Below are 72,089 nucleotides of genomic sequence, written 5' to 3'. Positions count from 1 at the left end.
TGTTTCCTGTGTATGTCTGTTGGGAGACAGCTTTTGAATGCACTTACTTTTTCTTTTCCTGCAAATGTACTTACTGTGTCACATCCAATGTACTTACTGTGTCACATCCAGTAAACGTATGGAGACCTATCATAGTTTGATAAACATTTTCACCAAGAGTTGAAGCTATTTTTCCAGTGTCAAGGACTCACATGCACATTTCAGAAACAATTTAACCATGATTCTGCCATGGTATCTCAAACACATAATAAACACATCAGTGTCATCTGAGCTCATCATTACTGCCTCATAACCCTTGTTACCAGCGTGTGCAGCATGCAGCAACAAACAACCATCTGCTTCTTAGTGTGTACTGTTGAGATCAGGCACGTTGTGGCCCCCTTCAGATGTGATTTTGTAGCATTTATCTTCACAGTTTGGGAACAGTGTTTTATTCTCAAGTTTTACAAAATACTCTGGTTTCCTCCATTCATTAACAAGAAATGAAAAGAGAGTTGTTTTATTCCTTACGTGGCTTAGGAATTTCCTCCACTGTTTGACAATCTGGAAAGGTGAGATGCTCTCTGTTAGAAATGGGATCTGTGGTTGGCAGTCAGGTTACCCCCTGTCCAAGCAAGGACCCTCACACTAGTCAGGACAGAGGAGAAACACACCTGGTTAACCCCCCACTCACCTAGTTGGTAGCTTGGCACAAGCAGAAAGGTTTAACCCAGAAGCAATGTGTAAAGTATTTGTACCAACAAACACAGTAATACAGTGAAAATAAAATAGTACAAAATGGACACCACACCTGTTCAGAAAACTAGGTAATATTTATCTAAATCAAACAAGACCAAAATGACAAAAATTCAACATACACAAGTTACGATATGATTTTTAAAAGGAATAAGAATAAGAGGCTTACTCCATAGAAAACAATCGAAACATTGATTTTACACAAAGTACCTGGTTTGCGTCAAAAATAAAGCAGCACGGGCGAGCGTGCGTCGGAAAAGTCAGTGATGCGTTGATTCCTTACTCGCAAGTGAGGCCGTGCGTCGTTTCTTCTCCAGTCAGGTCAGGTAAGAGAGTGATGTGTTGATTTCCGGACAGACCACCTCAGATTCGCGCAGGTTCACAATGACTTTGACGCCCAGAGAGGATGCGTGTGAAATCCGGTCACACTGTGTTGGAAAACCGCGCTGTGTGGGGTTTGCATCATTATCAGCAGCCGCAAGCAGGTGTTGCTATAAAACAAATAAGGTCTACCCTAGTAACCCTACTAGACCTAGGTAACTGAAAACATGATAAAAGAAAAATGGTACAGTAGTAGGAAATAGTACACAGTCGTCAGTCCATCAGTGAAACCATAAATCAACCACTGGAACAACTACTCATTTATACAATTCTTTTCATATGTTTTAATCAAACGATAAAAAGAGCCGAAGTATACAAGTAGCATAAATCCTCAACAAAACTAAACATAAACATTATATATACATAGACTCATATAATTTCAAATTAATATAAAGTGTACTTCGATCATCCTTCTATTTTTTTCTGGATGCAAGTGGGTGTTGTGTCATGTCTTCAGCCGCAATGCATCGATCTCCCAGCCGTGATGCAGGGCGAGCACCGATTTCAGCCGTGAAGCAGGTGGCGCACCATTTATCAGCTGTGTTGCAGATGGTGTGTCGAAAATTTCCCCGGAGGGTATTCTGTGCATGGATATCAGTTCTTGTTCTACCAGCGTCACCTCTCATGGCCAAGGGACTGGATAGTGCACCACATGGCAGGGCAGGAACCTCAAGAAGAGAATCCAGGTGCTGGCAGAAAAAGTCTTTGATGGCCCTGAGACTTCAAAACAGGAGGCAAGCTCAGCTCAAGCCGTTGGAGATTCCTCTCAAGCAGGAATGCACAACAAAGTCCAGTCTTTGTCCCCTTTCACAGGCAGAAGAAGCAACTACTGGATAGCCCAACAAAGCATAGTCACAGGCAGGGGAAGTACTTCTCCTTGGCAGAGATTCCTCTTGATTCAAAAGTGATCTTGAAGTAATCTAAAGTCTGAGGTTTTGGGTCTACTACTTATACCCCTTTCTGGCTTTGAAGTAGGCAAACTTCAAAGGAAACTTTCAGTTGTTCACAAGATCCTGCCTTGCCCAGGCCAGGCCCCAGACCCACACCAGGGGGGTTGGAGACTGCATTGTGTGAGGGCAGGCACAGCCCATTCAGGTATAAGTGGTCACTTCTTCTTCTACTATGGCCTACATAGCTCTTCAGGATATGCAGGCTACACCCAAGCTCCCTTTGTGTCACTGTCTAGAGGAGATTCACAAACAGCTGAACTGTCAGCCTGACCCAGACAGTAAATCCACAAATAGGCAGAGTCACAGAATGGTTAAAGCAAGAAAATGCCTACTTTCTAAAAGTGGCATTTTCAAGCTAATAATCTAAACACCTACTTCACTAAAATATGTATTTTTTAATTGTGAGTTCAGGGACCCCAAACTCCATATTTCTATCTGCTCTCAAAGGGAAACTACACATTAAGGATATTTAAAGGCAGCCCCATGTTAACCTATAAGAGAGATAGGCCTTGCAACAATGAAAACCAAATTTGGCAGTATTTTACTGTTAGGACTTGTAAAACACATCAGTACGTGCCTCACCTTTAACATACACTGCACGCTGCCCATGGGGCTACCTAGGGCCTACCTTAAGGGTACCTTACATGTATAAAAATGGAAGATTTAGGCCTGGCAAGGGGTACACTTGCCATGTCGAATTGGCAGTTTAAAACTGCACACACAGTATAGTAAGTTGGCTCTTTATATACTATTTCAAAGTAAGAAATAGTGTGCACAGAGTCCAAGGGTTCCCCTTAGAGGTAAGATAGTGGCACAAGTAGATAATTCTAATGCTCTATTTTGTGGTAGTGTGGTCGAGCAGTAGGCTTATCAGAGGGTAGTGTTAAGCATTTGCTGTACACACACAGGCATTAAATGAGGAACACACACTCAAAGACTTACTCCAGGCCAATAGGTTTTTATATTGAAAAATATATTTTCTTAGTTTTATTTTAAGAACCACAGGCTCAAGATTTACAGTTAATACTTTAAATGTAAGGTACTTCACTTAGCTACTTTAGGAACTTTGAATGAAAACAATATAATGTACAGTCTTTGTAAAAATGGCAATAAGCTATTTTCAAAGTGGACACAGTGCAAAAATCAACAGTTCCTGGGGAAGGTAAGTAAAGGTTAGATTAGGAGGGAAGTAAAACACTTACAAGTCTCAGTCCTGGGACATAGGCAGCCCACCGTTGGGTGTTCAAGGCAACCCCAAAGTTACCACACCAGCAGCTCAGGGCCGGTCAGGTGCAGAGGTCAAAGAGGTGCCCAAAACACATAGGTGCCTATGGAGAACCGGGGTGCTCTGGTTCCAGTCTGCCAGCAGGTAAGTACCTGCGTCCTCGGGGAGCAGACCAGGGCGGTTTTGTAGAGCACTGGGGGGAACACAAGTAGGCACACAAAACACACCCTCAGCAGCACAGGGGCGGGCGGGTGCAGTGTGCAAAGCAGGCGTCGGGTTTTGTATAGGTTTCAATCGAGGGACCCGGAGGTCACTCTAGCGGTGCAGGCAGGCACAGGGGGGGGCTTCTCAGGACAGCCACCAGCTGGGCAAGGAAGAGGGTCGCCTGGGGGTCACTCCTGCGTCAAAGTTCGGTTCCTTCAGCTCCTGGGGGCTGCGGGTGCAGTGTTGGTTCCAGGCATCGGGTCCCTTGTTACAGGCAGTCGCGGTCAGGGGGAGCCTCTGGATTCTCTCTGCAGGCGTTGCTGTGGGAGCTCAGGGGGGGTCGTCTCTGGTTACTCACGGGCTCGCAGTCGCTGGGGAGTCCTCCCTGAGGTGTTGGTTTTCTGCAGGTCAAGCCGGGGGCGCCGGGTGCAGAATGTAGAGTCTCACGCTTCCGGCGGGAAACGTGAAGTCTTTGGAAGTTGCTTCTTTGTTGCAAAGAAGTAGCTGGTTTTGAACAGGGCCGCTGTTCATGGGAGTGTCTTGGTCCTGTAGTCCAGGGCAGTTCTCTGAGGCTTCCGAGGTCGCTGCTGCCTGTCGGATGCATCGCTGGAGCAGGTTTTCGAAGTTGGAGACAGGCCGGTAGGGCTGGGGCCAAATCAGTTGTCGTCTTCCTCCTTCTTTGCAGGCTTGTAGGTCAGCAGTCCTTCTTCTTTCTTCAGGTTGCAGGAATCTAGTTTCCTAGGTTCTGGGGAGCCCCTAAATCCTGAATTTAGGGGTGTGTTTAGGTCTGGGAAGGCAGTAGCCAATGGCTACTGTCCTTAAGGGTGGCTACACCCTCTTTGTGCCTCCTCCCTGTGGGGAGGGGGGCACATCCCTAATCCTATTGGGGGAATCCTCTAAAATCAAGATGGAGGATTTCTCAAGGCAGTGGTCACCTCAGCTCAGGACACCTTGGGCGCTGTCCTGACTGGTGGGTGACTCCTTGATTTTCTCATTATCTCCTCCAGCCTTGCCGCCAAAAGTGGGGGCAGTGGCCGGAGGGGCGGGCATCTCCACTAGCTGGGATGCCCTGGGGCGCTGTAGCAAAAGGGGTGAGCCTTTGAGGCTCACCGCCAGGTGTTACAGTTCCTGTGGGGGGAGGTGAGAAGCACCTCCACCCAGTACAGGCTTTGTTCCTGCCACAGAGTAACAAAGGCACTCTCCCCATGTGGCCAGCAACATGTCTGGTGTGTGGCAGGCTGGTAAAACTAGTCAGCCCACACTGGAAGTCGGGTATGTTTTCAGGGGGCATCTCTAAGATGCCCTCTGGGTGTATGTTACAATAAATTGCACACTGGCATCAGTGTGCATTTATTGTGCTGAGAAGTTTGATACCAAACTTCCCAGTTTTCAGTGTAGCCATTATGGAACTGTGGAGTTCGTGTTTGACAAACTCCCAGACCATATACTCTTATGGCTACCCTGCACTTACAATGTCTAAGGTTTTGCTTAGACACTGTAGGGGCATAGTGCTCATGCACATATGCCCTCACCTGTGGTACAGTGCACCCTGCCTTAGGGCTGTAAGGCCTGCTAGAGGGGTGACTTACCTATGCCACAGGCAGTGTGAGGTTGGCAGGGCACTCTGAGGGGAGTGCCATGTCGACTGAGTCATTTTCTCCCCACCAGCACACACAAGCTGTGAAGCAGTGTGCATGTGCTGAGTGAGGGGTCCCAAGGGTGGCATAAGACATGCTGCAGCCCTTAGAGACCTTCCCTGGCATCAGGGCACTTGGTACCAGGGGTACCAGTTACAAGGGACTTACCTGAGTGCCAGGGTTGTGCCAATTGTGGGGATAAAGGTACAGTTTAGGGAAAGAACACTGGTGCTGGGGCCTGGTTAGCAGGGTCCCAGCACACATTCAAATCATAACTTAGCATCAGCAAAGGCAAAAAGTTAGGGGGTAACCATGCCAGGGAGGCATTTCCTTACACACAGATACTGCAGTAGCAGGCCTAAGCCATGTTTACAGGGCTACTAATGTGGGTGGCACAACCAGTGCTGCAGGTCCACTAGTAGCATTTGATTTACATGCCCTGGGCACCTCTAGTGCACTTTACTAGGGACTTATTAGTAAATCAAATATGTCAATCATTGAAAAGCCAATTACACATACACTTTACACAGGAGCACTTGCACTTTAGCACTGGTCAGCAGTGGTAAAGTGCCCAGAGTACCATAAACAGCAAAAACAGAGTCCGAACACAGTCAAAACATGGAAAGCAGAGGCAAAAAAAGACAGAGGAGACCACGCCAAGGATGCCAAGTCTAACACTCTGCAACTCGTGCCCGAGCTCTTCCCCTCGGACTGTTCTTTCGTTGTTCTTAATAGACATCTCATTGTGTGTATCAAACACAACATCAATTCTTTGACTCCTATTTCCTTCCTACAAAGCCATGGACAAGACAGACATAGCCACCTCACCGAAGTTTGATTCCTCTCCTTTTACTCTCTGAAGAAAAATCATACCATCAATCAGCGTGGCTGAATTTACAGGTATTTCCTAAGAAGGGGTAATGTCTTTCTGCAAGTATGTTGCTAAAACAGCTTTGTTTGTCTTTCGTACGAGACCTTCTGGAGTTGCTAATGTCCATGGAAAAGTTTCTAAGGGATGAGAGAGTACATTCGCAATTTGAAGGCTCTGATTCTTTGCTGTCACAATGACTCAACCAAATAGTGCTTTGTCTGCTTAGATGATTGTCCTACCATTGCTGTTCACTGCCGTTTTCTTGGACATGTTAGTGAAGGTTTTTAGTTTGTTAATTTACATTGGGTCATGAAACTTATTAATAGGTGGATTATTATCAAGTTGCTCAAGTTTGAAATCTGTATAGCACTGTTCACCTATTTCATGTGCCTTTATGTCTGATACTATGTCTCAAGATGCCACGTTTGCTGTGGAGAGACTAATGAGATCATGTGGCCCAACAAATTAGTTTATCCAGTTTTGAACCAGACGAACAGCTCTCGTAACAGTATCTTTGTCTATTTCAATTTGTGACTTATATAAGTCTGCCTAAGATCTGATCTTTTGTTACAAACCATTTCCCTTATCTGACCCAAAAAGGAGCTTCTCTGTTCAGCTGTCATATCTTTTGATAGCATCTGTCTCGAGGCTAAACCTTGTCGCATCACCTAGAGTCTGTCTGTCTTTGTTAACTGTTATCTCAAATGCTTGATCGACCGCAATTCGTCCAAACTGATTATTATCTGACAGCTGGACTGAAAAGCATCCGTTGATGAGGTTGTGGTGCATCCCTGGATGTTTCACTGCAAGTAATATCATTTTCCCATAGTAAACAGAAAAATGTCTAGCCTAGTTCATCCTGTCATATGCAAAACACCATGGGATTATAGAGCGTACGGCGGTAAAATGTAAATGTTAATTTCCTTCTCGAGCAGCATGCAGCAGAGCCAGCAAGACATTTTCAACAATAGCCACATACGACATCCAAAATGCAGAGATCTCCATTGTCATAACAAATATGGTCCAGGAATAAATCCCAAAGCTGTTTTACTTCAGCAAAGGCAGCATTCTGCAAGAGGTCATCTAATCTCTGTTGCCATAGGTCTTTTGCAAAGTCATTAACATACTCAATGAATGAGTAGACTACCTGAATGTTCTCTTCGTAATTCTTCTCCACCCAGAGGATAAATTCTGACCAAGCCAGTCTCAAAATGTATACTCAAACGGCACAATTGTACATTTGGCCTTCTAGTTCTGATATTGATCCTTCTGCAGGCCAGTGTCTTGAAAGCATTTTCCAAGAATGGACATGACATTGCAAATGGTGTGAAAATTGCCCATTTGAAGAATGATTCTCTGGTATGTTGCTTTATGCTTTCTCACAATTTCAGTTGCTTTTGAGTAGAGAGCTTGATCCATGACCACTATAATTTTTGCCAAATGCAGTGATTCCTTTATCAGCTCTGACTGTTTCAAAATTTCAGAAACAATTGTGAACTCAGTTGCAGGGGCATTAATGGTGGGCAAGTAGCCAATGGAATCCTGTGATACACTAACTAGGTCTCTAGTACTGATGTTAAATCCTGTCCATTTAGGTATTATCTGTACGAGGCTTGCTGCTTGTCTTGTAGCAACCCAGATTATGTTCTTATTTTGTGAAAGCTTCAATTCGGCAACACATTCCGGCATGACTTCGGTACTTGTCATCAACTTCACCATAAAACATACATGAACTATTCTTCAGTATTTATGGTGGTCAATGTTCTTTGCTTTTGTTTCTCAATGCTTGGGAGAGGAGCTTTAAAAGGTTGTGGTCCAAACAACTCGGGCTACACAGCTATACTGTTGACTCAATGAGTTGTCCCCTTACCATTAAAAGTCTCTTCCAGCCTATCAATGTTATCCCAAGCTAGGTAAGAAAAGACATGAGGCTGACTTGCTCATTTAAGGTAGCAGCAAGTTCCTGAAGACACAAGGCGGAATCATTTTCTTCCAGTCGTGAGTATGAAATCCAATGACCAAATCTGCTTAGAATGTGAATGATTTTAACATTGCCTGCCAGCATTTTTACAGCGTATGGGAGTAACGATCGGTTGGGGGGCTTCTGCTGGCCATTTGCGACTACATATATAATGTCCTCGATGAATGATTGCATAAGTAAGGCAACCCTTTTGGACGGCTTTGTGGTTTATGGATCTCCAGTCAGAAGTCCTAATAGGAACCGTATAAGGTAATCAAGCTCTGGAAATGAATCTTTATCAACGTGTGATGAATGATATGGACATGGTGTTGATGTCAAGTTTGTTTTAATCATTGTTCTTATGTGCAATGATGTTTGATCAATGATCTTGTTCATGTCTGTTGCCTAAACCTTCAAAACTGAGAATTCTCTTTTCAAACTCTAGTTTTCTCTTACAAAGCCCTGTAGCATGACACTATCAGGTTGGGCCAATAATTTTCCTTGGTTGTCTGGGAATATGTGGAGGCTGTCACTAAACTCGGAGTCCAATTTCCTTCTGATACGCTTTGTGGTGGATTTGTCTATTTCCTGCATTCCGCGACGTGTCATGAGGGTTTCAAGCCTTTCAGTGAGGGCAGTCACACATATTCCCTCTTTGTTAGGAATAATCACAGTTCTAATGTATTGAAACAGTTCATCCTATGCTTCACCTCTCTGTAGTGATCATTGGTTTGAATGATAGATGCATGATCTTCCTCCTTTGCTCTAACCCTTGTATAGTTCCTGTAACCAGATGCTTGATAATGGGATTCTGCAGCCACTATATCCCTACTACAAACTGCTAAGATCTTTGAATCACAATTAATGGTAGCACACATTTGGAGCCTTTTGTCAACTCTAAGCTCTATGGCCTTAATTAATTTCTCACGTGTTGATGTTCCATTTTAGCATTTTCTCTTTTCACAAAATATACATTCTTCAGCATACACGTTTGACTTTAATGATGTTCTTCTGGTTAAGCGTTTACTCGGTCACTCACTCGTTCAAGCATCATCACTGGCACTTGCTTTCAGTTTTTCGCTTAATAGTCTATGAATCCGTCTTCATAGTAAATAGGCTCCTGCACTTCCTGTGGTAAAATATTTAGGGAACTGTGTTGCTTTCCACATTCCTCCAATCTCTCACAGTGGAATGCGATTCCTTACTTGAGCTGCCTCTAACAAAGTTTCCCATGATGAGCAGTCCTGCAGGCTTGTCAGCGTAACTTCATGTTGGGCATTTGATCATAAATGAATTATACATTAGGGATCAGAGGGACGGGAAGTGCTTGTTTCAGTCTTCTTCATGATGCTGCACGGTCATTCACTACCAGCTCTGGAAAAATAAATTAATTAAAACATTTATAAATTTGACTTGGTGTACTTAATATAATCATAATTACTATTATAATTATCAATTTATATAATCCCATTTACTTTAATTGCAATTTTTAATAATAAAATTCACAATAATAACATTTATGAAAAAAATCCATTTTCATCAAGGTATCTTAGGAGTGGAATGGCAACTCACAAAAGGCAAAGAGTTAGGACTTGCTGTCACATATTTTCCATCTCTAGGTGTCCATACTTTGCCAATAAATCATATTAGAACCCATCTCCCCAAGTGATACCAATAACATGGTTAGCTTAAAGCTTATTAGGACTGGCTCTCACACTCACCCCACACCCATCCATCACAGGTGTCACTGGACAGGTGACCCTACCAACAAAACAGTCAAGCGCAAGTACTTGTGAACAGTTTTATGCACCCCACCTGTCTCTGTGTCTTTTATTTATCTAGTTTGAGGGCCCAGGGCCCACAACATTACAGGCAGCTGTAGCATCTCTAGCTGTTCACCCACTGAATTCCAATAATGAAATCACACGTATATGCTTTAGGCCGATACGGACCGCAGTTATCAAACAAATTCACTGACAGGAGAAAAATGATTACATATTGTAATCAGCTTTTCAAGGTGGCAACTACTAGCAAGCTTACAGAGCAATCATGCACTTCTGGCTCTCTCTCTCCTTACTGGGAACCCATCCACATTTGGTAACTGCCTACCCATTCATTATTCCTTAGATGGACTTTCAGTTTCTGTATCTTTTGACAATTGCAAAGTACTTGGCGGCTCTACACAGTTGGCGTGACCATCATTCGTTCCTTACTCAGTCCATGCTAGTTAACATGTGCGGCTATCCACTTCCTTATGCATAATGTGTGACTGTACTCTTCCGGTTTTATGCAAAAAGAACAAGTGATGAATGGAATGCTGAACAATGTCAAACATTCACCCACAGTACAGAGATCTGGGCCTAAATCCATCTTTTTTTTGCTACCCATGCGGTTCCAGTTTGGTCCCAGTTATATGCAAATCAGTCTTGAACATGTTCCCAATGGGAACAGTTCAGCCTGAACTGCCAAGTCAGGTCCTCCCTGGACTGGAAACAAGCATCCTAGGACCGGTTTCAGAGTATCACCCTTCATCAGCCAGGCTAGTTTGATTCCAGTGACATGGGGAGCACGGGACCCACTTCTGGGCACACCCTTCCCAAGTGGGGCGACAAATGCGAAAAGAACAAGTGATGGACGGAATGCTGAACAATGTCAAACATTCACCCCCAGTACAGAGATCTGGGCCTAAATCCATCGTTTTTTTGCTACCCATGCCATTCCAGTTTGGACCCAGCTGTATGCAAATTAGTCTTGACCCTGTTCCCAATGGGAATAGTCCAGCTCGAACTGCCAAGCCAGGTCCTCCCTGGACTGGAAACAAGCATCCTAGGACCGGTTTTAGAGTATCACCCATCATCAGCCAGGCTAGTTTGATTCCAGTAGCATATCCGGTTATATCACATTTGTGAGACTGTGTAGCCCCTTCACTTCCCGTTGCTTCCATCCATTTATCTGCTTCTAGCTGGACATTCACTTAAAGAAGTCACTGGTTCACATGCCCTTTTGGTGAATGTTCACATCTAGTAACAATTTATGGAATCCCAGGAAGTGGATGGCATCTGGGTGCCACATTAAGAGCACGAAAGCTTCCTTGGCCAGTAGGGCACCGCTGGCAGGCTCGCTTATCAGCTTGATTGTTCCCTTCAAAGGAGGGTCGGATTGGGAAGAAAATTAGGCCCAGGCACCAAAAGAAAAAGTGGCCCACATTTGTGCATAGTGACCTTTCATGAAATGTTGCTTAGTATTGAGAGTAATTTTGGGAGAAATCTCTGATAAATTAAGCTTTCTAAGCTTGTGGGGTCAGTAGCACTGGTCAAGACTAGACACAACTAGGCACACCATTATTCCACTGCAGCTTACCCACAGGTCCCCTCACCTGATCTTTAGGCCATTACATTTTTCCAACTCAGGTGCCTGAGATTGTTAGTTGCCTCTTGGTCCCTTACTCTGTGCCTCCCAACCACAGACCTTGAATGTCCTGTTTATAACAGGTCATGAGTCAAAGAACAACATGCATCTATCATGTCTAGAGGCTTCTATTTACAGTCAAGGAACCAGGGGTCTTCCTCTTTTGGCTGTCATTCAGGAGCCACTTTGCAAGCAATGTCTTTGGGGATTGCATACAGCTTGCGTCATGATGCCTTGTGTATTGTGGGTAGAGACTTGATTTGAATCTGGAAAAGCTATAGGAATTCACTCCAAATACCCTTCTGTCTCTAAAACCATTTCTGACTTGCTGTCTACACTTCTTTCATTCTTGCTATGTATAACTTGTTTGCTCTGCTCTTGGTCTCTGTATCACTGTTTGCCTCTCTCTCTAGTTCTTCCAGTTTCTCTCATATTTTACTTTGTTTCCTCTCCTTGGTGTCTCTCATTCTGCCAATGTCCTTCACCCAGTCTCTCTCATTATCCCCTTTCTCTTTTCCTATCTTTCTCTCTGTCTACAAATCCCCAACTCCCCCTCCACTCCTTTCTACCCTGTGGCCGTATATCTCTCTTGCTGTTCTACTTCCTGTAATTTTGTATCTCTCCAAGTTTTATTTCACTTTTCTGTCTTGCAAACCTTCTCTTTTTCTCTTACTGTTCTTTCTTGTCAGCCTCTCTTATTTACCTCTGCCTCTTGAATTCCTTTGTACTATACCCAAGGTTATATTCTTATGTGTCCTCTTTACTGCTTTGATGAAGACAGTAAGAGTCCTCCTAAGCATGGGGCATCATTTAAACCAAAGCAGAAGCCAAAGGGGGAATTTCCTCTACCAATTCATTCCTTGTATGAAGGAACTTCCACTGGTGGATTGTACTCTACATTTACTACTACCTCCTAGAATGCCACAAACCTCTAAACTAAGCCCTAGACTGAGGGAGGAAATTTTTTAATCACAGACCAGGAAAGTTTGACACCCCGTTCTGCCCTCCTCTCCATAATTTCCTTTATCATTCAGTTGTTTTTGCAGTTTATATAGTGCAAACACTACCCATAGGCATTGGAGCGCTGTACATGGCACGTGTTACATTACACATGGACAAATTAATTTTCCTAAGGCACTGGAAGATTACGTGATTTGCCAAGAAACACAGGGTGTTGACCCAACACAGAGACTCAACCCTGGTTCTAAAGTTCAAAAATCAGCAGTTCTGGCCATTACACCACATCTACTACCATTACCCTGTCTCCCTCTTCTTTAATTATGTTTTGCAGCTTTATCTTCAACAATTTATCTGTCTTTTATCATTTCTTCTCCATAATCTTCTCCACCCTCTATCTGCATCTTTAGCATTCTTATATTTCTCCTCTACCTTTCAATTCTTCTCTCCCTTGATTTCCTTTTACTCTTCCCATATTTTTGTGATTTTTCTCCACTCTGCTCTCACTTCTCCTTTTGTCGCGCTCTCTCTCTCTATTATGCTCCTTGCTCAATTCATTTTGTTACTCTCCTGCCATGTCTATTCTCCCATACCTGTCATTTTGTCTCAGAATTAATGTTTTTTTCACAAAAAACTTTTTGGTTTTTTTTAAATAATTGTTTTGTGTTGTCAAAACCATTTTTCTTTTTGCTCATTTTTTTCTTTTACATTATTTTTTCTTTCAGTGGTGTACAGGAGTCTCCTTCTAGTTTTGAGGTAACAAGGTGGCAGCAGGCAGTTGGGGCTAGTCTGTCTGCTGCTGGAGACAAATGTAGGTCCTCTTAGATGGCCACCACTCGTAATTTGTCTCCCTGCACAGCTCCCTTTCACCCCACCGTCAGGTAACATTAGTGCTCGCTGTGATGCTCAAAAAAAGAACACAGAGACTCACAGTGGCCTCACTGTCAAGCTGAGAGACTCAGGATGGGAGGAAACCTACCACATGCTGTGCCTGCTAGCTTGTGCCCACTGTCCTGCTGCAGGTGACAAAGAGTCACACATTCTCTGTATGTGATGATAATGAGCTCTAAACTTCACTTTGAGCCAGCAGCATCCTAAAAAAAGAAAAAAACGGCCCACCAGATAGCCTTTGCCTCAGGGCCCTCGGCAATGGCAGATTGCCCGCCCTGCCAATCTGATGCTGTCATCAGAGTTGAACCAACTGCTGAGTTTCTTCGTGGCTTGTTACAAGCAGTGAGTGGGCAAGGCGATTTTTGCCACCCTTTCTTATGGACAACACACTGGTGGGGACACAAGGAAGTTTGCTTGAGGGGACGGAGGCGTGTTAAAGAGACTTGCCGTCTTTTATAATAGGAGCTGCTGCTGAATCTTTTCTGAAACTATTTCGGAGAGCTTTTTGTTGCCTGAGAATACTCTGGGAGCAGTCCTGAGACCAAAGTAAGGGCTTCAGAAAAGTTTCCTTAACCTCCCATCAAGGAAGTCCTGATGTACCGTTTAGTATGTCCATAAGCTTGCTGGTTATGATGAGGAGGGATCTTAAAATAGTTTCTGGCCACTTGAGAAGAGTGATGAAGCAGCGCCCATAGCAGCCCCGAGAGGGAGTTAGTGACAAGTGTGAGAGATGGCCAGCTTGCACTCAAGAGGGATTAAGTGCGTTGAAAGTTATAAGCTGGCCCCCAAGTGCAGGTTCTCCTTTTGTTATCGCAGAATTTGGCCTGACTTCTGCAGACTCAAACCTCTATTTTCTGCTCTGGACCAGAAGTTGGAGGGACAGGTTAACTCGGAGTGGCTGGTAATATCTCATTTTCTATCACCTGCTGGATTGTTATCTCCACTGGGAACATCCATCTAGGACTCTGGACTATCCATTTTCCACTGAAAAGAGACAAAGCCCAAGGTAGTCTCAAGGTCTAAAACAAGGATAATGAAAAATGAACGTTAGTGGGGGGTTATCCACACTTTTCTTTCACCATCAAGGGAGAAGAAATGTTTCAATACTTTTCACAGCGAAATTGAAGATGTTCTGGAGGCCGAATTCAATCACCACCTCTTCTGTTATCCTTATAAGCACTCTAAAGGCTAGCTTAATCTGCTCATCGAAGACAACATTATGATTGCTTTTCGTGCCTGCTAAATGAAACCCCCAATGTTTGCTCAGGAATTTGAACTGGAAAGTGGAAGGGTTCCTTGCCTTACCCACACATGAACACCCATGCAAATTTCAATCTGGGCAGAGGCGAGAAGCAGTCAGCCCTCCCCAGGGCTCTTAGAAGCCAGGTAAACTTCCAACAAACAAGAAACTACAAACCCAATTCCAAGGAAGGGACAGGCACATAACCAGTTGTGTATGACCTACTTTAGCAAGCATACCAATCAGAGCTGATGAATAATATCCAAATCACAGAGTAAAATATGGCACCTTAGCATGGTAGAATACTAGCTTTAGCAAAAAATCCTGGAACGGAAAGATCAGAGATAACCACGCTGAGGTGACAGCCCAGAGAATCAGGGCTCTTGAACACACCTTGTTCCTTTCAGCTCACACTCCTAGTTCATCATGAGCATAATGCACTAGAGATATGACTGTATGCCACGTAAGTGGTCGAATCATTAGTACCTCTGCCCACCGGGTTGTTTCTAACAGAGTTGGGCAGTAGATGAAAACAGATTGTACAAGACGCTTGACGTTCTTATTTTCTTTCTATAATAGCGTGTTGTTAACTTATTTCTTGTACATGTCATACTTGACTGCTTCCACTGACTCATACCTCATCCCCAATTGTTGTTTACAAGGTTGATTTAAGAAGTGCAGAAAGTACCAATTATATTTTAGGTCCAATACCAACATTTCTCCAGTTGTAATCCTAAAATTGGCAACAGTAATGTAGTCCTTTTGTTAATGTATTCAGTAATTTATTACTTTTAAATATTCTATTAGTTCATAGTACTATGAACAAGATCACGATATTTTATGCCACAAGCGTTTTTTTTCTCTTCTATCACTGTTTTCTTTTTTTCAGTGTTTTATTATGGTTTGTGTGCTTCGATCCAAATTTTCCCAAAATATTATACTTTTTACATTAATTTGTTTATTCTGTAACTATTGATGTAGTAATGCGTTTTCCTTTTTTTTCGTTTTTGCTGAACAGGGTGCATGCGCTGTCAGGGAAACCTTTTGTTAACCCCCCCCCAAAAAAAAAAAAAAAAAAAAAGAGCGATTAAAACAAGCCCGCCGATTACTTACCATTGGTTGGCTTCGACTTTCACTCTCATTTCCTTGGTCAGCGCATTCTCGACTCCGGCCTTCTCCTGGTGCTCCGTGTTTGTTTCTGCCACGACACATGGGCCTACTGAGGCTTCCTATCTGCAGTTTGGTGTCCTTCCACAGGCTGCAGGCTTATGCAGGTACTTTTTAAAAACTGTATTTATTATATATATATATATATATTTTGTTTACAAGCAGGAGTGCAGGCGTCTGCAGTCCCTCTCCCTCACCTCCGTTCCCCCCTGCTGCTGCTCCCTCCCTCCCTCGTGTTGCTTCCTCTTCCTACTGTTTCTTCAGAGTCCTTCTCCCGTTGTGCATCGTATCTTTCCCACCCCCATCCTTCTCCTGATGTCGGTCGTTTCTTTACCACGACAACAGTCCTCCGGTAGTCTTCTTTCTTTAGCACCCCTCCCTCTGTCCTTGGTTGAAGCTCTCTCCTTTGCATCTCCCTCAAGTTGCTTGGCCAACCCGTGCTGTTTGAACACATATTGCAGAGCAGCACAGGCAAATTTAAAGAAAAAGAAAGTGCTATGATGCAGTAACGGTGGCCATGTCATTTAAAAAAAAAAAAAAAAAAAAATACTTTCAGCTATTCAGCACAGCAGCGTGCACTGCTGTGCAACATGTCTACAAAAACATTGAAAAAGCCTTGCATTGGTAAAACCTATTGATTTTGCCAGTGCTTGTTTCCTCAGCTCCCCCTGTGGTATAGTGTTGTTTCGTCAGTCAGAAATGAAAAAGTGTGCTTTCTTACCTGTTCCCCACACTCAATGGGATTTTGGCATCTGTCAAAAGCGACTCAGTATTTACCCAGCCACCAAACGTCGGCCTGAAACGCTGGATCCCAGTGCCAACCTGAAGAGACCCAGGAAGAAGCTCAGTGGCGCATGCATACAGTTAGGAATTATAAATATTGTAGTGTGAAGGCCCTTGGGTCTAGGAAAGAATTTCTATCACCCAAGAATCTGCCAAAATCAACAGATGTTCTGTCCAGCACCACCACCTTAATTCCTGTGTGTCATTTAGAGATAGAAAAGGAAGGACATCCACATGGGGAAACGGGCACCAGCTACACAGTTGGGCCTCTCATATAGTATATATGACTCTAGTGGCAAGGGCATACAAAGGCCTGCCAAATTTTGAGTTTTCTTTTTGGAAATGGCCTATTCTGCAGGTTTGTCCCCAAACGTTTTGCCTTTCTCCTCCTATGTTTCTGACCATCTTTTGGCTTTGGCTTTAGCGGTCTGGACACTTCACTGCTGATCAGTGCTAAAGTGCATGTGCTCTTGCCCCTAAAACTAAGTATATTTGGCTTACACCTGTTAGGCTTATTAACTTTATCTCTAAGTCCCTTGTAAAGTAGGTATACCATATACCCAGGGCCTGTAAGTTAAATGCTACTAGTGGGCCTGCAGTGCTGATTGCACTACCCACAGAAGTAGCCTTTGAAACTAGTCTCAAACCTGCCACTGCAGGGCCTGCCATACTGACTTGGCAAGTCAAACTACTTCTCAGCCTGAAACTCCCCTTTTACTACATATAGTAGGTATGGTAGGCACTAGGTAGCCCTATGGACAGGGTGTGGTGTAGGTAAAAGGTAGGACATATACCTTACTTGTGTGGCATGCCCTAGTAGTGACAAATGCCTATTTTTTTCTCTCACAGCTGTGAGGTCTACTCCTCTTATAGGCTAGCATAGGGAATTCCCTTGAATGTACTTAAGTGGTGATTTCTGATCAGGGAGGAGTAGCATGGGCATAGTTGGAATGGTGGTGAGAAATCAAGCTTACTGGTGTAGGTGGATTTTACATTACTATTGTAGAAATGTCAATGACAGAAGGAGCGCACATTCATGTGAAACCCATTTAACACAATTGTTTTGCACTTAGGCAATTACATTTTGCCAAAGAATTAATCAATCTCAAGATTCTCTCTCTTGGACAGTTTGTAACAGAAATCGGTCATGCTACCAGCACTTGACATATACAAACATTGTTATTGGACATTGTCAAAGCCCTAGAGCTTGTTGTGAAAATTTAGACCATTTTAAACAGGAAGTGATCCCCAAGTGCAGACAGAACACCACAAAGAGAAAATTAAAACAGTGCATTATTGTTTTCAACATTGATTGATAGGTGTATCAATGCAAATCAAGACAGCCTTCATAAAGTTCTTGCCGCAAATTATAAATATAACTGATCCAGTTCTCTGCTGCCGGTAGCAGAGGACACACTGAGCAAGTCTCTGGACTTAAGGAAAAATGAAATGGCACAGAAATCTTTTCATTGCATAATTTTTCCTGCGCATCTCACAGCGGGCGATGCTTCCCCAACCTCGAGAAGAAACCGCAGCATCTTAATGCGCTGGCCTCCCTACACTCTGCTGCCTCCCTTGTGTTCCCTTCAGTGTTCTCTCAGGGGCCAGAGTAGGAATTCTGATGTTCAAGTGCTGCCCCTGGCACTGCAGCTATAGTGCCTGGGGAACACTATATTTTATATTTGTGCCTGAAAGTATAGCGCATGGGGAGCGCTTCCTCATCCACTGTGTTGGTATTCATTGCAGGGAGAATGCTGCATGGAGTACTCCCATTGTTCTCTTATTACTCGCGCAGAGGGAGCGCTTTAGAGGATTTTGTTATCCCACACTCAGATTGTGCCCAGCACGTGTTGAGCGCTTACTTCAGGAGCGATGCACTTCTCAGTATTAGGCGCTGCTGACTACCAGTGTGCGAAAGGCACCTCTGCCAGGAATCCTCATTAGCGATGTGGCGTGCTACACTACAAGGAGAGGCGGAGGTCAGACCAGCCTCCGTCATGGCCCAGGTGGCACACAAAGCCACCTAGCCGCACTACCATGAGGAAGCAGCACCCAGAGCAGCCAGGGAACACTGGCAGACGCTACACAGCCTGACAGGATGAGGTCAGACAGTGCGAACTGGTCCGGGCGAGAAGGCAGTCCCTACAGCGACACTGTGTGCCGTGGGCAGCCTGGAGAGACCAAGGGAGGTCTTCCCCACCCACAGAACAACCATAACAGCAGCTGCTTGGTGCACGCGTGAGCAGCTGTACCTTGTAAATTCTGTCCGCGGGCAACCCAGCGAGGTCCCCTCGCAGGCCCAGCAGTGTGTGTATGAGGCTCCCCTCTTTTGTGTGGTGCATACCTTAGGGTCTCTTGTTCACTGCATTAGTGACTTCACTGGGCAATATCTCAATAAAGGTCCCCCTTTGTGGACCTAGGGAGGACCTGGAAACTTTGTAAAATTACATGATATAGGTCCACAGGAGCCCCTGTAGCCTACTCGTCACGTCCAAGGACAGTTGTTCCGAGGTAAACTCTGAAAGCTACCCTAAACCCACTAATAAGCATGCAAGTGCACTGTGATCTGTTGTGCCTGAAGATTCCCACGTGCAATTCATGCCCTAAGCATTTGTTTTTGGTATTCTGTGACGAACCTTGTTATGTGACTTCAGGCCTTGCTTCCTGTGCACAGCCATACTTCGTTTATGTCATTTGGAGCCTGGAGTGTGGATACATTGGTAACTTCCAACGTACATATTTCATTGATGTTGTTTTGATCTATGATATTTGTACAGGACTGGGACTTCATGCACAGGGCTCATGAGCTATATTGTTGGTGGTTGTTGAGATATATTTATAATATAAAAAATGTATTTTTATATGATTGTGTGGAGTCTCATTTGTGGTGTATTTCTTGTTTCAGTGTTGTGAGGGTGTTGGGCAAACGTTTTACACATAACCTCTGGGGATAAGCCTGACCACTCTGCACCAAGCTATCAGGGGTTAGCACAGGCTATATTTGGTGTGCAACTTACTTATCTGACTAGTGGGGGATTCTGCCTGGCTGAGGTGCATACCCTAGCCAACCAGAAACCTCTTTTCTAACACTTCTCGGGGGCCACTTCCACCTGCATCCTCTCTGCCATGTAAAGTACATAATCCCCAAACAGAAAAAGTACTGAAAGTGAAAAACCACCCAGCATGCTGGGGACATTAGTTATGTTACTTCTGTGGATGGATCCCAGTCCTAGCATTGTGGAACCTGCTCCCACGTTTTCCCCACAGTGGCTCCTGCAATGGACGTGAAAGCCCTCTTACAGAAAAACCATCTGCCAAGATGCAGACTATATCATTAGGTTATTGGCCACCTAACTCTCAAAAATCAACCTACATCTTTGAAAAGATGGCGAAAAGAAGCAACTCTTGGAAATCACCTGCACATGTGAGCTAAATGTCTTTCTAAACACCAACTCATGGAGACCTTGGACACTCTCCTTGAACACTTTAAAGAGATGGTCGCCCTAGTAGTTCTGCCTTGCGACATCATTCTACCGCCTCGTAGGTTGTCCTAATTTTTCAGACCAGGGTGCCACACTCCCTTTCTGGGCACCCTTTTACAGGGGTATGTAGACCATGCATTGTCCACTCTCCCTACTTAACCACCTAACTACTTCTTCAACCCGGTCACCGTTCACCCACTTCAATAGTTTGAATCCTTCCTTGAGTCTCTAACAGATTTCCTTCCCTCCCGGCCTCCTCCTTATCCCCAGCTCCTTTACCCCACACACTACGGTTTCTTTTTTGGATGCATACAAGTAGGTAATTACACACTTAAAAAGTTAAAGCAACATTATCCAATCCAACACAAACCGGACAATCAAGTCGACCTTGCAAGTAAAGGATTATTTCTCAGAGCAGAACTTCAGAGCATCATTGGTGTCTATAAGCGTAAGTCAATTCCTAATTCTGGTAATGTCTGTAAGCACCGGTTTCTCTGCTTTAGGCTTCCAGAAATAACAATTTAAATATTAATGTGGATAAATTGCAAAACTAATAAAGCTTGCTAAAAAAAAAAAAAATAGCTGCCTTGTGAGCCCATGTCTTGTGAGTTAGCTTGAGGCAATTTTGGCTTTTTACACAGATTAAATGAAAAGTAGCACACGCCTTAGGTAAGATACAATCATGAACGTTTCTCTAAAAAAAAAAAAAAGCCTTTTGGGGTATGTATAATTGTAACAGAATGTAATAATGATCCGTGAATGCATTAGAACTATTTTTCTGTGGTTTATATTTTTGTACTAACTGTGGTCTAAAATATGTCCGTTTGGTGTATTTTTCTATTCTTTCTGTCTGTATCTAAATACAGATTACCTGCCTGGACAGCCCTGAAGAATCAGGAAACATCCTCCACGAAACACGTTGGTTTAAACATAATCTCTTTTTCAACTGGCTTTCATTTCCTTCTGAGAAATATTATGTAACAATTAAGATGTACTGACAATTGTATGAAAACTGGTGTACAAATTAAATGTCACACTGTATGGTAATAACTACCATCTCTGCATTTATGTTGTGGTACTGACATTTAATATCAACATTATAATTAACTATTATATAACAGGCCTATTCTTCTCTCCAATCAAAGTGTAGGCCCATTACGGTTACTGACTAGGCAGGTTGCAGCTGTGCAGGGCCATGGGGGTACCTCGCCTTATCACCAACAACCCTTGGATCTGTCTATGAATTCAACACTTTGAAGTCTTGAGGGCCAATCAAGGGCGGGGATAGAAGGCCCAAGTAAGACCTTGGGAGGGAGCTTAAGGAAAGCGGCCAGCTTCTTATATTCAGTCGATTCATAGTAATGCCCAGGGTCATTTGAATTACGTTGCAGTACAGAACTCAAGTTTAGATCTGGCTTAGCAGGATTCTTTGGCACGGAAATGGACAATTATGTGGAGTAATACATGAGAAATGGTCATTTATATGGCAGGCTAGAAAGTATCATCATCTATGCATTAGGTCCCCTAAGCAGTGATACCAAACAAATACTTTAAAAAATATGGAGTTTTTAATGAAAAATTATATGTATTAAGAAGATAACAAGAACGTCTTTTTACTAACACGTACAGAATTCTTTCAATAAGTGTAAAAATGCAGCAATGTTTTAAAACCCCTTTTCTGGAAGTCATTTTTTATTTTTTAATGCATTCACATTATCTGGATCCTGGAAGCACTACTTTGTAACAAGAAAAGCTTTGCTGAACAGTATATCGCTTGAATATTATTTAGTGAGTGTGCCAAAAAGAGACACTTTAAAACTGCAGACAGCGTAGCATAGAAGCGGTTGTACAATATTTAGGGTAGTTCTAAATTTTGACTCCCTTCAAAACGGTTGTTGGAGGAGCGGTATGCATACAGGAATAGTTTGTACAATGAAAGTGAACTTCTATACATAAATAATATAAATAACTTACAACATGTAAACTTTAATATCAGCCCATTCTTTGAAGTAATTACCTTAAGAGACAGCTTTTCTAAGTTTGATGTTTTTCATCACATATGTAATTCGTTTAGCCACAATGTGGAAACTCAGTTATGTGTGTTTTAAATCCCTTCCAGAATAAAAGAAGAAAAAAAAATAAATAAAAAAAAAAATAATCGCTCGCCTCCCCATGTTTTAAATTTATACATACATGCAGAAATCTTTTTTCCTCCACAAGACAAAACACAAAAGCATTTCCCTAATCGATCAAATTTAAATTAGGAACATTAACACCATTTGAAGACAGGGTGAAATAGTTTCAAAATGTGAATGCAATTATCATGAAGATGTGTCTAGGGTAATTTCGGAAGAGACCCAGAAGCAACATATAAATGTCAACATGTATGCAACATTGATCCACTGAAGCTAGAAACATTCTTTTGCTGAAACCCGCAGGTGGTGTAGCAGATTATGACATTCACAAAAAAATCCCTAGTTATGCAGAATTTGTCTAAGCCACACAATCATATAGCTTTATCAAACTTTGCTATAGTCCTTGTTCTTCCATGGCTTGGTACAGGCCGCTTGTTATTTTTGGGGCGGTCTGTAAATAATGAAAGTATTCATCGGTCTAACAGCAGCACTGTTATACCTCTTATATTTGCCAAAAAAGCACTGTACGTTATCTTAAGGTTGTGTTGTAAACAACGTAAGATCACCCTACATTCTGGGCTTTCACATTCTAACCTAGAAGTGCTCTGTGACACTGTGGTTGGACCACAAATTGTTTCTCATAGCTGTTTAGAATTTTTCACCACTACGACCAGGCATTAGGTACAAAGTTTAAGTATCAACACTCCTTTCACCCATTCAGATGTGGACCCTTTTGAAGCCGACTGATGTAGACTGGAATCTGCTTTTCACACACTTGCCAATTCAGGACCAAGGGACTCCAGCACCCTACTCTTTCAATCTTCTTTAGCTGTTTTTTCTTATAGTTCTTATACACTTTGGGAGATCTTGCTGGTCCAATTACTTCAAGCCGCGCATCAACTCCCATCAGCAGTCTATAGCAGCAGACCTACATCTTCACAGTGCTTCCAGTGTAGGAAGTATCAATGTAGTGCAAACATGACTATCGGGATGCCATACCTTAACAACTCACTCTCTTGAACGCAGTCCCACTCTCCAAGACAGTCAGCTTTATTTTTAAGAAGGAGTTTGGAGTTGAGCTCAGGTTTTCAGAAACCAGGCACAGTATTAGACATCACTTCCATCAGTCAGGAAGTGATGCACCTTAACAAAGGGCTCTCTACTTCTGCGGAGGTCGCCCTCACTCAAACGCAAAACATTATAGTAAACCCTGGAAAATGTAAATCACAAGGTCATACAACATTTTGGTGTTGTAGGCCCTGATGCTTTGCCCTAGTTGGAGCCAATAGTCGAAGTCCAATGAAAAAGGGTCATGGCATTCAAAAGCCCATGATCCCACGCTCTCTTAGGAATCACCTTTTCCACTGCTGTTAAGATGATACTGCACCTTTGATCTAGTGCAGATACCCGTCTGGGCATTGAGGCCTCAGAAAAACCTCAGACCAAGGGATGGTGCTCACCCCTTCCTCTGGGTAAAATGACACGAGAATATTGCACCAAGATGTCCAGCACTCCTTCCCTCAAGGGAGTGTTTTAGGGACTTTGGTGCTTGTTTGCTCTGTGGGAGCCCACCTTTTGACACCCTCCTTGAAAATTCCTGAGCTTCTGCTACCTCCTCTTCTCCTCAGGGTTTAAGTTTTGATTCATCTTCGTGCAGGTAGTAATTCAGAAGGAGAAGTCTACGAGGTCAGTTAGAATGTAACTGCAAGAAGTGAAAAGGCCACATTTTCCAAATCCCCTGCATCATTCCAAATTCATTCAGCTTAAAAGAGGCACAAGAAGAAATGGAGGCCCACGAGCTGCATCCACAAGTTTATCTCTTCAGCTAGCAAGACCAAAATGTTGCTTTGTTATCGCCAGTGCCTTTTACCAAACTCCTTGCTGAAGAAGTCTTCACTAGGCAACTGCAACACTTATTTGGCCATTATTGTGACCTTCATCCTAAGGGTGGGGAATTATTTACTTCTGCCAAGAGGTCAACAAATATTATATGGCTGGCCCTTCCATGGAACACCTAACGTAAGCTCAACATCATCGTATATGGTCTAATGCACAAGCCATACAAATCAAGTTTCCAGTGACTCTTTCTTGCAAAGCAGACTTCCCGCCTGACAGAGCATCTGCTAGATGCAAGGTTGAGCTGCAAGCCTGATGTGCTTCTCGCTATTCTTCACCCAGAAGTCAGTGCTTGTGACACAATTTCCTTTCGTCTCAACAGTGTTGATAGAATTGCATCAAAATGAAGTGACGGTTTCTCCTAGTTTTCTTGGTACGCCCACACTCCTTTCCAGTTAAGGAGGCCCTGCACAGCAGTGATGCAAGATACATCCTCAGATTTCCCCTGTGTAGAACGTCTTTTATATTTTACGGACCTGTTCACGACACCTATGGCAGCACAGATGCCAGCTGCATCCAAACCGCTACTGTGAGATCGATATACTCAAGGTGCGCTCAATGCTCTGATCTGCAGGTGAAATCTCCTTCATCGAAGGTCCAAGGATTTAGCATTAGAGCTACGGCAACAACTGTGGCATTCTCGTGGCATGTTCCTTCCATAGAGGTTTGCAGGACAACTACGTGGCCCAGAGCACAAGGGTTCAGCAAGCACCACCCCCTTGATCTAGCTTGCACTAGAAGTGTCCAGTTTGGAGACATCAGACAAAATGTTTCTATTTAACTCTTTCGTTGCCCCATGCTACTTTCCATCTCCCAGCAACATTTTGTTTTCCTGCGGTATCTACTCACAGGCTGAGAATAGGAAAGGCAGGGGGTTCTAGGAATAATATAAATATAAATGTAGACCAAATATGTTACCACTGCCATACGGGTTCCCTTATTGCCAGTACCTTTTCCACTCTACCAGTCTTCCTCTCCGTCATGAGTCCAAAGCCAGTACACTAAGAGGCGACATCTCAAAAAGATGGAGGAAGGGGCAGTAGCACCGTATATGTTGTGGCACATATGCAATGTTAGTCTGGATTGCTCTGAACCGAGCTCCCTTCAGAAGTATTTTCAGAGTATTTGGCAAGTTCACCCCGAGAGCTACACTGTTACCTGCCTCGTCATACCAGGGTTCAGGAAGTATAGTACCCCGCTGTAGATACGCCAATATTACATTTCTTTGGTTGTTGCTACTGTAAACGTTGGTTTCACTATGATGCAGCGCCAACCTATCCTAACCACATAACCTCATACAAATGTATGAAAAAGAACACTGTGGTCAGACAAATCCGGATAACTGGACCAAATGGCTGGAGAGGGCAATGGGACTGGGTGCTCATGTCAAACTTCAAGAGTCTTCTACTCAGGGGAAGAAACTTGTGAGAGAGGCGGGGGTAGGAGAAGAGCACAGGAGAAGGAGACCCAACCAAACTCAAAACATTCAAAGAGGTAGCAACTGAGGTTTGGGTGAGCCAAGTCCAAAAGGCAAGTTGAAATAGTTCCAGGTGCAAGGCATGGCGACCCTTGTGCAGGCTGGACTCATGCAGGACTGAAGAATGTGTCTAAGGAGAACAATTTCTGGATTATGCAACTTGGCTCTGCCATCAAGGTGGACCTCTTGTCCAGGCTCCGCAGAACAGATATTTTTTGGTGGCTGGGTGGGTGAAGTAATGGCATGATACTGTATGACCATGACCATGTAGGCTGCTGTAACAGTAAGGTGCACATGATGAAGAACAGGGTTGTGAGACCCTCTTCTGATGTGGGACACTAAAATCCTACTCTGGTTTTAAATACTCAAATATCTGTACTAAAAAAATAAAAACAAACAAAATCAAACTCTGTGGCAAAGGGAAAAAAAAATTAAGATTCCAGAATTCAGTGGGCTTTGGGAAACTAAGGCACGTAGAGGAAAGAGCATCGGTTGCAATGGGCACAACTGTTTTACGATGCATCTAAAAATCTCGGCGCAGATATGGTGCAACCTCTCTATTCTAGTAGTTTCCAAACTCTGTCTCTCCAACAGCTTAGGAAGTTTACTTCTACTTTATGGACGTCATTGCTGTGCCAAGTTGTTTTGCCACGATGTTACACAACATTTCTGGAACATTACATTTTAAGATTAACCAAAAAAAAGGTAAAAGCATCACTCAAGCGTGTCCATTTCCAGAAACAGTAAGGTGTAAGGGCAATAAACTGCTGTCTTTCTGGAACATTCATTTAAATTATTAATAAACAAAATCAAAAAGTTTAAGATGACCCCCTAAATTGGTCACTTCTCCTTAATAACAAGGTAGGACATGCTTTTTGTACCATCTTTCGTGGCACAGCCATTTGACTGTCTTTTAAAAGCTATAATGCCATCATGCAACATCAGTTTGGATGATCCACAAACGGTAGCAAAGGTGGCCCCATGGTTTATTGGCTCTCAGTTAAAATGAACCAGATCATGCTTAGAGCACCACCTTTTACACTTGGTACATTACCAAGATTCCCTTGTAAGATTCTGCTCCTTTTCCAGAACAGTATAAACTTTTGACACAAAAAAATACTAATAATGTCCCAAGATAGTTGCAATCCCAGGGTGAATGGCACCCTTCATGCCTCCAGTGTTCCAGGGTACCCTCACGTATTTTAGTTAAGTAACTTATAGACACACTGCTTTTGTACTTTAAAACAAAAAGTTTAGCCAACTGTCAGAGGCTGGCTTCGGGGGGGGGGGGGGGGGGGGGGGGGGGGGAGTTAAGAGGACTATTACACACCATCTGTTAGGGTTCACTCGGGACCGTATACCTTTATAGAGGTTCTGCTACCTTTGCTTGGCATTCCTTTGGATAAATCTGAAACTACTTGATATGAGTTACAGCACCATTTTAGTTCCTCCTTTGATACACAACAAGGTACAGACCCTTCTGCTTTCACAGAATGCTCCTTTCTATTACCCAAAATAGCTGTAGCCTTTCCACTAAATCAATTTTCCAACAAGAACAATCTTTAGTAGACTTTGCATGCCACCTTATATGCCTTCAAAAAAATATATCAGCAGTATGCATTTTATGCGCATCACACGGTGTGCAATGTGGCATCAGCCCCATCCAGCTGGTACTTTATTTTGTGAAGTGCTTCTATCTCTTCCATGTGGCGGTCAGTTTTATGCCCCACCAGTGAGCGGTAAAAGTGGACAGCAAAGACCACAAAAATGATCCCAACAGGCACCATGATGACAGTGGAGGTGATGGCAGCTTGCAGACCCTGGCCACTCCCAGCACCTTGGTCAGCATCAGTGGCATTGGCATTGGCACTGGCCTTGGCGGCCCCCACAGGCAGGAACTTGACCCAGCAGAGAAGCACCACTTCAGCAAGGAAGAGAAAGATGCCTAAGGCAGTGGAGAAGCCCCAGGCCAGCTCCACATAGTGGTGCATGCGCTCATGTGGAGATTCATTCACAGAGTTGAGGTTGTGGATGTTGCTGACTGCCTCGATGTTGGGTAAAATGCAGGTGCTTATCATCAGGGCAAAGAGATGGACAGCCACAAGGACGGTGGTGCATACACTAAAAGCGATGAGCAGGCCAGCAGGGTAATCATAGCTATCCACCAACTGCACCTCCACCATGGCCACCTGGGGGGAGAGAAAGGGGACAGAGTTAGAGAAGGTGTTTCAGGCATGGACCACTCATTATCCCTCCTTGGGATGGCAGACAAAGCCCCCTGTACCTCAATACTCCTGACTTGCTGGCTCTGTCTGACTAGGTTTCCTCGTGGAAGATGTTTACTTAGATATGACTTCAGATCAATGTACCTCAGTTTAACCTTAAATCTGCCACAAAACAAATGTTACCAAGGAAGCCCACTGATCTTCCTGTTTCAGTCTGACCTTGTCCCTAACTCACAAGGAAACTGCAGGTTAGTACTCTCACCTTCATGTGCTTTAGTGTAATCCTGGTTGTGCCACTGAGCTTGTGACTTCAAACAAGTCCTGACACAGTGTCAGAATGTAAACTGGATCTGCCACCGACTCCCTGATTGATTAACAACGAGGTAAAGGGACTCCCATCAAGTCGGTTTCACTTTGCTGCTAAAATGGACTGTGTGGGTGACCTAAGGTGACTCCATTCCCTTTCATGGACATTACAAAATAATAATAATAACAACAACTTGTAATTTTATGTAAGGATTCTTACTTCTATTCTTTCGGAGAATTGTAAACAACAAATGGTATTAATGGCAAGTTTAATGGTACTCAATTTAGCAAGTTCAAAAGGAGATGGTTGCTGAAGTTGGTCTTGCCGACATTTGAACTCCTGTATACTGCAGATGGCAGTGGCTTACGTATAACACATTGTATCAGCTAGAGATATATCCACACACACCAGCCCACCAGTGTCCGCCTGCTTCCTTTTCTACCAATCTTCTTCATTACTTGGTGCACTAGGATCAAGCTTGGGCGGGAAAGTGCATCTCTGGCTCCGTGTCTACCATGCTGTAAGTCTTTAACTGATTGTGTTCATTTTTAAATAGTTTTTAGTGAAGTAATGCACGGCAGGTTACAAGTGGTAACAATAGTAGTCAAGTCAAAAATGACAGAACATAGTATTGCTATAAAAGAAAAGCATGTATCAACACTGAGCATTACAGTTCACTCCAGCACAGACATGAAATACCTTATACAATAAGTACACTAAGCACGCAGGGAGTCTCATTGTGCGATTGCCTGGAAACTGTATGTCAGAAGCATTGTACGTAGCAAGGTCATAGCCCCAGATAGGGAACTCCAGAAACATCCTGGTGTGTCCATTCAAGGGAGACCTTGCAAACTACTCCAGTTGTAACTGGAACAGATATGTACGAAACAAGTGCCAGAAGCTCAAGGGCATGCTGCCAGGGTTTGTGTGTCCGCATCTCCCCCCCCTACTACTCGCAAGCGTCATATCTTTCAACCAGTCACTGCACTCCGGAGCAGGTTTACTTCCCCATGTCATCAACACTCTATGCTTCCCTGGTGATAGGGCAAGGAGTTTAAGGTACCTTTTGGGGATGTCTTTGACGTACCCCAGTAACACTGTAATGGGTGTGAGTCGACATTCATCCTCGGTCATGGCGTGTAGAACTGAGAGAACGAGACCAGAACGTAACTACCACAGGGCATGTCCAGGGTAAGGGTATAAAATTAGCTTCTGAAGTCCCACACTGGGCGCATTTAGCGTCAACGTCTGTGTAGAATCAAGCAAGGTCCATGGGAGAGGTATGCTCTATGCAGGTATTTGTAATGAGTCAAACAGAACCTGCCATTGAAGAACACCTCCACGGTTTGCTGGCAACAAACTAGATTGTGCGTCTTATGTCCTGTCCCAGACTGGCGTCCCATGCCTGACAGGTCTTACGCAGGTCTGCAGCCCAGTAGTCGTTTTGAGGGCTGTGTATTGGTGGGGAGAATGTTCAGGAGCAGCCATTCCGGTGGCTCACTTGGAAGCATGTTGAAAATCCGTTTGGCTTCATGGGTAATTTTATCGTAAGAAAGCACATCCCCCGTATCGGCCTGATTTAAATATATTGGCGTCGTATACGTCACCCAGCGTGAGAAAGTGTCTATTCCATAAGGACCGCAGGATCCCCGGGGTCTTGCCTAGCTGAAGCCCATGGTAGTACCTGATGGTTATGTTAGGAACAGATAAGAGAAACACTTCATAATGCAGCCAATCCGTGGCAGGCCCAGACAGTACAAGGCACAGTGTGGATTTCTTTGGTTGATTTGGGGGGAGTTGAATGAATGGAGCTGTCGGTAAAGGGGTAGGGCTCATCAGACCCTTTTCGATGACTACACAAGGGGCATGTCTGCCTTTATGGAATCAGTGGTGTATGTACTGTATTTGTGCTACTAAACAGTAGACATCGAAGTTAGGGGCTGAAAAACCACCCTTGTGATACAGATGTAAAATATGCCAGCTAATACGTGGCTGCTTGCCCGCCCATGTCAGTCTGATCAGGAGGGAGCGTAGCTGGGTAAAGATAGCTTTGTTCAGAGGTACTGGGATATCCTGGAACGGGTAGAGCCTTTTTGGAAGGATAATCGTCTTAAATAAGGCCACTGTGCCAGCCAATGACAGAGGAAGGTTATCCACCTATCGATGTGTGTCTGTAACATCTCCAGGTAAGTCCCATAGTTAGCTCATTTTATAGTGGGAAAATCTGTGTGGTAAAGTATGTCTAAGTATCTAACCGAGTCAGTTTGCCATTGTAGTTGAAATGGAGTATTAGGTTACCGATTGTATTTAAGATGCTCCTATGCGGAAGTCTAACCTCTTCCTAACCTTATTCTCTGATATAAGTACCTTTATTTAAGTACCCCAAGTTTTGTTTTTTTCCTTTTTAAAGATTTATTTGTTTCAGCTGTCATCTTCACAATAATTAAAAGTAGTAATAGAAAAGATAGGAAGGAAAGAAACAATAAGAATGAAAAGGTACAATATATTCAATTAGTAGCATTTAAACTACATTCAATCTCAATACAACAATTGTCAAGTTCGTTGGTACGCGAGAGACGTTTTTCAAATTATTTTTGCCCTTCTTGCTGGCTTTTGCTTGCTTGCATTAGCCCTTTCCCACACATGCTTGTCCCGATTTGGTTAGAGGTTAGGATAACATGTTTAAGATCGTGAATGCTAAATCTTTGTAATCTGATGTGAATAATGTATTCGCATTCTGATTTAAAGAATATTTCTGTTTCACAAACTGTCTTTATTAATATTCGTTATTCTTCTTCAATGTCTAATGGTGTTGGTGTTGAATAGATTAAACTTGTCTTGTAGATTGGGTCAAACTATGGTATTAACTTGCTTTTACAATTTGATTTTGTGCACTATTTAGGTGACTGTGGCTTTGTGGTTATAAAAATAAAGCTTTGAAAGTTTTTATTAATTGGAGTTTTTTTCCGTGGCCATATGGGTCATGGTGTTTAACTTTGTAGTTGGGTTTTAAATTGATTGTGTATGGTTACCACACTCTTTACTGGGTCCAAAGATCCCATCAACCTTGGGGAAGCGTCTTCGAATCCAGTGAAGGATGAGAAAAATGTGTTACCATGTGCAATGCATTATGGTTGATGCAGTCCACCTTCTCACATTTTGGCTATTTTTTCAGAGAAATACTTGCCCAGAAATGGTGACATCACTTCAAAAACCTAAAGAAGGGTCACTGAACAAGTATTTGACTACAAAATTAATTGAAATGTGAGTAAACTTGACCCAGTTTACCACATTTATGGGAGGACTGGTGCAATATGAGAGTGGGAACCTCACCCTGTTAGATGTACAGAGTGACCTTAGCGAGCAATTAACCATTGTCTGGAGACAGTGGGGCATGTGAACTGTACACAAATATCAGATGTGGAAACCCTGGACATCACAGGCCAAGCTTTTGCCTCGGGAAGAGATGTGCTTACGGACAAAGACAAAGAGGAAAAAAAGTCTTATATCAGGATTTCGGACTGTGACTGATTTTGTCATTAAAAAAAAAAAAAAAAAAACACACATGATCTTATTCCGGGTTCCCGTCTGGGTATGAGGGTTCACTCATGTTTGTATACGCCTGATCTTATATAAGGCATGAAAAATAGAATTACACATCCCCTGTGTGGTTCATTTTTTTAAACTCCCTCCATTCTTGACCTGACCTAGCCCATTTGGTCTTAATAAATTCAGCTCTTTTTCAGCCAGCGAGGCTTAGTGTGGGGCTGAGGTGGCATGACAAGTCTGGAAGCAGGACTACAGCCTTTGCCTTGTGGTTTTTAATAAAAAATTTAAAATCTGGATTGCCAACTTGCAAGTTTTTTCTCTCGAATTGCCCTAAAAAGCGACATCTAGTGCCTAATGGCACCAGATGTCCTAATGACCAAAAACCACCAGATTAACTCACGAACAGCTTGCCTAAATGCTCACTTGCACCCTAGCTACAGGCCCTTGGTACATTAGTTCCGAAGCCCTAAAGGTTCAACCCAGCTCCCATCATTTGCCTGTGACTCAACAGCTGGTCTGTCAAAAGCCTGAGGCGTTTCTTTATGAAACGTGTTCGTGTACATGTGTAACAACACGGTCCTGGGGGAGGGGACTACCTGCCGCCTTTATGTCGTTTTCTCTCAAAATAGCGCCGGAATTCTGCAGATGGGGAATGCAGGTCGCTCAACAGCGTACTAGCTAAACCTAGGTGTTTGGAACTCTAGAAAAGTCCTCCCAGGGTCCAGGGGGCAATGCAGAGAGTTTTAGTTGGCTCCGTTTCTTCACTGGCAATAACCTAAGGGCTGCCAGGACTGGGCAGCCATAGTTGCATCTCCCCAGTTGGCGAGAGACTTTGGTCTGATATCTCTGCAGCCAAGAGGCTAGGTACAAATACACGCACAGAATCAACATTGCTTGGCTCTGACGGGATACAAAAAGTAGGGATCAGAGTGCAGGATTTTATTCAGCATTATAAACTGAACGCTGTCCATATCATCTACTGCATTATGCATCATGTTAGCATCGGAGGGTTTCTTTGCTCGGTTTTACAACTGGGTGTCCAAATAACCCAATTAGGATAAATAAGTGACCGGCTTAAGATGAACACAAACAATCACTTTAAGGCGCAAAGAGTTATAACACTGCAAAACTTTATCGATTTCCACTGCTTTGGATCAGAATAAAGCCCTTTGGGAGCAGATAATTATTTTTTCCCCATAGGTCTATGTGAATCGATGAACCCGCAAGGCCGCCATCCCTCGTTTGTGACCACCACTGTGATAAACAAGCATTTGAAAATGCAATAGGTTTTGCATTTGCTTGAGTTAGAGCTATTGGCATTATAGTTTCACAACTGGACTTTTCTTGCCCCATAAATAGGTCAACCCTGCCTCTTAATTTCATCTTTTCTTGCCATATAATTCCAGTGGCCCTGCATATAACTAAAGTATTTCCGTTTACCTTCTTCCTCTACAGAAAAAAATGAAAATGTTGCCATTTAGTATCCTAATTTAAATCTGCCATGCTAATTCCAACAGAATACCACTTTCACCACCCCACCACCATCAGAGTTGCTGGCTGGGTAACACAATCCCCCCAAAAAAGACACAAGACAGCCACAGAGGAGAAATAAACTAGAAGAGTCACCCAAACTTATCAAGAGTGTTCACACAGTCATAGAGTAAGAATGGTGTTAAGTTGGCCTGAATCATGGTCATAATTGTAATAAGGAGAGAATATTAAAACATAAAACAATTATCATATAAACCATTATCTGAAGTAAACTTGTGGCATTAGACTGTAAATCTCAAAACAGTCCCTAGAGGGCACCATAACAAAAATATAATTTATAAGAAACTTGGTCATGTAACCATATCGTCAGCCCCTGGAGGGCATAAGCTCACGGAAAAAAAACAGGAGAAAATGAATGCAGTGTAACCATATACTTAGCCCCCAGAAGGCGTTTTTAGGGCTTGCAAGCCTACTGCAATTAAATTACAAACAAGACCTTTAAAATAAAAGTTCTAGCTATAAAACAAAAGTTCTAGCCATGAGAAAGCTTAAAATACATTGAATGGTGTGAGGGTCATTATTTTGGAGTCCCACTAACAGTGTGGGGACCCAGAGATGGTGTAAACAGAAAGAACACATTGTGGTCAATGTTTTGAAGGTGGTCCCATTGTCTTTGGACCCCCACAGGCTGAGTTATGATCAAAAATGTTTTTAAAAAGTAATGCCCTGCAAAGCATTTTGGGGAACGTTCCCGTGCTACAAGTATCCCCACCAAACTAGCGTAGGGACCCAAAGATGACCTAGTCAGAAACAGCTTGTCGTGCTGACTGTTTTGTGGTGGTCCCATTGTCCTAGGACCACCACAGTCTGAGTTATGGGCAAAAATGTTGTGGAAAATAATGCTTGCAAAGCATTATGGGTTGAGTTTTCCCCGAGTGCAGTGAATATTTAATATCAGCTCTCCCGCTGTGCCGGGAGAGCCACTTTTGCTTTGAGGATTTCTGTTTTGCATAAAGCAGTTATCAATTACAAGTGTTTTAAGGGGAGAGCCAAAAAAAAGGACTGATTAGGTAACTGTGAATTATATTACCAGCGCTTCAATACTGCTGATCGAGTTAACGCTGCTGTGCCCATTCGGCAGTGAGCACCATGGCCGCCAAGCAGCAGGAAATGGAGAGCAAAAAAATAGTTAGCTCATGCTGAAATATACTGGCAGTCATGCAATAATCCATTTAACAGGGGCAGTCTGCAAGGCGTGACAAAAACCAGCCTCAAGGCGGGACAAACAAAGCAATTCCCAACGACATCAAGTGATTTTTGAAAGGCAAGCCCAGGAATGAGGGAAAGTGATGGGTGTGAAGTGGATGTGGTTAAAAGCAAATAATACTTACAACAGGTCAAAGCATTTGCACACTTGATCTAAAACTGAACTAGTTCATCCCTTCACAGTCCTCTGCCCGAGTAACAAACACAGCTCCGACTCGGACATTTTGTCTCAACTCAGGAAGGTCTCTTTACTACCACTCTCTGACCTGCCTGCCACCATTGTCTCTCACCACCTAGCGTAACGCAGTCCTCACAGCTCTCCGCTCCGTTATGTCTGTGTCCTCACATGAACCTATGTGTGGACATGGGCGCCAATTTACCAAAATGCCAGGGGCAGTGGAAGTGACATCACGTGCCCTTTGACCTCCACTTTCACTCACAGACACAAATTCACACACAACACAACAAGCACGCACATAACATACATTTAAAAGCATTTTTACATACCTCAGCTGCCATGGAAGGGCATATCCACACTTTTATCACACTAATAGTAAATAATATTTTATGATTCACTGTTTTCTGTCAATTGTTTATTACACTAATAAAGAAAGCAGAGCCCCAAGTGAAGTCCATTATTAAGAGCTGCCACTGTGTTCTTGGCACTGAATTTGCTACCTCTAAAGCCAAGTGTCGGAAATGGCAAACCGGGGGACGGGGTCCCAGCTGCAACCCCTGGTGACCCCTAAATGACATCCATGCATATGGACTGTCTGTGTCACTCTCCTCCCCATACAGGAATACAGACCAATCCCATTCCCTAACATATGTACGGCTCGACCTTCCCCTACACAAGATCAACCTCATCAGTACCAGAGTTCCGCAAGAATCTTAAGACATGGCTTTTCACCTAGATATGGCCTAGACACCTCCAGGGCAGCCCGTTTCACAGAGCCAGGATTCTCTTCCAGGTGAGTCACACACTCTACAAAACATCCATAAGAAAAATGCAAGCACGACATTTCTTGGCATTCCGTCTGACTGAATTCCGATATTCCAACAATAAGGACATTTCCACCCGCAGCCAGACATCCTAACTGTAGCAAGAGCGCAACAGCCTGCCCTTGAGAAAGTTAAGGCAGATATTTGTGAATGCTGGAAATGCTGCACAGCATGAGGTCATAAAAGGCAAAAATTGATAATGTAGCATTCTGACAGACATAAAGAAGCCAATACATTTATAAGGGTATAATTGGTGACCAAAAACAGTCTTCAGTGTTGGGCCAACTTGATCGGCGTGTCCCCATAGCAGTGGTTCCCCAGCTATGGCAGAGGAGCATCACCCCCCACCACACTCCGCCCAGCAGCAGCAAAAACTTGAAAAATAAAACAATAATAAACCACGTTTATTACTGTTTTATTTTTCGGGGGGGGGGGGGGGGGGGGGGGCCATGGGGGATGACATACAAGGAGGAGTGGAGGCACTGCTGTCAGTGCGCATGTGGGTTTGGCAGGCTGTCTCAGGACGGCCAAACTGACATGCACAGTGTGATGTCTCTAACCCAAGCTGTGTTGCTGGGTTGGAGACAACAGGAACAGGCTCCCAATCCTGATGCTGCTCTCGCGCTGTCAGCAGCATGAGAGCAGCATCAGGATTAACCGCAGGGCAGGCTGGGAGCCTGTGCCTGCAGTGGAGCCAGAAGAGGGGCAATGCAACAGGTGTTTTTTTTTTTCTTTCCATTTTTGTTTTGTGACCCACTCCCCCACCACCACCACCTCCACTGCCCCAACACCAGCTATAACTGGTCTTCCAGCAAACTGTTTCTCATGTGCACATCTGGCCAAAATTGGAAGGTTGGAAGCAGACGCAGCCTTTGCTAAGATACCTCCCTGGGAATGGGCAGAGAGATATTTGGCACCCTTGCTGACGGTAATGAATTAAATGATGCAGCAGGGGTCCTTTTTGTGTTCACTGGTCAGTACCTGGATCTGCAGTGGCTAGACCCTGAACACAAACATCCCAGGACCTCCCCAACTGACCTAAATCACCGATAGCTTAGCTGCTTCACGTAGAGGATGGTTTTGTTGATGTGTGTCAGCAGAGGTCAGAGGGAAAATGAAGGGCAAGGAAGGGAGCTAAATTGGGTGTTACAAACATTGCCCATAGTATGACAGTAAAGGCCTAAAACCACTTTAAACTGGCAAATCAGACAGAAAGGAAGAAGCAGAGACTAGGCTGGAGCAAGATGACGAAGGTGCTGCTGTAATGCACACAGCTTCATGCACCACTCAGAATATTGTCACCCTGGGTCCAGCTTGCTCATGCTGAAGGCCAGCCCTGGTTGGAAAGGGGACAGTGACTGCTGAAGATGTAGACTGTGTATGGCCCAAAAATAATAAAGCTCTAACTTCGTATGCTCACGTCTGACATCTGTATCCCTCTTAATAGTCTTACATTCAGGACTATGGCCAGGATGATTGTCATGTTCGTTCCCCAAGCGAGTTACAGCGTAAGCTGAGGAGGCTGCCACGTCTGCCTTGGCAGCACCTAGGCATGTATGATGCCAACCTAAGCTTGTTCTTTACTATCTATGGAAGTATATTAAACACAAGTCCTGCCAAGCTGCAGTGTTTGACCTGGGAATATGCCAGCTTTAATATGTCTAAGAGCCAAGCTGGTTTGGGACCTAAGCGTCCATCTCCTCGAGCACCGTAGAGCTGTTCAAGGTGGTACCCTCCTCTAGGTATATCCTAAAAGGCCCCAGACTGTAAAGCCAGTTAATGAGGCTGGCACAGAAAGAAGCCTGGGACATACTGGAGGACCTGGCACTTTTCTCTTTTTTATCTTAGTTCTATGAACTAAAGCACGTCTGAGGCTATCCAACGTCACAGTCTGCAATAGTAATCCCACTCTGGGCACCGCGGTTTAACTCTGCATAGCTGCTCTCTTGGTCTTCGCCCCGAGCAGTGTCACCTCCCTTCCAGATAGCTAGAGTTCACTCTACTGCAGATCTCTGGGTCTTTGTACACCATCACTCCCAGCTTCAGCACCTCACATCTGGGTGCGTAGGGTTCACTGGCTTGGCAAGTCTCTTGGTCTTTAAATACCATCTCCCCAAGCTTTAGTACTTCACTTCTAGGCTTCTAGGGTGATCCTGCATAGCAGATCTCTGGGTCTGTGTTCCCATTGCTCCCAAAAACGGCACTACCCCATTGGGTACCTGGAGTGCTCTTTATAGGACTGCTCCCCCTATTCTACCCCGTCAGGGAAGGTCTGTCTCCATGACACGGCTTCCTGCACACCATTCCTGTGTCTTACTTTATACGTGATGTCGGTTTTCCCTCCATCTGCGTTTTAAGTGGTATGTAAGACAGGCGCTTATATCTGTGTAACATCTTAATTAACCAAAAGAATGCATCACTGCACAAGCTGTGCAAGTATAACCCGAACCTGCACTGACAGCTAAGAGCTCACAAAAGCAGTGTTATTTTAAATAAAAGATAAAACATGCACAACGTCATCATGATGCTGCACTGGGAGGTGGGTAGGCGGGTGGGGGTCAGTTTGGTGTGTGTATCTTTTTCTTATCAATGTAAATGCTTTATACCTATTATAGACCTGTAGCAAATAAGAATGATGGATACAAATGCCGGAGTTGATTTGAACCAATGCTAACACCGCTGGGCCCATTCTGCATCATCCACTGTGCTATTAGGAAGAGAAACAACCATACGCAAATCTCCCTTTATCTTGCTCCAGCACGAACACTGAAGTCGGAACCGCTAGACATCGTCCCCTGCGATGGGAAACCGACGCTGCCACAGACCAGCTCTGGTCTTGTTGGGCATCGTCAGAGAGGTGCAGATAGAGTCCTAGCAGCTCACTGGTGCAGATAGAGTCCTAGCAGCTCACTGATCCGCAAGACTGAGGTTGATCCTTACTGATTAGGTGCAACCAGGCCAAAACACGGCAGACGGCGCTTTTGCTCCTGAACACATGGGACAAGGCAAAGCAGATCAGTGGACTGTCTCTTTTAGGGTAGGCTGACATGGATTGTGAAGTGTTGGCCCTTGCATGTGTAGGCACAGAGCACAAACCCCTATTGCCTTGGAGCTTCCAGAGCAGTTACAGCAGCTGAGAGAAAATAAAACATTAAATACATCACCCTTTTTATTTCTAAAAGTGTGTCTATAGCTAAGGTTATATGCAGCCCAGCCAGTAAAGTGTGTAATAGTCTATTTTAGTAAAGATAATCAGACAAATGGAAGATGGCCATAAGGGAGAAAATGCATAGTTTTGTGTACGTAAATGTCCAGCTACCAAAAAAAACATTTCTTACATTAAAGAAATGGCAATGGTTAAACGATTAAAGATACATTTGTCTTTTTACCCACTTAAAACACCCCCCGCCCCAAATTACGATAAGAATGGTTTTAACTGCCGAAGAGATCATTTTACAACCGAGTTCTAAAAGTTATCCTGCTACAAAACCATATTTGGAGCGCTATTTACAGAGAAGGAAAGGCCTCTTTCAATTCCCCATAACTTAGGAATTTCTTGGCAAATGCACCCTTTTTTAAGAAAGGGAAGTTTGAGCGATTACTGTGGAAAGTTGCAGTAAATAGGTTTCAAAACGTGGGGTGATGCAGTGTCCATATATATAGATCTCATGTTGGAAGGGGAGACCTCACGTAACACCGCTGCACTCATTTGTTCCAGATTTCACTTGCACTGTAATGTTACAGAGCCCTTTACAAAAAAGCGCAAGTCGATTAAGCAGTGCGTTTCAAAAAAGGACAAACTAGTTTATTGTCTTAAGCTTTCCAGCCTTCCCTTCTATACTATCCAATTCATCCCACTAAGAGGCATAAATCCACCCCTCCCAATAATCTCACATCTTCCCCTTATTAATCAACATCAATTAATCTCGCCCTATTCAAAACACTAGAGTAAATGCATGAAATCTCAAGCGCACACACCTAACAACTTTAATACAATTAACCATGCTAGGAAAATAAAGCACATATTACTAACCTATTTACCACTAACCTTGGATTCTCGCTGCAAAGCGCTTAAACACCTTTGCAGCAATAGTAAGCACTGTATAAAGATAATTTACAATTAGGGACAATATTAGTAAGCTTTTCTAGATTCGGGACTATCTTTATTGGGGAACAATAAACTAACAGGGTGGCAATGAAAAACACGATCTTAACTCCGTTTGCATTGTAATGTAGGTACCTGTTAAGAGAATTTTAGCTGGAGCACAATCTTACAGCATGCAGCAATCCACAAGGAGCACAGTTTCCATGCATTCTGCCTGCAGAATTTAGTAAATGTGAATAATTCTCAAGAGAAAGTGTTTGAAACTTTGTGGTTCTTGGAAATCCAGAAAGTCTTCACGAATAGAACTGTACAACTTTCACAGACAGTAGAAGAGAATAATATATCTTGGACTTAAACCTGTTAGAATATAATGAAATCATAACCTTCAGGAATAACGGAAATGAAGGAAAAAATATGCTTCACCAACATTACCTCCAAAGAACTATTGTCAATAGTTTAAACCCATAATCCGACAATCTACGCTCCAGAATTAGGTCCATTCAAATCTGTGAAAAAAGGTACTGAAGATCTTACACTGATTATAATTAACAATATTACACCATTCCTTTCGCTTGGTGGATATAACAAAGGAGATAAATTTGGGTGCATGTAGGAGGCTGGACTGGCTTGTAGTGAGTACAAAGGGGTACTAACACCTTGCACCAGGCCCAGGTATCCCCTATTAGTGTATAGGGGGTGTCTAGCAGCTTAGGATGATAGAAAAGGTAGCTTAGCAGAGCAGCTTAGGCTGAACTAGGAGACGAGTGAAGCTCCTACAGTACCACTAATGTCATATGCACAATATGGATAAGTTACTTACCTGTAAATCCTAGTTCTCTTCCAGGGGTATCCTCATCAAAGTCATAAACATTGAATATTCCCGCCCTTGTGCGGGGACCCCGGAGCATATATAAAATACACACATATAAAGTATGAAATATGCACGAAAAATATATATATAGCATTTTTAGTAGACATATCTTTCATACTAAACTCATATATACTTGTGTAAAACAGCAATGCAGGCTATAATCATAAACAGGCTAAAATGCTTTATTTCTATGAAGTTTTTTTTTTTTTTTTTTTTTTTCCATTATAAAATTACAATAGAGAATAAATATCTACCCAAGCCCCCAAAACTGGGCTTAGGGAAAATAAGCAGTAGTAATCACCAGAGAAAAAAGAGAAAAAACTACATTGAAAAACAATGGAGCATCCTTAGCCAATAGGCTTCATTTAGGTTAACACAGGAGAACCATAAAAACTTTGGCACCGTGCCTTTAAGACCCTGAGCACCTCCAGTATCCCACCATGCCTCAGGGGTGAAGGAAAGGTGACAGTTGGTTCACAGTTAGGTCAGTACTTTTTTACGGTGACAATCTGTGTAACTGATTCGAAAGACAGTCTGTCCTGCACTTCTAGGAGACGTGCGTCCGGGGAGGAGGGTGGGTTGTTTATGACTTTGATGAGGATACCCCTGGAAGAGAACTAGGATTTACAGGTAAGTAACTTATCCTTCTCTTCCAGGGGATCCTCATCAATAGTCATAAACATTGAATAGATTAGCAAGCCCATCCCTAAACTCTGCGGACTGTCTAATATAAGTGCAGGAATAGATACGTATTATGCAAATACATTTCTCAGTGAGGCCTGCCCAACCTGGGCGTCTGCTCTTGCATCTGAATCTAAACAGTAATGTCTAGTAAATGTATGTACAGACTTCCATGTAGCAGCCTTACAAATCTCAGAGATTGGGACATTGTTAAGGAGGGCAGCAGTAGCCGCTTTTCCCCTTGTGGAATGCGCTTTAGGCCTAGCTAGTAATTGTTTATTAGCCAGCTGGTAAGTATTAACAATACAAGAAACTATCCATCTTGATATCGTTCGTTTAGAAGCTGCCTCTGTTGTCCTCAAATGACCATAATTTACAAACAAGTGGTTGGAATGTCTAATCGATTTTGTCTTATCCAAATAAAATTTCAGCACTCTTTTCAAGTCTAAGGAGTGCAATGCTTTCTCCGCCGGAGTCTCCGGATTGGGAAAGAAAGTCGGTAAAGATATAGTCTGATTGATGTGGAATTCTGACACCACCTTCGGAAGGAAAGATGGGTGAGTTCGCAGAACCACTCTATTGTCGTGAAAGACTGTGTACGGTTCTTTGGAAGACAAAGCCTGAATTTCACTGACCCTCCTCGCGGAAGTAATGGCCACCAAAAAAGCCGTCTTCCACGTAAGGCGTTTTAAAGAGGCCTTGTGTATAGGTTCGAAAGGAGGGCCCATAAGTTTTCACAGTACTATGTTCAGTTCCCATGGAGGAGAGGGTCTCCGAATGGGCGGAAAAACTTTTTTCAAACCTTCTAAGAAATCCTTGACTACTGGTTTCGTAAAGAAGGATTCCTGAGAAGGTGACTTACGATAGGCTGTAATGGCAGACAAATGTACCTTAATAGATGATACCTGCAGACCGGACTTTGCCAGATGAAGTAAATAAGACAGTATGACATCCTCCTGAGCCCGTATGGGATTCTGCCCTTGTTGACAGCACCATATGTAGAATCTCTTCCACTTAAAAGCGTAAGAACGCCGCGTGGAAGGTCGTTTGGACTCTTTCAAGATGTTCATGCACTCCTGCGAGAGCCCTAGGTGTCCATACTGCAGGAATTCAGGAGCCATGCTGTTAAGCTCAGAGAGGGTAGGTTGGGATGTAGAATCCTGCCCTCCATCCTGCTCAGAAGATCCGGTCTGCACGGCAGCCTCCTATGAGGTTTTTCCGACAGGTTGAGGAGATCTGTGTACCAGAATTGACGGGGCCATTGTGGCGCTATGAGAATCATTCTGGTTCTGGATTTGTAAAGTTTGTTGATCACTGCCGGTATGAGGGGAATCGGTGGAAAGGCGTAGAGAAATATCCCTGACCAGTCGATCAACAGGGCATTCCCTCGAGATCCCGGACGGTAGAACCTGGATGCGAAGTCTGGGCATTTCTTGTTTACTTCGTCTGCGAAGAGATCCAATTGAGGTCGACCCCATTGAGCGAAGATGTCTTCGACGACTTCGCCGTGTAGGACCCAATCGTGTGCGTCCTCTAGGTGTCTGCTCAGGAAATCTGCTTCCACGTTTTGTTGCCCTGGCAGATGAACCGCTGTAAGTGACATTCCCCTGGCCAGGAGCCAATGCCATATCGTTTGGGACTCTCGAGATAGGGGTAGGGATCTCGTTCCCCCCTGTCTGTTTAAATAATACATTGTGGTTGTATTGTCCGTTTGTATTAGGAGAGATTTCCCCTGAATCAATGGAGTGAAAGACTTGAGAGCCAGATGGACCGCTCTGAGTTCCAGCAGATTGATGTGGTAGTTCTTTTCCTTGTCGGACCACAGGCCCGGAGCTTGAAGGGGACCCAGATGAGCCCCCCATCCCTGAAGAGACGCATCCGTTACCAGAGTGTCGGATGGAACTACCTGGTGAAACGGAGCACCTACTGACAGGTGAGGTCTGTGCATCCACATTGCAATGACTGAAGTGCCGCTGTTGGTAGCCGCACTCTGTCCTCCCAGCGACCTGTCCTTTGGCTCCAGTTGCTCTCCAATGCCTCTTGAAGGGGCCTCATGTGCAGCCTGGCATTTGGGACAATGAAAATGCATGATGCCATGGAGCCCAGTAGCGATGTCACCTGACGGCCCGTAGGTGCGTCGGCTTTTAACAGGTCTTGACACTTCCTGTGTATCGATAACAGTCGTTCCTCTGAAGGATACACTCTTTGGAGCTCTGTGTTTAGTATGGCCCCCAGGTAGTGAAGGTTCTGTGTTGGAATCAAGGTTGACTTCTGGTAGTTGCTTTGAAGACCTAGAGACCGAAAACCCTGAGCACAATGTCCCGATGGCTTCTCGCCTGATCCGGAGAGGAAGCCTTCAGTAACCAGTCGTCTAGGTATGGGTAGATGAAGATATTTTGTTTTCGAAGATGTGCCGCTACCACTGCCACACATTTCGAGAAGACGCAGGGGCAGATTTCAGGCCGAATGGTAGAACTCTGAACTGATAGTGCTGTGAAGCTATTTGGAAACGCAAGAATTTCCGATGCTTGGGAGTTACTGGGATGTGAAAATATGCATACTGCAGGTCGATGGAGCACATCCAGTCTCCCGGATGTAGTTGCGGGAAAATCTGGTGAAGAGCTAGCATCCTGAACTTCTGTTTTCTTATGTACTTGTTCAGCCGCCGTAAGTCCAGAATTGGTCTGAAAACGCCCTCTCGCCCCTTTTTCGCCACCAGAAAATAACGGGAGTAAACCCCCTTTCCTCTGTGCGCAGGTGGAACCTTTTCTATTGCTTTCTTTTGTAAGAGGGCGAGAGCCTCTTTGCGCAGCAGGCCGAGATGAGATGGAATGCATCTGGCTGGTGGCAAGTGTGGTGGAGGCTGTCTGAAAAGAAGAGTAGCCATTTTCGACAATGTTGAGCACCCATTTGTCTTTTGTGATAGAGTGCCACTCGTGAAGATAACCCGTGATACTTCCCCCCCACCGGAGTGGTGTACAGTGTCGAGGGAAGCGAGATCTCATTGTTTGGCCGGCGCTTTCGGTGTGGACTGTTGAGGTCTACTTGACCCTCGCTCCCTTGTGGGCTTACGAGCCTGAAAAAGGGGGCGTCCTTGCCGTTGTTGTGGCCTTTGGGACCAGTGAGGGGTTTGAACCCTCTGCTGGAACGGGCGCCTGTCATAAGGCCTGTACCTCCGCCTGAAATCTTTCTTCCTTTCCAGGCCTACTGCCCTCATGGTGTCCACCTCGGTCTTCATGCGGGCCATCTCTTCATCTGCATGGGTACTGAACAGCGAGTTCCCGCTGAATGGGAGATTTAGGATGCGCTGTTGTGCTTCCTGCTTTAAACCAGTCAGTCTCAGCCAGGAAGACCTTCTTGCACAGATTCCATGTGCGTACCCATGTGCAGCTAAGTCCGCCCCATCCGCCGCCACGCTGATGACCTGGTTGGATACCAGGCATCCCTCTTGCAGGATTTCTTGAAAGTCCTGTCTGTCTTCTCTGGGCAATTTTTCTGTGAATCTGTGGAGGGAGTCCCACAGAGAACGGTCATACCTGCCCAGGAGTGCAGAAGCGCTGGAGACTTTCATTACAGATGCCGCCGTACCGCACATCTTTCTCCCTAGAGAGTCTAGATGCCTGCTCTCTTTATCCGGGGGGACCGTGGAGGATGATGCCACCGAGTGGGTTTTTCGGGCTGCGGCCAATATAACAGAGTCCGGTGGCGGATCCTTTCTTAGGAATAAGGGATCCTGTTCGGGAGCCTTATATTTTTTCAGAATCCTAGCCGGGGCAGACTTGAGTGTGGCTGGGGTCAGAAAAGTGTCCATGGTTGGCTGCAACAAGCCAGGCACTAGCGGTAGTAGCTTTTTCGACACTGATCTGTGCTGCAGAGTCTCAAAGATGACTGACGAGGAGGTAGATGGCTCTGGAACCTCTATATTTAATTTCTGCGCTCCCCTTAACAGCACCTCGTTAAAAGTGGTAATGTCATCCACCGGTGAGATCCTAGCAGGTGGAGAATCTGTTAGGGTGGGGGAGTAACGCCCGACAGATGATCCTGACGACGACCAAGAGGGTGATCTTCTGTGTCGTGATCGTGACCTGGACCGCCGTTGGGAACGAGACCTGCTGCGAGACGCTGTAACAGAGTACATTCGAGAGTACTGTGAATCCGGGGAGGCCGCTGGTCTATTAAGGCTCTCCAACTATCTTGGCGATAAGTTGATGGGTGAAACATGCCCCGATGATGCCGCTCTCAAACGAGATGAATCGCTCCGTATGGAGACCACTGGAGATGCTCCGGCCTTATCTGCTGGAGGACGATGCTCTACTCCCTGCGAGACAGGTAAAACCTGTGTCGACGTCGACTGCTGTGCCGACGTCGACGGGCCCACTGGTAGGTCCAGTCTCGACGTTGAGTGCCTCGACGTAGAGTGTCTTGACGTCGAGCGGCGATCTCTGGACCTTGACCTACTCGCCGTCGTGTGCCTCGACGTGGAGCGGTGAGTGGCCGACGGCGGATGTCGCTCATGCCGTCGTGGCGATTTCGACGTCGTGTCTCTTGACGTCTGGGGGCGTACGGTCTTCGGCGGCGAAAGAGCGCGCCGGTGATGGCTCGACGTCGATCGGCGGGCTGCCGTCTACGGAGATATGCCCCTGCGATGGCCATGTTCCCTCGACGCCGTATCCTTCGACGTCGGGTGGGTCGCCGTCGACCTATGCCGGTGAGACGGTGGCAGCGACGACGTCGACGGGGAACAAACAGGTACTTTCCTACCTGTTGACATCGACCTGGCCATTCTCTCCTGAGAATGGCCTGTTGGTTGCCTGGGAAGTGAAGAGGACGATGTCTTCTGCCTCTCATGAAGCCCATGAAGCCTGATCTTCTCTCTGTCCTTCAGAGTCCTCTTTGACATATTCTTGCAGTGCTTGCAAGTGTCAGGGCAGTGACTCTGAGGCAGGCACACAATACAAAGAGAGTGTGGGTCGGACTGGGCTTTCTTCTTCCCACAAGAAGGGCATTTGACAAAAAGGGAAGGCATTTTTCTGTCAGGAAAAAACTGCCAAACTCAGACAAAGATGTTATCTGTCGAGTGAAACAGGAAAAAACGCTGTTTTCAAGGATTTTTCTGAGAAAACTCAGAAAAACAGAGAGCTCAATGCTCCAGGATCCTCTCAGAAGAAGCCAGAAAAAAGAACTGACCTAACTGTGAACCAACTGTCACCTTTCCTTCACCCCTGAGGCATGGTGGGATACTGGAGGTGCTCAGGGTCTTAAAGGCACTGTGCCAAAGTTTTTATGGTTCTCTTGTTTTAACCTGTATGCAGCCTATTGGCTAAGAATGCTCCATTGTTTTTCAATGTAGTTTTTTCTCTTTTTTCTCTGGTGATTACTACTGCTTATTTTCCCTAAGCCCAGTTTTGGGGGCTTGGGTAGATATTTATTCTCTATTGTAATTTTATAATGAAAAAAAAAAAAAAAAAACTTCATAGCAATAAAGCATTTTAGCCTGTTTATGATTATAGCCTGCATTGCTGTTTTGCACAAGTATATATGAGTTTAGTATGAAAGATAGGTCTCCTAAAAATGCTATATATATTTTTTTCGTGCATATTTCATACTTTATATGTGTGTATTTTATATATGCTCCGGGGTCCCCGCACAAGGGCGGGAATATTCAATGTTTATGTCTATTGATGAGGATCACCTGGAAGAGAACATAAGAAAACACAATACACAGATATACTAAAAATAAAGGTACTTTATTTTTATGACAATATGCCAAAAGTATCTCAGTGAGTACCCTCAGTATGAGGATAGCAAATATACACAAGATATATGTACACAATACCAAAATATGCAGTAATAGCAATAGAAAACAGTGCAAACTATGTATAGTCACAATAGAATGCAATGGGGGCACATAGGGATAGGGGCAACACAAACCATATACTCTAGAAGTGGAATGCGAACCACGAATGGACCCCAAACCTATGTGACCTTGTAGAGGGTCACTGGGACTGTAAGAAAACAGTGAGGGTTAGAAAAATAGCCCACCCCAAGACCCTGAAAAGTGGGTGCCAAGTGCACCTAAGTTCCCCAAAGAGCACAGAAGTCGTGATAGGGGAATTCTGCAGGAAAGACCAACACCAGCAATGCAACAACGATGGATTTCCAGACGAGGGTACCTGTGGAACAAGGGGACCAAGTCCAAAAGTCGCGATCAAGTCGGGAGTGGGCAGATGCCCAGGAAATGCCAGCTGTGGATGCAAAGAAGCTGCCACCGGATGGTAAAAGCTGAGGATTCTGCACAAACGACAAGGGCTAGAAACTTCCCCTTTGGAGGATGGATGTCCCACGTCGTGAAGAGTCGTGCAGAAGTGTTTTCCCGCAGAAAGACCGCAAACAAGCCTTGCTAGCTGCAAGGGTCGCGGTTAGGGTTTTTGGATGCTGCTGTGGCCCAGGAGGGACCAGGATGTCACCAATTGCGTGAGGGGACAGAGGGGGCGTCCAGCAAGAGAAGGAGCCCACTCAGAAGCAAACAGCACCTGCAGAAGTGCCTGAACAGGCACTACGAAGTGGAGTGAATCGGTGCTCACCCGAAGTTGCACAAGGGAGTCCCACGCCGCCGGAGGACAACTCAGGAGGTCGTGCAATGCAGGTTAGAGTGCCGGGGACCCAGGCTTGGCTGTGCACGAAGGAAATCCTCGGTGAGTGCACAAGAGCCGGAGTAGCTGCAAAACATGCGGTTCCCAGCAATGCAGTCTGGCGTGGGGAGGCAAGGACTTACCTCCACCAAACTTGGACTGAAGAGTCATTGGACTGTGGGAGTCACTTGGACAGAGTTGCTGAGTTCAAGGGACCTCGCTCGTTGTGCTGAGAGGAGACCCAGAGGACCGGTGATGTAGTTCTTTGGTGCCTGCGGTTGCAGGGGGAAGATTCCGTCGACCCACGGGAGATTTCTTCGGAGCTTCTAGTGCAGAGAGGAGGCAGACTACCCCCACAGCATGCACCACCAGGAAAACAGTTGAGAAGGCCGCAGGATCAGCGTTACAGTGTCGCAGTAGTCGTCGTTGCTACTTTGTTGCAGTTTTGCACGCTTCCAGCGCGGTCAGCAGTCGATTCCTTGGTAGAAGGTGAAGAGAGAGATGCAGAGGAACTCTGATGAGCTCTTGCATTCGTTATCTAAGGAATTCCCCAAAGCAGAGACCCTAAATAGCCAGAAAAGAGGGTTTGGCTACTTAGGAGAGAGGATAGGCTAGCAACACCTAAAGGAGCCTATCAGAAGGAATCTCTGACGTCACCTGCTGAGCCTGGCCACTCAGAGCAGTCCAGTGTGCCAGCAGCACCTCTGTTTCCAAGATGGCAGAGGTCTGGAGCACACTGGAGGAGCTCTGGGCACCTCCCAGGGGAGGTGCAGGTCAGGGGAGTGGTCACTCCCCTTTCCTTTGTCCAGTTTCACGCCAGAGCAGGGCTGAGGGGTCCCTGAACCGGTGTAGACTGGCTTATGCAGAAATGGGCACTATTGGTGCCCATGAAAGCATTTCCAGAGGCTGGGGGAGGCTACTCCTCCCCTGCCTTAACACCTTTTTCCAAAGGGAGAGGGTGTAACACCCTCTCTCTGAGGAAGTCCTTTGTTCTGCCTTCCTGGGCCAAGCCTGGCTGGACCCCAGGAGGGCAGAAACCTGTCTGAGGGATTGGCAGCAGCAGCAGCTGCAGTGAAACCCCTGAAAAGGCAGTTTGGCAGTACCCGGGTCTGTGCTAGAGACCCGGGGAATCATGGGATTGTCTCCCCAATACCAGGATGGGATTGGTGGGGCAATTCCATGATGTTAGACATGTTACATGGCCATATTCGGAGTTACCATTGTGAAGCTACACATAGGTAGTGACCTCACAAAGTCCGGGGAATTGGCCCTGAACCATGTGGGGGCACCTTGGCTAGTGCCAGGGTGCCCACACACTAAGTAACTTAGCACTCAACCTTTACCAGGTAAAGGTTAGACATATAGGTGACTTATAAGTTACTTAAGTGCAGTGTAAAATGGCTGTGAAATAACGTGGACGTTATTTCACTCAGGCTGCAGTGGCAGGCCTGTGTAAGAATTGTCAAAGCTCCCTATGGGTGGCAAAAGAAATGCTGCAGCCCATAGGGATCTCCTGGAACCCCAATACCCTGGGTACCTCAGTACCATATACTAGGGATTTATAAGGGTGTTCCAGTATGCCAATGTAAATTGGTAAAATTGGTCACTAGCCTGTTAGTGACAATTTGGAAAGCAAAGAGAGAGCATAACCACTGAGGTTCTGGTTAGCAGAGCCTCAGTGAGACAGTTAGTCATCACACAGGGAACACATACAGGGCACACTTATGAGCACTAGGGCACTGGCTGGCAGGGTCCCAGTGACACATACACTAAAACAACATATATACAGTGAAATATGGGGGTAACATGCCAGGCAAGATGGTACTTTCCTACAGTGCAGATAACTCGCAACATGATAAAATGGATCTTCAAAAGATGAAGAGGTCCTATAAAGGGGCATTTCACTCTTCTGACTCCTTCAGAGGGGAACATCCAAGGACTTTGAATGCCAGGAATGGATTGAGCAACAGGTTAGACTATAATCTGGATCAAGTGGTCCCGAAACTGAACGTAGTCATCAGAAAAGGTGGTCTTTTATACCGGAAGCAGTCGAGAGAAGAGCCCGAATGGCTTCCGTGCGGACTTCGACAGTGGGTTTATTCAGGGAGCCAGGGGCAAGTAATACCCACAGAGGAGAAAAAGGCAAAAATATTTACAACGGGTGCCAGACCCGAGCATCACTGAGGGGCTGAGTTGTGAATCACAGGTGCCATATAGCAAGGAAGGCAATGCCTTCCTGCTAAAAATAAAAAAAATGTCCACTAGACCATACACTGACAGCGCCCAGAAACAGATGGGCAATGTGTCCCCTTTTCCAGTGGGAAAACGGGTCACAGCTTCGGGGAGCTATGTACAAGGTCATTAGAAGCCATCACAAAGCCACAAAAGTCTGCCGACACTACAATAAGCACTATTTTACTGAACACAAATGGTAGACCCATTTTGGTCAAAACTATGAGCACTTTTGCTGCGGTGAAGAGACACTTGTGGAAAGAATGGTGCTCTCAGTTCACTTCAGCCACTTCATTTCCTACCTCAGCAACCCCACCAGCTGGTGAGAATGGGAAATTCCTGGTCTGGCCCTAGTATGGTCCCATGTAGAGCCCCACAGAGCTCCATAAGGGGTTCCCCTCATTGTTGAGTTTGTACACTGAGCAGCTGCAAGTCTTGGAGGGTTTGTGTGTGACCATCGATCAATATGCAGTTGAATCACTAATATAAATTAATATTGCCTCGTCTGGCAACATTATTACACTCATAAATCCTGATTAAAACACATTCTAAAATGGTTGTCATTCGGGCTTCTCAAAGCAAATTCTGAAAAAGAAGGAATTCATACTTTATTACCCAAGAACGCTAGGCAAAATGCAGCACAAACTGGACTGAGGAAATAAACATAGCTTTTTTGGCCAAACTGGCAAAAGTGGTAAAATCTCTTTGTTTCTGGATTTACTAAAACCTCAATATGAAAACAGACATTGAAGATATAGTGAAATCAGCCACGGCAGGAATGCTCGTTTAAAAAAAAAAAAAAAAACGGCTCAAGCTTATTTATGAACAATCTGACTTCTGTGCTGTAATACAAGACATGGCCATCTCCAAAACACACTATGGAAACGCCGTCTTCTCAGAGAAACAAAACGCCTGCTTGCTCCTGCGACAGCCCTGTTACACTAACCTGCCAAACAGATTACTTGCGCCCAACACGTTGACACCATATAACTCCTGTACTGAAGAACCGACAACTGGATAAACTTGAAGGCCAGAGTCCCATTTGAGGTCGACTGCATCATTTTCAAAACTCTTACGACATCAACAACAAAAGACCTCAATTTTTCCCTAAATATCTCTGGAGGGATGAAAAGCTTCAGAAGCAAAGATACGTTCAGGCTCAAAATTAAAAGATTAAAATCCAATTCAGCGGGATTTAAATTGCTTTCTTTAAAACTCAACCCTGAAGACCTGAGATACTTGGAAAGCACTGGTCCATTAAAAATAAAAACTTAAAAACTTGACCATTTGTTTTAAACAATTAAATCGCATCTTTCCACATAACACAAATGTATATTTTGTTAGTTGTAATTCACAGCCAAGGCAGTAGCTAGAAAATTAAAATATCCCCCTATTTAAACCAAAGCGTTGATGATACCAAGTGAGCGAAGCAGGTGAGCCCAAAACTCTCTACAAGAGCTTCCTTGTCTCTTCCATCCAAACATATATCCAATCATCCTTTCACCCTTCATCCACAAGCTGATATCCACCATTTCACCTTTACATTATGTCATCTATTCATTATTTCATTAAGCATTCAATCCTGACCTTTCCATCCATTGGCCATTCCATCCCTTCGTTCACACATCCATCATCTATGCATGCATCCATACACAAAATATACATTCATCCATCCTTTAACTTACACATCCATTAAAGCCATTCATCCATCCTTCCGTTCTCAGGTTTCTCTTTACTCTGCCAACTTTTCACCAGTCCATCCACCTATCCAGTCACTCATCCTTTCACCACTTATCAATCTACCCACTCATCCGTCCATTCTATCAGATATGCTACCTTTCTTTCATTCAATATTTCATCCTTCTTTCGCTTTTCTCTCTGCTTCTATTTCGTTCTTCTTTCTGTCGTGCTCTCCTATTAACACTGGTATTCCTTCGTGAAGCGTGAAGTAGGAGCTTCTGTCTGTTGAGCTGCAGTCAGAAGAATCCGGGGGGGGGGTCACAGCCCCTGCTTTTCACACTCCCATCACTTTTCTGAAAAATGTATGTTTCCACTTTTTCTGTTCATTCTATGCTACTTGCATCTCTCATCCTCCCATCTAGCTATTGCCTTCAGCACCACTCTTAAGTTTCTTAGCTCCTCTGCTCATACTTCATTTCTTACCTTGTCCTACCTCTACCACCCATCTGCTCTGCTCTAATCTAGTTTATACTTTTCAAAAGTTAAATGCTTTGTCGCTTTTTCTCATGTTTCAATATATTCTCGAGGTTATGGTATCTTGGTTTCTTATTTTTAAAGTGTACCGACACACCTCAAGGTAGAGCTATCTGAAAATCAAGTTTACACTTGATTGTCCTGACATAAAATGCAGGATATGCTTCATTACGATCTTTCTTGTACAAAAACAAATCTAGCTCTAAAAAGAAGCGATTTCTAAAACAGTTTTAAGAAAAATGTAAGAAACATAAAAGGGTTGTAGGCTTCCTCTCTGTCCCCATCCTGTCTGTATTTTGTCTGCCTGTTACATGAATCAAGGCCAAAAATGAAAGTAAACCAGGCCTCAATGCCCGCCAGATAATCATCAGGACATCAAAGAAAACGATCAAAAAGGCTTACATAGACGAGTGTTATTCTAGGTTGCTCAGCCAAACAACACAATCTGGGAAAACAGAAAACAAACTAACCAAGGTAAGTTACCAAAAAAAAAAAAAAAAAAAAAAACACACACACAGGCCTCTTGTTAATTCTACAGCCTGCCTAAAATACATGAGTAAGGGCCATACTACACCAGGATGGACTTCTCTGGACACAAGGAGTGTTTACTGACTTTCCTCAAGGCATGCGATTCTTAGCTTCCCTCATCAGTGGCAGTTGTGCTCTGTGGTCCAGTCTGCAGAGTGCATTAATGTGGGGATCAATACATACATTCCAGCAATGGCAACTGAAGGGAATCACGGTGAAGGTTCACAATCCCCTGCTCCTGACATGATAGCCCACCGTGTGCTGCACCACTCTAAAGCTGAGCCCCTGCAGAGAGTAGATTTCCAGCTGGGGTAAAGGCTGTGCAGTTACAAAACCGTTACCAGGTTTTCATTTTTCCAGAACACCATTCCTGCTGGAAGAGTTAAAACTGTCCCACTGAAGATGTAATGGAGCTGGGTGACGTGCAGGTACCGTTCCCGCACCCCTCCTCCCTCCCCTACCCCCCAGAAACATACTCACAAGGCCCCACTTAAAACACAACAGCCCAACACATCCTACCCATGCTGTCCCAATTAGGATCTAAGAACCCAGATAACCATGGCAACTAGCGTCCCCTTAAACCTTTAGGTACCCTGATGTACATAGAAACACATACAAACATGTGTCCTGTTCACAGCAGCAGAAATACAAGCAGATAGGCACAAGGACCACAAAACATCTGTGCTTTTTGTTTTATAGGTAGTTGTGATGTGTGGTTCACAGCCACTGGGATTCCATGATGGCACAGGAGGTCCCTAAACCTTAGTGCAAGATCCTTCATATTCTGGTTCATTCATTCCCTGTGTTCTACCTACTGCTGTTGAGAAGGTCTTAAGTGAAGAGACTGGAGATAGTGGTGACATCAGAAAATGAAGCCTATTTTCTGGATCCGGATAGCAAGCAGGTGGCTCCTCACAGTTCCAAAGGTGGACTTCTGTGTATCTCCTAATGGATCGAGCGCAAGGTACGATGTCCCAGTATTCCCCAGATCAGTGATCTAGTGTCTTCTTATAGGGCTTTGCTTTATTAGCTGCCCCGATATCAAACGGTTTCAAGGCACTAAAAGAACAGAACAGACTCTCACAGCAGCTGACTAACTTGAACAGAAAGAGTATTTTTGAATTTTCTAAAGCCACGCGCCTCTCGGTTCTCCTCATCTTCAGCAGCAGAGCATCACATATCCAGGGTGTCAAGAGTTGGACACATCGGTGTACAGCTCGAGCCCAGTTCACTTTAGAAACAAAGAACTACAGAGGGGTCCAAGGAAGCCCCGACTAGGGCGGGATCAAGGGTGTGGAAGATCTTGTCATGAAGAAAGAATTTTAAATTGCATTCTATGCTGCATGCCTCATTAGATGGATGAACATCCGTAACTTAGTGACCACTCTCAGTAAAATATTGAGCTTCTGAGAGATATACCAACAAAACAACTATGCTGTTACAATTCTACAGCCTGTAGTAGATGGAGGCAGCTACTAACAAGACTTCAGCAGGAAAGGCGCGGCTTTCCTCAGTATCAGTAACAAGGAGGAAGCTCACCACAGAGTTCACCTGTTTTTTAAGTGATGCTTTGACATCGAAAATGACTTCTGGGAATTAATCACAGCTGATGGGATAGAAGGAGGTGCCATGCAAATCCAGCGTAGTCGCGTCCCAACAATCAAGGATCTTGCTGATAGCTAGCTGCTCAATCTTACTTGTTCTGAGTTTAAGAAGTTGCACTCGCCCACAGATGGGCTTCCTCCAGCCAGACTCTGCCTCGCGGTAGATGATTGGGCGCTTTATACTCGTCGCATGATGAGCTGCGGGTCATCTGCTTGGGACATTCCTCTACAGGCAAATACTCTAAAGAGAACAAACGGGTGGATGAATATGGTTAAAAGGGTGAGTGGCAATGACGAGCCCTATGGGAAGTCATTCAGGCCTTGGCTGCATTTCCCCGTGTTTTCCAGTCACATGGCTGCACTGCAGGCTTTGCGGTAGGCCCTCTCACATCCATCCCCGTTTTCCCCGGTAAAGGTAAAAACATGTTTTTTTGTGTCTCTTCAGTTCAAATGACTTGCAAACAAACAGTAGCCCAGTGCAGGCACTGCTCCACAGCTAACGTTCAGAGTTGTAAGGGACCTTCCGTTGCGGCTTCCCCTTTCGGACCTGTGTACCAGGATGAGTCTTCCTGCCCAACGTTTCTCTAAGGCATGAGACCTGAAATGAATGATATACAGTGCATCAACTTTGGCGAATGAGCCCACCAAGAGACACAGCAAGGACTGGAAGTTGTGATGGAGCATACATTGGCGGCTGGGGCACAAGGACACAATTGTGGTTCCTTAAAGTTTTGGGCTGCTCACTTCTGGTTCACCAGGCAAACTGCTCGGAAAGGAAGTGTGATCTTCATTCTTTCGCTGTATGGCAACTTTGCAAGTTGTATGGCTTCCCAAGATTCCATTGAAGGTTGCCCCTAGCTGGGTGTCCTTCCACACTTGTTCTTTTTCTTCCCTTTCAAAATCCTAACTCTCACTTTGGTCCTCTTACGACAATTGTTCTCATCTGCCTTACCCACCCTGAGCTTCTCCTGCCAGAAGGACCTAGAAAAACTTCAACATTATATTTAATTCCCAACTCTTGTGTTGCAATTATCTACAGTGCAATTCTGTGACTTGAAGTGTGCACTACTTCACTATCCAGTAGTCACTCTTCTACAAGAACCTAAGGGTGTGAGAAATTTGCTTAATGGTATGACATTTTCAGAAAATTACGCAAAATTATGCCTAAATATGTGAAATGCAAATCATTTACCACTATACCTTAGCGTGAAATGCACATTCACGTCTTGCCACAAAGCTACAAATCGAGCTATAAAAATTTTTTTTAAAAAATTGTGCAACAAAACACAATTGCTGAGAACACCGGCCATTCATGTTCTGGTTGTTCGCGCTGTTCCTATGTGAGGTTTTTACCATGAATGCAGTGTAATGAACAGACTGGAGTACTTTCAAGTAACAAGCGTAATGCTAAATTTCCAAAATTACGTGAATTATACCAGTGGAATATAAATTTCACTGAGGCCTACAAGTAGTCAGAAAAGAACAGAGAAGACAGCACCTGGTGTCCTTGCTTTTTGTCCTCCTTTCCTTTTGTAGGTTTCGCCTACATACAGCTTTAGCTACCTGGTGAGAGCTCCTTTCATCACATAACACACCTCATTTAGCAAAGCCCCTTTCAGCCACTGAATACTGTGGTTCAGCTGACTAAGTACTGGTTCATATGATTGTCTATTAGCAATGTTAGCAACCCATGATATTTCTCAGCTGTGCACTACTTTTAAAAGTCCACTCAAAAGCTGTCATTAATGCCTTTCCCTTTAATTTTTATTTATTGGGAAGCCCCTGCTCGTTCTCTGTCCTCTCACTCACTCCCTGTGTCCCCCCACCCCCAAACCCCATCCAAAGTCCTGCTCTCTCATCTGGTGCTCCCCAGCCTGTCTCACCTGTAGGAAAGTGCCCTTTTTGGTATGGTCCCCCCACCCCCTAATTTATGCTGGATATCCGATGCTAACTTGATGGTGTGTGCTGGAATCCTGCTAACCAGGCCCCGGTACCTGTGTTTTTCACACAAATGTACCATTGCTTCCACAATTGGCACACCCCTGAAACACAGCTAAGTCCCTTGTAAAAGTTACCAGTGGTCCCAAGTTCCCTGTGGCCAGAGAGGGTCCCTAAGAGCTGCAGTATGTCTTTTGCCATCCTAAGGGACCCCTCACCAAACACATGCGCACTGCCATTGCAGCTTGTGTGTGCTGGTGGGGAGAAAAAAGGTGAAGTAGACATGGGATCCCTCAGGGTGCCATGCCCACAAACTACTGGCTGTGGCTTAGGTAAGTCACCCCTCTAGCAAGCCTAACAGCCATAAGGCAGTGTGCATTATACCACAGAAGAAGCAATATGCCCCAACAGTGTCTAAGTCCATTCCTAGCCATTCTGAGTGCAGTGTGGCCATATTGAGTAATTGGGCTGGGAGCTTGTACGAACTCCACAGCTCCATGATGGCTTCACTGAAGACTTGGATTTATTGAAAAATGCACACAAAGGGCATTTAGAGATGCCCCCTGTGTTTCACCCATCTCTCTAGTGTAGGGCTGACCAGTCTGTGGCAGCCTACCACTAACAGAAACGTTTCTGACCCCATGGGTTGAGTGCCTTTGTGCTCTCTGGGGTCAGAAACCAAGCCTGCTCTGGGTGGAGGTGCATCACACTTCTCCCCTGCAGGAACTGCAACACTTGGCGGTGAGCCTCAAAGGCTCCTGCCTCTTGTTACACTGCCCCCAGGGCACTCCAGCTACTGAAAGATGCCCACCCCCAGGACCAAGCCTCACTTGACGGTAGGTCTGGTGGGAAAAGGAGTAAACACCAGGAGGTGTGCCCACCCCAGCTAGTACCACCCTTAAGGTGCCCAGAGCGGAGGTGAACCCCTCCTGGCATAATCCTCCATCTTGCCTTCAAGGATATTAGCCAACAAGATTAGAAATGTGCCCCCTCCCCAAAGTGAGTGGGCACAGGAAGGGTGTAGCCGCCCTCAGGGACAGTAGCCATTGACTACTGCCCCCTTGTAACCCTGAACCTTGCTCTCCAGATTCCTGGTGACCTGAAAACAAGGACTGAAGAGCGGCACCAGCAGAGAAGACTCCAGATAACAACTGACTTGGTCCCAGCCCTACTGGCCTGTCTGCAGCTTTAAGAATCCTGCTACAAGACGACAACTCGTCCTGCAGGACCAGTGACCTCTACAACCCCCCCAGGCCCTCCCCAACGAGGACTGCCTGCCTACCCAAGGACTAGGATCTCCCAAGGACAGCGGGCCTGTCCACAAAGAAGCCTCCAAGGAGGACTCCAGAACCGCCCCAGATCGGCAAGACAAGCCCACTCTGCACCAGACGCCTGTGGCCCCTATCCAGGTAGCCCACCAGTCCAGAGAAGGTCCCCAGGCGATTCTGACCTCTAGTCCACTCTGGGTTGACCTCTCCTGATGATGCCTGCAGCCTAAATACAGGGATTGCCCTGACCGCGACTGGCTCCGGTGAAGATTTCCCAACAACTAAAAGGTACCTCTGCACCCACAGCCCGCTGGCCTTGGGGAACTCAGCTGACGGTCCCGCAACATCCAGTGAGCTCTACTTACCTGTCCAGCAGTTGGTTTTCTTCAGTCGACTCCCTGGACAACACCTGCAGCATCTTTGTGACCTCTGGGTCCCTCGTTGAAAAGCATTGGGCGCCCGATGCAGTGTTTGCACCCTGCCACCCCTGTGCTGCTGAGGGTGTGTGTTTGGTTTGGATCTGTGACCCCCACCTCCCCCCGGTGCTGATCTAAGCCCCCTAGGTCTGTGCCCTGAAGTCACAGGTACGTACCTGCAAGCTGTTTCTTTCTGAGCGCCCCCTGTCTCCATAGGATTCCACTGGGCGCCCAACACCAACTTTGACCTCTGCACTGGCCAGCCCAGTGTTGCACCTTTGGTATCTTCCTAAACTTTGCCCTGTGGACACCTTAACCCCTGAAGACTGGGATCGCAAGTTGAGTACTCACCTAAAAATTGTTATTACTTTTCCTCTACTAGGATTGCATTGCTTCCTATGAGAAATTGTGCTGTGTCCACTTTTTAAACTGAAAAGCATTACTTACCTGTAAACCGTTTTACTTGTGAATTCTAAACAAAGTGCATTTGGTACTTGAAGTGATACATTCTTGAAACTGTACTTACCTGTAACAAAGATCATTTTAGTTCTAGAAATAAAGTATATTTTTAGATACATAAAAACATTGGCCTGGAGTTAGTAATTGAGTGTGTGCCTTATTTCTTCACTGTGTGTGTACAACAAATGCTTAGCACTACCCTCTGATAAGCCTAACTGATCAACCACACTACCACAAAAGAGAGCATTTGTATTATCTACTTTAGCCTCTGAAAAGCCTCTGAGGACCCACCGGACTCTGTACACACCATACCTTACTTTGGTATAGTATATAAAAAGCCATCCTCCAACATCACCCACATAATTTTTTTCACCTTTCTTGTTTTCTTCAAGAGCTCATCAGCTGCAAAATGCTAAAGCACTAGTTACTTCACTTTTAAGTGCAGTAGACACTTTCAATTTCAGTTTACTGATCCATCGTGGCTGTAAGATTCCGAAAAAAAGTCCAAAATGGCCACCAGCAAGACTGTTACTTCTGTGTGCTCAAATAGCGACATATACGCAGGGCTGCTGAAATTATGCAATTTTGCTGCAATTTTCTCATAATTATAGTTTTGCTGCATTTGCCACATAATCCATAATCTGTTGCATAACTTGCAATTTTTAACAAAAACATTTTGTTTCTAGCTCATACGGTTCAAAAATTACTAAAAAGGCAGTGGCGTGTTGCCATGCAGTGGGAGGTCCTTTGCAGAGGTGACTGATCACCTTTCTGTTACTTATTGCCATATTTGGGTGTTAAACTGGTACTAATGAGGTGCAATCCATGTCCAGACTGTTAACCAGTGAAAAAATTATTAAGTAATGAAGTAATATTATCACATAACATGCTGCATTATGCCGCATAATTTACCCCTCTCCTGCAGCATAATTGCAGTGGCCCTGCATATACGCAAGCTTGTGTGCATAAGGCAGGCAACCATCTTGAAATACCATACTCATACGTCAGAGGCCAGTGGCCATATTGGTATTTTTGTTTTAAAAAAACTTTACTATTCCAGCATGGCTGATAGCGAAGTCATAACAGTAAACTCAAACACGCACTGGCATAGCCAGTACGTCTCGCCTTTTAGCACTTCTAATCGTTTAGCCACACAACACATATATGAAGTCTTACGAACAATGTACTTACCTTTAAAATATGCAGTGAATTGCTGCTGCATTGGGCCACTAAAATAAAAGGGAATACCTTTGGGTGGACATGTACCGGAGTTGTAAAAGAAATCGGAGCTGGTTTAAATTGAATGCATGCCTAACAATATCTCTTGTTATGTATTCAATAAAGGAGGAGAAAGGCTGAGGTGACTTTGATGGTGTTCAAACCCCCGACATGCAAGTTACACATATTAGCAGTAGGATTATTAACCCACCAATCTATATGAGAGGCAATCCGGAATATCACTATTGATGCTCATTAGCATACTCAACTGTGTTTCACTGGGTCTAGGTTACACAACATAAAGAAGAAAAAAAAAAACACTGGGCTCAAAAAGCTGCAACGTTTGCCCAAACAGTAAAAGTTAAAAAAACAGTACCTGAATCTTGTTGGACATTGGGGGAGAGCTCTGCTTCAGTGATGCGTAACAACCAGACGAAAACAGTAAGGGAGAAGGGGAAGGCAAGTTTGTTTCTTTTTCGTTTATAATCAATTCTATTTTTTAAAAAAAGTTGCCCCTTCCAAAACAGCAACAGCAGGTGGGTGCAGAAGAGGGGATGGGGCGAGCACACAGGCCCTTGTTGCTAACTGCTGACAAGTACTCTTCCTGACAATTGTGTCTAACACGGCGGCACCTGATCCATAAGTCACACTTCCAAATCTACCTCACTTGTGCAGAAGAAATGACCAGGATGGACAGAAGCCTTAAAAGAATGGGTGGTAACTGGTTTGAAAAATGCTTTATTAATGCTAACAAAACCCTGCTTCTGTTTTTTAGGGGCAAGCGCAAGGCGCTCCGTCCCCTGATGTAATCTCTCTTTGGGCTTCTAACCACACCCAAGCCACGTCAGTCCCTTACATTGGTTTGCGGGCTTGCCTTTTAAAATCCACTTGCTTTCATTTGTAAAAGGCATGATTAAGTCATGCCTTTTCTGGTGTTTAGCCCTCCTGGAGCGCACTGACCATCTACTGGAAACATACAAGGCTTCATGTTTTCCGTATATGGTTTCTGGGCTACCTTTTCTCTTTATTTAGCAGCGCAATCGCGCTCGTTTTTTTTTTCTTCCATTTAATGTGGCAAGAAAAGTCCGGTTGGGAGTTTACAACTGCTAATAGCTTTAACTCGGCGAAATGCGAGAACCGTTGCATTGCAAATGCTTCTTTTTCTTGGAGCCTCAAGGTATATACAAATATAATTCTGCAATAGAGGCAAGCTTCCATTTACTAACCGTGGGCTAACTCTGTGCGTTTCTAATGCACAAGAGCCAGGATTTGTGTAAGAAATAATGTAAGGTTTGTGTTGTTTTAACTTAACAGAATCGAATATGAAGCAACCATTCTGACTAAACTTGGTGAAAACATAATGTTTACCACTGAATTGATATAACACTATCTTTGCTTTATGATAATATATTTTATTACCAAATCGCACTTATTTTATCGACTGCGCAGGTGTTTAAGGCTGAGCCAGGATTGAAAATAGTAAGGGACATGTGGGGTGAATCTGCAGGAAAATAAATCGGAATACCTTTGGGTGGACATGTACCAGAGTTGTAAAAGTAATCTGCTGTCCAGCAGCATGGTGTTTACCAAACCATCTGTTCCCCTGCAAGACAAGCGGCCTCAATGTCTTCCTTTCCCAGGAACAGAGCCATGTTGCTGCTTGAGACTAGAGAAAATGCAGAGTCTAGATAACAAGACCCCCACTGAAAAAGAAGGCAAGGTTGTTTTCGAAAGAGACTTGTACTGAAAAGAGAGATTTGAAAAATGCTGGATCCCCACACCTCCTTGCAAAAAACATTACCAACATAAACAAGCATTCACAATGCAACGGGTCTCGCATTTGCTCAAGTTAAAGCTATTAGTGTTGTGAATTCCTAACCGGACTTTTCTTGCCACACAAATAGAAAGAAAAAAAAATGAGCACAATCGCGCTATGTAAAACCCAGCACGATCGCGCCGCATGGAAAATAAAAAGATAAAGTAGTGCAGAAACCAGGATGAAAACATTGAGTCTCATACGTTTTCAGTAGTTGGTCGGTGCGCTCGAGGAGGGCTAAACACCAGTAAAGGCAGGACTTATGCATGCCTTTCACTAATGAAAACAAGCGGATTTTAAAAGGCAAGCCCACAAACCAATGAAAGGGATAGTTGTGACACAGGCGTGGTTACAAGCCCAAAGAGAGATTACAACAGGGACAACCCTACAAAATGCTGTCATCTGGGCACGTTTTGCCCCGAAAGCCAGAACGAGGCAAGAGAAAAAAGTAGTGCGCAGAAAGTAACAGAAATGAACAAAAGAGAACGACTACATATAAAAGGGTCAACCTCTATAAGAGGGAACAAAACAACAAGGGGAGGGACAAACAAAACCAATTGTCCACAGAAAAGCAAGGATTTTCGACTAGCACAGAAACAAATGAAAAGCATGGGGCGTGCTCTGAGCCCACAAAGAAAAAACAGCATGTTTTGAAGACAGCGCATGCCCACTGCCTAGGTGAGACCTAAAAAAATGTGGTAATGAAGCACAAATGCAGGCAAACACTTCCAAAGCTAAAAGGTTGGTACTTGCATTGCCAAAGCCTTTTCCTTATGGGGTTTATGCCAACATGGTATATCGACCCCTCTACCATTTCGGCCTCCGGCTTGACAGTTTCTGTTTCCCTTCATTGTTTAGCAGTCTCTTTTTGTTCCCATGCTGGTGACCCCTGCCCTAGAGAAACTGTGTGTTTCAGCGTAGGTTTGGAGTGCGAGATTTGGAGAGTGGGGCAGCGAGGTCGAAAATAATGCTCCGGACCTAAGCTACAGAAAAGAGAGCATGTCCATTAAAAAAAAACAGAAGATGCTTAACGTGTGCAAGCATCAACAGAGAGAACAGAATTAAATACCACAAAAAATCACATCGAGACTACCATACAATACAAAAAGAAAAATTCTACGCGTGGCGTATCTGCACGGGCATAGTGAGTAGGCACGGATGAAATGAGAGGCCTGTGTTGGGGGAATTTTGGCGACTGTTGAAAACCAAACAATCCAACACTAAAAGGCATTTTCAGACACAGTGAATACAAAAAAAGAAAAAAAAATATATATATATATATATATATATATATATATATATATATATAAATAAATTGAGGGGACATTTTAATGCACTTAGAACTGCCCTGTATAGGCAGCCCAGCCTATCAGACTTCGCAGCTGAAAAGCCACTCCCATATCAAAGACCTCTCAAGAGAGTGCGAAATCTCAATCTTTCTCCCCCCCCCCCTCCGAAAATAATAACATACCAGAGTGTACCGAGGGCACGCTTGGGGGATTTTTAGCGGTGAATCTCTGATGCAGCTGCTGAAGATGTTTGCAAAATAGCACGGGCATAAAAAGTGTTTCAAACGTATATACACCGCTTCAGACATCTTGCAAGCCTGTGTCTGGAAATCAGGGAGCGGCACGTGCGAGGTGAGGGTTAACTGCAGCGCTCCATCTCGACAGTTCGAGTAATTCTAACCAAATCGCCACACTGACATGTCACTGGTAATAATGAACTGGTCGCCTTCCCTAAACGCAGCGCGTTTGGGCTCATCCGCGAGACCCGCGCTCGCGATAGACAAAGAACTGCTTGGAAAAAGGCGTCTACCGAGACTACTCGAGCGCAGATCACAAGACCTTCAGAGATTGTATCACTATCAGTTGTTTTCAAATGCAGCTTTCAGCGCTGTGTAAGGGAGGGGTCATTCAAAGGTACAACTGTACCTTTATTGTGTTTTTTCTTCAAATAAAAAAAAGTCCCAAAAGGGGATCCGTCAGAAAACCAGCGACTTAGCAAGCAAGGAAATCCTGCCATCCACACCCATCTCCTGGTTTGATATTAAAAAACATACACTAACTGGGACAAAATGACCCCCACACCTACGGTCCGCGTCCCTATTAATAACTATGTCCCTGGAGAAAGCCTGCGGGCCTTGGCACCTCATAGCATCTACCAGCAGTGAACGCACGCTCAACAGCTGTTAACAATGACCCAGCGAATCCAGGGCTAACAGGAGCAAAGACAACACGAACTAGGGAGAAATAAACTGTCAACTCCAACTGGGTTTGCGGGGAGTGGGAGATTCTGAGCCCTAACACTCGGCTTTTGGGGCGGGTGGTGTGGTGCTGTGAATACAGGGGATGTCCTTGTGGAAAGGTTAGATAGGGTGGTGCCGCGGACTTCAAAGCTGCGGGAAGTTAGGGCTGACTCCTCCTTTGTTCTAGTGAAGGGCAGCACACGGTTAGCATGGCCTGTGATAGCCCCCTTAAATTAGCGGGCAGTAAGGGCTTGCTTTCACCTGGTTATCGTCGGGTCTTGTTTTTGGTGAGGCAGGGCGCCACTGTGTACGGATATAGTTATAGTGTTCGGTGCGCATGTAGGGCAGCCAGCGGTTTTTGGGCAGGATGTCAAGATTTTAAGGGAAGTTGGTCTGTGGAGACCCAGTTTGCAGGGTGCAGGGGCAGTAGGGTGGCGATGTGCAAGTCAAGAGAAAGTTTACAAGTTGGGGTGTATATGTAAATGTTCGGATTAATGCAGGTTTGGAGTGATGACATTTGTGTTGTTCTACAACATGGGTAGTCGCAAACATTTTCCCGGGGGCCAAAATGTTTCGTCTGTGATGTGACCGAGGGCCGCATTAATGCTAGCAGCAGCACTCAGGAGGAGAAAGCTCCACGGGGTGGTGCCAGTAAGGTGGGTGTACTGGAAGCAAAGCATATACAGCCGATGAACTGCACAATGTGAAACCAGAACACCTGGAATTAATCCCAGTTTCCCCACTTTACTAAATTGTGTGATCTTAGGCAATTGTTTTGTTCCACATTCCCTTCCCCCCCCTCATTATCACATATAAAAGGAGGTTGAGATACATGGCTTCAAGATGTGCAAAACCTTCTCCTGTGTTCGATTTAATAAGCTATAATGTTGTTCGAGTATAAGAGGAACCCAGCCCAAACAGTGCACTTAACAAGTGACTTGCATCTTAGCTCACTATTGACACTGTTGTTAGGGTGGGGGAAAACGAATGTAAATTCATGGTTGAAAACTATTGCTTAAAATAATATATATAGTTATCAAGGCTCTGATAACATGTGATGTACGAAGGTGAAACGGAATATATGTTAATGAAATACACTTTCTGAATTTTAAATACATTTTATCATTATTTTACATTTTTGATGCAAGAAGTCTTTAAAAATAAAGGTGTTTCTGAAGTTAAATAGTGGAGGATAACCTAGTTACTTCTCTTCTTTAACTTCAGTTAACCTTTACATAAAGGCTTGTTTCTTTATTTAACTTCTTCGTTAATGAAAGTGCTGATTCAAGAAAATGGTAGCCCAGTGCTGCTTTTGACCTGGGGGCCGCATGCAGCCCCCGGGCCGTACTTTGAGTATCAATGTTCTACAAGCTCATGTTTAAAACTGAGGAGGGGAAGGCGGATGGTTTAGGTTGTTCAAGAGGCTGTGGTTTTAAATTACTTTGTTTGGCACATTGTTTACCTACAGATTGCACCTTTCTCCTTAAAGAAGCCTTTCTCACTTTCTATATGACTTGTGGTTTCCGGTCTGTGTCGTCCCGCCCGAAAAGAGGTCACCATTCTCACAACGTAATTTCTTAGAAGACCCCCCCCCTACAGCTATATATTTAGTAACAGGAAACGCAAACCCAACACCCATGCTTCAGAAACGAGATTCTGACCAGTCATATAGCACGTGTGCAAAAAATACACCCAAATTCCAGGCTGTAACTCCGAGTACCACGTAGACATGATCAGCAGACACATACCCAAGACTGGCAAGCAGATGTGCTTGGTCAGACGGACAGAGATATTCATAGGCAGACACAGGGATAATCGCAACAGATGTGAACCGACCTACAAGTACACCTTGGACCTGCAGTCATAGATATACAAGGATGTATATATATAAGTATATGAATCATTTGTATAACGAAACATGAAGGGAGATCTACAGAATATGGCTCATCATATCTCAGATAATTTCGCCCTGAGGTAAAAGAGGGACCGTAGACTCCCTCTCCCTAAGTCATGTAGCTACTGCTATTGTGCCAACCTAGTTCCATAGCACGGCAGGAGACCTGGGTGCTTTCATTGAACGTTTAAAGGGAAGTGAGAGCTCCTACAAAGAACAAATGGAAAGTCGGGAACGAACGAGCAATGAGATTTGCAGGAACAAAATAAGAATCATCTCTACACTTTGTGTTGCGCACTCTACACTTTCTCTGATCTCTAGACGTTGATAACAGTTGTTAATTACTACGCGGGCAACTGGGATAAAGCAGGGTGGGGTGTTTGGTTGACTAAAATATCCAGCAAGAAAAATCAAATGACGAAGCATGGTGTGATAGGTTTATTTTGACATTTCACAGGGGTTAACACTGGGCCAAGGTTTCACCTCGTTAGTACTAATTGGACACCCAAACCAAACCCAGCAATAAGCCAGAGGGTTTGCCGCATTCGTAGTAACTTTTGATCCGTTTGAGCTAGAAAGATTTTTTGGGTAAAAATGTAGTTTCATCATTATTCAAAAACGTTATGGCGCAAAACCGCAGAATTCCAGTGACCCTAATGATGACCCAACTCTAAGTATTAAATGCTGAGAGACACCCACACTATAAGACACATACCCTTCACGTTACACACTGAGCTCTACGCTGGCTGAATTTAGTTCACCGAGCTGCCTTACATTTTATACTAACAAACAAAGAGATACACGTGTAGATTCATAGAGGTAGACACTTGGGGGCAGTCACAGACTGACATACACACCCTACTGTGCGATACCGTCAGAGACCGCTAATCAGAGAGAGCACATTTATAAAAGGAGTTAAAGAGAAAGTGTCGAAGTAAGACGGGGCAGACAGTGATCCAAACATACATTCACCAGGGCTCGTGACAGACTGCCAAAGGTAGCCAGGGCGAACACATACATGGACATTCACACAGAGACAGGAAAGGAAGGGCACGGACACATCTACAGACCCATGTTCAGACCCTCACCATGGCGAAACCAGAGAGCAGGGCCGAGGTGCGACTGGAAGCCTTGAGCTTGGCGCGGCTGAGGTAGAGGCGCCTCCAGTTGAGCGCATGCACCGAGTGCTGGTTGACGCTCATCAGCTCCACGTAGCTGCGGCTCACGAAGTCCCGGTAGGTGACGGCCGGCGCCTCGGTGAGGCTCGGGTTGCGCTGCTCCTCGTCGCCGCTGGCGTCTTGCTTGCTCCCGCCGCCCACCTCTGCCGCGGGCTGCATGGGCGCGCAGGTCCTTCCACCCCTCCACTGGGGGGCGCGGCGCCGATTTACTGGTGGTCCGAGAAGCCAATGGCGGGAAAGTTGAAGTGAGAGAATACCACAATAAAAGAGCCACCTGGGACCGTCACAGTAAACCGGAGCTGCCGAGGAAGCCGCGGTCAGAGCGAGCGCAGGTAGTGCTGTGCCAAGGAGGAACTGCGGCCGGATGTCCTGAGCGAGCCCTGGAAGGAGCAGCACTGAAGGAGCTGTCGCAAAGAACACGTGAAGAAACCGCGCAGGGGAACTACCACGGCGGGGGTGGTCTGTTGGGGATGGTCCCAAGGGTAATAAATCTTGACGAATCTCTGAAGGAAAGTCCCGCTGTCGTGCTTCAGACAGAGAGGAATCCTTCCTTTGCACGGCCCCAGGCTCAGGCTGGAGAATCGCTTTAAAAGAAACTGATCTCTGCTGAGCTGCAGGGGGCTGAGGGGGCGGCTCCAGGAAGCGCTGAACTGTGCAGCCCGGTGATCTGTCCGCGCCTAGCCCGGGGTGGAAGTGAGTCACTGGGAGGACCGAGGCAGTCCTTCCCCTCCCAGCAGATACACAAACACGACATGCACACAGAGCGCGGAAGTGTTGGAGAGGCGGTGCCACTTAAAGCTGTAGCTTCTGCGTAGCGCACTGTAGGAAAGTACCATCTTGCCTGGCATGTTACCCCCATATTTCACTGTATATATGTTGTTTTGGTGTATGTGTCACTGGGACCCTGCCAGCCAGGGCCCCAGTGCTCATAAGTGTGCCCTGTATGTGTTCCCTGTGTGATGCCTAACTGTCTCACTGAGGCTCTGCTAACCAGAACCTCAGTGGTTATGCTCTCTCTGCTTTCTAAATTGTCACTAACAGGCTAGTGACCAATTTCACCAATTCACATAGGCATACTGGAACACCCTTATAATTCCCTAGTATATGGTACTGAGGTACCCAGGGTATTGGGGTTCCAGGAGATCCCTATGGGCTGCAGCATTTCTTTTGCCACCCATAGGGAGCTCTGACAATTCTTACACAGGCCTGCCACTGCAGCCTGAGTGAAATAACGTCCACGTTATTTCACAGCCATTTACCACTGCACTTAAGTAACTTATAAGTCACCTATATGTCTAACCTTCACCTGGTAAAGGTTGGGTGCTAAGTTACTTAGGGGGTTATTCCAACTTTGGAGGAGGTGGTAATCCGTCCCAAATGTGACGGATTTACCACCAGCCGTATTACGAGTTCCATAGGATATAATGGACTTGTAATACGGCTGGTGGTATATCCGTCACTTTACCGTCACTTTTGGGACGGATTACCACTTCCTCCAAAGTTGGAATAACCCCCTTAGTGTGTGGGCACCCTGGCACTAGCCAAGGTGTCCCCACATCGTTCAGGGCAAATTCCCCGGACTTTGTGAGTGCGGGGACACCATTTCACACGTGCACTATACATAGGTCACTACCTATGTATAGCGTCACAATGGTAACTCCGAACATGGCCATGTAACATGTCTAAGATCATGGAATTGTCACCCCAATGCCATTCTGGCATTGGGGAGACAATTCCATGATCCCCCGAGTCTCTAGCTCAGACCCGGGTACTGCCAAACTACCTTTCCCGGGGTTTCACTGCAGCTGCTGCTGCTGCCAACCCCTCAGACAGGTTTCTGCCCTCCTGGGGTCCAGCCAGGCTTGGCCCAGGAAGGCAGAACAAAGGACTTCCTCAGAGAGAGGGTGTTACACCCTCTCCCTTTGGAAAATGGTGTTAAGGCAGGGGAGGAGTAGCCTCCCCCAGCCTCTGGAAATGCTTTCATGGGCACACATGGTGCCCATTTCTGCATAAGCCAGTCTACACCGGTTCAGGGATCCCCCAGCCCTGCTCTGGCGCGAAACTGGACAAAGGAAAGGGGAGTGACCACTCCCCTGACCTGCACCTCCCAGGGGAGGTGCCCAGAGCTCCTCCAGCGTGCCCCAGACCTCTGCCATCTTGGATTCAGTGGTGTGCTGGCACACTGGACTGCTCTGAGTGGCCAGGGCCAGCAGGTGATGTCAGAGACTCCTTCTGATAGGCTCTTACCTGTGTTACTAGCCTATCCTCCTTCCTAGGTAGCCAAACCTCCTTTTCTGGCTATTTAGGGTCTCTGCTTTGGGGAATTCTTCAGATACCGAATGCAAGAGCTCACCAGAGTTCCTCTGCATCTCTCTCTTCACCTTCTGCCAAAGGATCGACCACTGACTGCTCAGGACGCCTGCAAAATTGCAACAAAGTAGCAAAGACGACTACTGCAACCTTGTATCGCTGATCCTGCCGCCTTCTCGACTGTTTCCTGGTGGTGCATGCTCTGGGGGTAGCCTGCCTCCTTTGTGCACCAGGAGCTCTGAAGAAATCTCCTGTGGGACGACGGAATCCTCCCCCAGCAACCGCAGGCAACAAAAGACTGCATCACCGGTCCTCTGGGTCCCCTCTCAGCACAACAAGCGTGGTCCCTGGAACTCAGCAACTCTGTCCAAGTGACTCCCACAGTCCAGTGACTCTTCAGTCCAAGTTTGGTGGAGGTAAGTCCTTGCCTCCCCACGCTAGACTGCATTGCTGGGTAACGCGTGATTTGCAGCTGCTCCGGCTCCTGTGCACTCTTCCAGGATTTCCTTCGTGCACAGCCAAGCCTGGGTCTCCGACACTCTAACCTGCAGTGCACATCCTTCTCAGTTGTCCTCCGGCGTCGTGGGACTCCCTTTTGTGTCTTCGGGTGGACTTCGGTTCACTCCTCTTCCAAGTGCCTGTTCTGGTACTTTTGCGGGTGCTGCCTGCTTCTGTGAGGGCTCCCTGACTTGCTGGGCGCCCCCTCTGTCTCCTCACCCAAGTGGCGACATCCTGGTCCCTCCTGGGCCACAGCAGCATCCAAAAACCCTAACCGCGACCCTTGCAGCTAGCAAGGCTTGTTTGCGGTCTTTCTGCGTGGGAACACCTCTGCAAGCTTCTTCACGACGTGGGACATCCATCCTCCAAAGGGGAAGTTTCTAGCCCTCTTCGTTCTTGCAGAACCCACAGCTTCTACCATCCGGTGGCAGCTTCTTTGCACCCTCAGCTGGCATTTCCTGGGCATCTGCCCACTCTCAACATTGTTGCGACTCTTGGACTTGATCCACTTGTTCCACAGGTACTCAGGTCCGGAAATCCACTTTGGCTGCTTTGCTGGTGTTCGTCTTCCTTGCATAAACCCCCTATCACGACTTCTGTGCTCTCTGGGGGTTATAGGTGCACTTTACACCTACTTTTCAGGGTCTTGGGGTGGGCTATTTTTCTAACCCTCACTGTTTTCTTACAGTCCCAGCGACCCTCTACAAGCTCACATAGGTTTGGGGTCCATTCGTGGTTCGCATTCCACTTTTAGAGTATATGGTTTGTGTTGTCCCTATACCTATGTGCTCCTATTGCAATCTATTGTAACTTTACACTGCTTGCATTACTTCCTTTTGCTATTACTGCATATTTTTGGTATTGTGTACATATATCTTGTGTATATTTATCATCCTCATACTGAGGGTACTCACTGAGATACTTTTGGCATATTGTCATAAAAATAAAGTACCTTTATTTTTAGTACTTCTGTGTATTGTGTTTTCTTATGATATTGTGCATATGACACCAGTGGTATAGTAGGAGCTTTGCATGTCTCCTAGTTCAGCCTAAGCTGCTCTGCTATAGCTACCTTCTATCAGCCTAAGCTGCTAGAAACACCTCTTCTACATTAATAAGGGATAACTGGACCTGGTACAGAGTGTAAGTAACCCTTGGTACCCACTACAAGCCAGGCCAGCCTCCTACACGCACTCTAACGTAATCCGAGCGCAAAGTCGCTGGTCAGCACAGGTGTCAACTATACATTGGGGGGTCTCAGCTGCAGTCCTACTCTAAACCTATTTCTGGCAAATACTGTGCAGCAACAAAATGCAACTGTTGCAATAAATTAAATAAAATATTGATGGCTTCTGCGAAAATGAATTCAGTCAGCACATTTCTTAGTCCACCCCGTAGTATGGGTGCTCGCAAACATTTTCTAAGGCTAAAAAGTATCAGGTCTGTGGTGTGTCTGATGGTCCTAGGTGGAAGAAACATTTGGTGTTTGTTGTGGCGGGATCTTTGCAGAGTGACATTAGGAGGTGGGAGGAAGATAAGAGGGGAAGGGGATAGATGGGGTGCTAACTATAGTGTGGTACATTACGGGTTGATTACTACGTTTTGTTCAACAGGACCGTTTGAGACCAAGTGGGATGGACGAGCTGTTCTTTGCATGACATTATTAGGCAGCTCCCTGCTGCGCCCCTGGGAATATTGGCGCCCAGGGCTTGGGCCCAGCTTGCCCAAGCACAAGGCTGGCCCTGGATACCAGGAGGGTTAGAGTGGGGCTTTCTGATTGGTGGGGGGAATGTGGGTGTAGGAAAACACATGTACATGGTATGGACACAATCATGGAAGTATTTTGAGGGTTTCATTTCACACTGCCCTCTAAATGAAGCCCCTAGCCTTCAGAAGAGCAATATTTTCCAATACTGAGTTATGCTATCGCTGGATCGCCATCTTTCGACCACACTTTGGGGAAAGCCTTCTCTGCTTGCTTGCTTTACCTTGGGTGAATGAAGTGTGAAAAGTCGGTAACCTGATTATTAATTTCGATGTCAGGACCCGGAGGCGAGGATCAGGCTTACTTTCTTCGTTTTATTTCCACAGCAGCCAAGTCAAAATAATATAAGCAGCATGCAAAACTTAATTTCTCAGAAACACTAGGGAAATATTAAAGTAAAAGTTCATCCAATAATAAAACAGGACTGTCCATAACCCTTTTAGTCTCCTCTCGTTTTCCCACTTTCTTCGCTGCTCCTCAGCTGAGTATTGGGACTCTGGTCCTTTCTCTTATTTGCCATGTTCTAATCAGTGTTTAACATTGCATTGACATTGTGCGGCCTCTGGATCCCAAGACAGCCATGGGCAACAGGTTCATCCTGGTCTTGGTGGACCATGCTACCCGTCATCCAGAAGCTATCCCTCTGAGAACAGTGACTGCGCCCATCATGTCCAGGGCACTTATGGGGATCTTTACCTGTGTGGGTTTCCCCAAGGAGGAGGTGTCTGACCGGGGTACCAGATTCATATTGTTGTATATGAAAGCCATGTGGAAGGTGTGGTGTAACCTACAAGTTCACCATGCCTTACCATCCCCCAAAGCAATAGGTTTAATTGAAAGTTTCAACCACACTTAGGGGCATGATTTAGGGTCTCTCAGAAGCCATGAGGTGTAAGTGGGACATCCTGTTACCGTGCCTATTCAGGGAGAAAACGCAAAAGGACATTGGCTTCAGACCTTTTGAGCTTCTGTGTG

General features: G+C 45.0%; 1 protein-coding gene across 1 annotated transcript; it reads right to left on the bottom strand.

The window, feature by feature from the left end:
- Positions 1 to 21,440: 21,440 nt before the first annotated feature.
- ORAI3 (ORAI calcium release-activated calcium modulator 3) lies at positions 21,441 to 67,272 on the bottom strand. The gene is made up of 2 exons (XM_069244162.1): positions 66,452 to 67,272; positions 21,441 to 27,588 (listed from the first exon to the last, which is right to left on the bottom strand). Exons 1-2 carry the CDS (start codon positions 66,698 to 66,700, stop codon positions 27,031 to 27,033), a joined length of 807 nt encoding a protein of 268 aa, XP_069100263.1. The 5' UTR covers positions 66,701 to 67,272; the 3' UTR covers positions 21,441 to 27,030.
- Positions 67,273 to 72,089: the final 4,817 nt, after the last annotated feature.

This window comes from Pleurodeles waltl, chromosome 7, assembly GCF_031143425.1.
Source record: "Pleurodeles waltl isolate 20211129_DDA chromosome 7, aPleWal1.hap1.20221129, whole genome shotgun sequence".
Classification (NCBI taxonomy): domain Eukaryota; kingdom Metazoa; phylum Chordata; class Amphibia; order Caudata; family Salamandridae; genus Pleurodeles; species Pleurodeles waltl.
Note: the sequence above shows the minus strand (reverse complement) of the source record. Positions and strands in the feature narration are given on the sequence as shown.

What these genes read in the sequence shown, in the direction of transcription:
- ORAI3 (XM_069244162.1), bottom strand. Translation starts at nt 66,700, where the DNA reads ATGCAGCCCGCGGCAGAGGTGGGCGGCGGGAGCAAGCAAGACGCCAGC. An exon ending in TGCTCTCTGGTTTCGCCATG is followed by an intron (nt 27,589 to 66,451) that starts GTGAGGGTCTGA and finishes CTCTCCCCCCAG; the next exon opens with GTGGCCATGGTGGAGGTGCA.